The sequence below is a fragment of the Mya arenaria genome, chromosome 12, assembly GCF_026914265.1.
Source record: "Mya arenaria isolate MELC-2E11 chromosome 12, ASM2691426v1".
Taxonomy (NCBI): Eukaryota; Metazoa; Mollusca; class Bivalvia; order Myida; family Myidae; genus Mya; species Mya arenaria.
In genome coordinates, this window is record NC_069133.1 from 40,174,197 (window position 1) to 40,235,144 (window position 60,948).

General features: G+C 34.1%; 1 protein-coding gene across 1 annotated transcript; it reads left to right on the forward strand.

Annotated features, from left to right (window-relative positions):
* The first annotated feature begins 34,396 nt into the window (after positions 1-34,396).
* LOC128210689 (protein mono-ADP-ribosyltransferase PARP14-like) lies at positions 34,397-57,256 on the forward strand. The gene is made up of 19 exons (XM_052915042.1): positions 34,397-34,778; positions 34,902-35,157; positions 35,665-35,867; positions 40,421-40,561; positions 40,717-40,965; positions 43,168-43,335; positions 46,285-46,347; positions 46,663-46,763; positions 46,976-47,206; positions 47,351-47,572; positions 47,884-47,968; positions 51,303-51,368; positions 52,525-52,704; positions 53,020-53,187; positions 53,445-53,535; positions 54,752-54,855; positions 55,358-55,500; positions 56,571-56,748; positions 56,964-57,256. Exons 1-19 carry the CDS (start codon positions 34,424-34,426, stop codon positions 57,254-57,256), a joined length of 3,297 nt encoding a protein of 1,098 aa, XP_052771002.1. The 5' UTR covers positions 34,397-34,423.
* The last annotated feature ends 3,692 nt before the right edge of the window (positions 57,257-60,948 follow it).

The window sequence follows — 60,948 nt, forward strand, 5'->3', positions numbered from 1 at the left end:
TTACAAAACAACAAACACATACTACATCTCTTGAAAACACACACAGATTACAACTCTTGGCAGAAACACAGATGACACATCTGGACATAAACACAGAAAACGTATCTTGACAACAAAAACTGATTATGTCTTTCGACAGCAAACACAGAAAAATGAATTAGTTTCTTGACAACAAACAGAGACTTTTTATGTATATTTACTTCAAAAACAGATTATGTCTCTTGTCAACAAACCATGTTATCAGCTCACCTGAGCACAATGCGCTCAGGATTGACTCCCTTTGATATCATTTATAGGTGATATAATGGGCCACCTTTGTCCTCTTGTCCAGAAATGGTGGGTTTACCGAAGATTAATAATTGGCTTTCATGCATAATTTCTTGCATTAGACGTCTCATATAACTAGAATGTTTTTGTCAATGAGTGTTGTAGTATATGGATGAAAATAACATCAAAATTGTTACTTATTTTATAGGTCTCATGAAAACGATACTATGTTTCATCTTAAAATGTTGATTCCAAATGACTTTTTGTTCGCAAGCGTCTAAATTGATAACAAATTTATTTTATTATCTTATAGGGTAGCTCAATATTGCTTTGCAATACACAGTATTGTACAGTTTTTAATAACAGTATTATTTATAATGATTCAAACAGTTGAAATCCTGTTGTCAATTTCTTTATCCTCAACTTCATAACATATAAATCAACGGAGCAAGTATTTTATGGACACTTATAGGAATTAATTATGTCTCCACCATTCATGACAAAACATCTTTCCGTTCATCCATATGTCACACTTTGTTTTCGTTGAATATCTAAAAATTGCTTGGAATCAGGAACTTCATACTTAGTATGCAGGTTGATCATGACCAGTATATGACCTCTAATATTGATTTTGAGATCAGTGGTAAAAGTTGCGGTGGCATTGATCAGGTAAAAAGCGTTATTAGCAATATCCTTGAAGTGATTGAGTTTATAAAGGTCTGCCCCCGCCCAATAATGGCTGCATCCTTGAAGTGTTCAATGGTTTACGTTTAAATAAAGAACACTTGCACCCAGGAACATCAAACTTACTTTGCCACTTCGTTGGTCATGATTTATAGATTATCCATATTGATATTGTGATCAGTATAGCCACTGTTGGTTTGTTTCAGTTCAAAATACAAATACAAAGGTTTCAGATCGGCAATGTGGCCAATTGACATGCCTTTCAAGCGCGGTGCGCTCTTTCGTATGGGCGAATATGCATTATATTCAGTTTCATTACTCTGACCTAAGAAATAGGATAATGACACAAATACTTTATGTTACCTAACTATTATCATGTAGTTGATATGGCATTGTATTTCGTAAAGCCAATTTATACATGTAGTTTTACTCTATTACATATGTTTGAGCTTTGTAAAATCACTAACATAATGTTTGTATCTTTGTATATTGTTCTACGTTTATTTAGATTTACCATACACCATCAAAATTTTAACGTTCTTAATGTTTTTACATATTAGACTTATACTCACATTCAGTCTTACTTAAAGCGAGTATTTATCAACTAGTAATGATCGTAGGTCTATGCTCCTATATTAAGCTCTTTTTATGGTAATGTATACAATTTCTATTATATCATATACCAGAGCTTTCGATAATTAAAACACCCCTTAAATTAAATATCTCGCCTACCCTTTTGTAGAATGTGTCCACCAATATCAACCTTTTCGCATCATGCTATACTTCATACCTTGATAGCTTTCTATTTTAGAGCGTTAATTCTCCATTTCATGGTCATGTGTTCCTTTGTCTCACTTCGATTATTATGCTCTTTTTTTCTCACTTCTATTTCATTTTCGCATTTAAGTTTCATAGGGTGGACTGAGTCAATCCATTTCTTTTTTGTCAATTTATCGATTCGCAAAGGTTCTAAGTTAAGCAGGTCAACTGAATACTGTTTCGTTTTTTTTAACTCACGATTTCACGAGATTAAGTGTTGACCAAATAGAGGTTGTCATGCCTCATTTCTGTATTTCTGCTCGATTCCCTTTGTTATTAATGCTGTTCTTCGCATTACCAATACTCAATAACAACTGTAGTATACTTTCATTGAAATCAAACTTGCATAGTTCCTATAATGCCCATCTCCTCATCTCTTTTGGAACTTCGACGTATATTGTAGGCGAAACATATTGTAGAAACGCAAGATTTACATATCAGTGTACCTGTAACATACTTCTGTTTGTTGCACTTAGTTGGTTAGGATATCTTTTACTATTATCCGGTGACATTCACCCGAATCCTGGCCCAAGCTCAATAAACACCACTTCTTCTGACAGTTCGGTCGGGGACAACTCTTGTAACCTATCGAAGTTTTTAAGTAGTCCTAGCTATTTTTCTGTCTTGCATTACAATGTTCAAAGTCTAGTACCGGAATTGGACTTACTGTCCAGTGAACTTTGCTCTTTCGATATACTTACATTATCTGAAACTTGGCTTTCTGACGTCATCTCTGATGATGACATCATCATAAATGTTTTTTCTAGACCAATTCGTAGAGATCGGCATGGAGGTTCGTACGGTGGTGTTGTCGCTTATATTAAAGATGGTATTATATTTGTCCGAAGAAATGATCTTGAGTTATTTGATGTTGAATGTCTCTGGTTAGAAGTCAAGATCAGTAGAACAAAAAGTTTACTTGTTGGCGTTTTCTATCGCCCTCCCAATTCTAATAACAACTATTATAAACTCATTGAGGATTCAATTGGGCTTGCGAGAGAAAGCGGGATCGATGATATTATTATAACTGGCGACTTCAATCTCAACACACTTCATGATGTTTCTGGTCGTAAAATACAATCAGTGTCTCAACAATTTGGACTTCACCAAGTCATTTCGGAGCCAACGCATTTTACCGAACATTCATCGTCGAAAACTCTCTAGTTCATAGTGGTGTCAGTGATCCATTAATCGACCATAACATTCGTTTTAATTGTCCTATATTTGGAATATTCAGATATCATAAACCAGTTAAAAAAATAATTCGACGTCTTATATGGAAATAAGACAATGGTGATTATGAATCATTACGACAGAAACTATCGGATGTTGATTGGTCAGCTGTGAAGTGTAATAATGTTAATGACTTTACTTCAAATCTTACAAAAACCATCACTGATATTGCTAGCTGTTGTATTCCAAGCAAGGTTGTTAATGTTAATCATAAAGATCCCCCATGGATGAATGCTGATATTAAATTAAAAATTCGTAAACGCAAAAGGGCGTTCAGAAAGGCTAGGTCCAGTAATAATCCAGTACATTGGTTAAAGTTCCGTGGTCTTAGAAATGAAGTTGTTGCTCTGATTCGTCGGTCCAAATCCTTGTATTTTGATGATCTTGCTTCCAAACTCAAATCCAGCGAAATTAGTTCGAAAGGTTGGTGGAAAACTCTTAAATCCTTCATTAGTCCGGATACATCCAAAGCTATTCGTCCACTCCTTAACCCAGCTGATGGAGAACTGAAGATAGACGAACAAGATAAGGCCGGTATTCTGAACGATTTTTTTGGTCGTCAAACATACATTGACGACTCCAGTCAAACTTTGCCTCTGCTTGATTCAAATCCTACTCATGATATTCTTAATAACATCCACATTACGCCATCTGAAGTAAAAGATGCGATAAGTTGCCTGGTTGTGGGTAAAGCATCTGGTCCTGACGGGGTAAGCAATCGCATTCTTCTCGAAGCCTCTGCTCAACTCAGTCAGCCTTTGTGTGATCTGTTTAATGATTCATTAAATACTTCTATTATGCCGTCAAGTTGGAAGTGTTCAAATGTTTGTGCAATTTTCAAAAAGGGTGATCCTTCAGACCCATCAAATTATCGTCAAATATCACTCCTAAATACTATGGAAAAGGTCTTTGAACGGATTATATTTAAACATGTCTTTAACTTTCTCCGTGATACTCACTTCTCTACCTGTTTTCAATCCGGTTTCATGTCCGGTGACTCTACCGTTAATCAACTAACATATATCGATAAGAAGTTCTGCCATGCCCTTGACGAAGGTCTTGAAATAAGAGTTGTTTTCTTTGATATAAGTAAAGCCTTTGACAAGGTTTGGCACCGTGGCCTTTTGTACAAACTCGAACATGCAGGCATATGTGGTTCACTTCTTTCTTGGTTTTCAAATTACTTGGAATATCGTCGACAAAGAGTGGTTATTCAAGGAGCCTCTTCATCATGTTCTAAGATTAAGGCTGGTGTACCCCAAGGCTCTATTTTAGGCCCCCTTTTGTTTCTTATATACATTAATGATATTGTAAATGATGTCAATTCTAACATCAATTTATTTGCTGATGATACTAGTCTATTTGTCATAGTCGAAACACCCCAAGTTGCAGCTGAGCAACTACACTCCGATATCAACAAGTTGTCTCATTGGGCTGACACGTGGCTTGTGAAATTTAATCCATCTAAATCCGAATCTATGGTGCTAACCAAAAAATGATTAAAGCCCCTTCACCCTCCTTTGCAAATGTTTGATACAGTGATACCCTCTGTTGAATCACATAAACATCTCGGAATACATATATCTGAAGATTGTAGTTGGCATGTTCATATTGATTATATTAAAGATAAAGCTTGGGCTCGGATCAACGTGATGAAACGGATTTCAATTAGACAGGCGATCTTTAGAAGTTATTTATTTATCTTTTGTCAGACCGATCCTTGAATATACAGACGTTATTTGGAGTAATTGCACCAAACATGAAAAGAATGAATTAGATAAAATTCAGACCGAGTGTAATAGAATTGTAACTGGTTGTACACGTTTGGTTTCCTTACGTCTTCTCGAAGTTGAAACTGGCTGGGAAAGTTTACAAACTAGGAGCGAAAAGCACAAACTTCTCCTTTTCTTTAAAATGAAAAATGGGTTCACTCCTGATTATCTTTCAAACTTGGTCCCCCCTACAGTAGGGCAAGTATCAACAAGATCTCTCAGAAATTCATCTAAAATCTCCATTCCTAGAACTCGCACATCATTGTATATGAACTCTTTCCTTCCTTCGGCTATCTCTTCCTGGAATAGTCTTCCAGCTGAGGCAACTTCTTTAGATACCGTGTCTGGTTTCAAAGAGTATCTCAAGTCAGTTACTTCTAAATCTAGCAAGTTATTCTATTATGGGAAGCGTAAGCTTCAAGTCCTACATTCTCGTTTACGAACGGAATGCAGCTCATTAAACCATCACCTTTATTCGAAAAACATCGTATCTTCTCCACTCTGTATTTGCGGACGCCAAGAAACAACATATCATTTTCTTCTTTTATGTCCACTCTACTCCGATCATAGACTTTCTCTGATCGACTCAGTGGAAGCACTGACTGAAGTAACTCTTCATTCACTATTGTATGGTGCTGACACTTTGACTGAAGAACAGAATTTCAAACTGTTTGATGCAGTCCACCAATATATTCACTTAACAAAAAGATTTGATTAATCGACTCCAGTTTAAATCTATCCTATGGCTTTTACTCTGCATTCCTCCTTTCCTTCTCCCATCTCAACATAGCTTATCATTATCTTCTTTTGCATTTTTTTTTCATTATCTGGTATTAAATTCCTTTAAATTTGAAATTTTACCACCGTTCTATCTAAAATTATCTTCTACTCTGAGAGCTATCATATTAATCCTTTATTTAGTAAAACTTGTATTTAATACTATTGCAAATAACCATTCAAGGAAAGGAACTTTATTAGTTAATTCTACCGTTCCAATCCTTTATTTTATATGTTTGTAACAAATGCTGTATTGTTGTTTTTCTGCTTAATAAATATGTTTAAACTAAAATACAAATTGCATGACCCTTTTTGACAAGCGCTTTTCCTAAAAAGAAATCTTTATCTTATTATTTTATTGATAGGTTCAGTTTAGGTTTTTTCCTCCTCATAATCTGATTCTTTTTGTATACAATAAAGATCATTGTTCTTCAACTTTTTAGTAATGCATTCTACCTCAGGTTTTGAACATGACAGCAAGGCTATAGCTGGCCAGGATACATACATGCAAAAAATCCAGGGAAAAATACAGACAGAACACGATGGGGGATTTCAGTCAGGTAAGAGTGATGTAGTTCATGTATCTAATCACGGACATATAAACGTCCATGGTTTATTATCTGTGATCTAATCAGTGTAAGGTGACCTAAATTACCACCATGCAGATTTATATCAGAGTACTAAACTACTGCAAGTAAAATGTCAAAGGCCAAAGGCCAGAAGAGCTTATGCGATGGTAATATGTGTACGTAGTATGTGCGTCCGTGCATCCGTAAACAATTGCTTGTGAACACGATACAGCCTACTTGTACAGTATTTAGATATCTATAAGAGCTCGCTTTCTTTCGAAAACCAGCCAGATCCGCCTATGCATGCCTAGATTATGGGCCTTGAAACTATAAACAATCAGTGCGTCTGTAAACAATTGCTTGTGAACACGAAACAGCCTTCAGTTTTGATTGTGTCTCGATGAAACTTGTACAGTATCTATATATCTATTAGAGCTCGGTTACTTTTGAAAACCAGCCAGATCCGCACATGCATGCCTAGATTATGGGCCTTGATAGTATAAAAATGCTATTTTTAGCTAAGTCTATTTATAGCCAAGTCTTCATGCGCAAAGTCTATATTTAGCCAAGTTTACATGTAAAGTCACAATTGCTTGTGAATGTTTGTTTAAATTATGCCCCTGGGGTCATTACTGGCCACGCCCCAGGGTTCACAGGTTTGGTATACTTAAATATGGAAATGTTAAAAACCTTTTTGTCTGAAACAGCTATGAAGATCCTTGCTATTTTGAACATGGCTTAATTTAGTTGTCCGCTACCATGGTTGTTCAAATTGGGACTGCCCCGGAGATAACTGGATACTTATTTAAGAAATATTTTCAAAATCTTCTTGTTTGAAACCACAAGACCCATACCTTGATATTTGTTGTGGAGCATCATATGCTGACCGTCTAGCAAAACATTTCATATTTTGCCGCTTGGGCAAATGCTGGCCCCACCCCTTTTGACTTACTTTTTAATTTTTGAAGCTACAGCAATGAAATTTTGACCATGTGTACAATTTATCAAACGAGTATCAATGTTGTCCTCGGAGGTACTTGACTTTGACCTTTTCACGATTTTTTTGATTTTTTTAAAGCTACAGAAATGAAATTTTGACTATGAGCACAAATTTGTTTAGCAAATATTTTTAGCCTCAGTTTACCTTTACTTGGCACATATTAAAATAGTTCATGCAACTAATCTGCTTGCAACACTTTCTGTCCTCAGATGATGAACGTGCAGCGTTTTCAGCTAACCCAAACACAAAAAGTGAACTATATATATGTTGCCTATAACTCATACGTACATGCTCTGGATTGAAAATGACCACAAGAGCCATGCCAGTAGAGCATAGGCTCTCTTTGGCCTCTTCTTTTAAGTTAGATCCAATCTTGGGGGGTACAAAATGACACGACAAGGACTTTGATAAACCATGACTTTCTGGGGGCAAAAACAAAACAATAGACTGATGAAACACATTACATTAAATCTTCAACTAAATGCAGCAGTGCAGGAAAATAAAAAAGAATATTCAATTTATTATGACCCCCTTCGAAGAAAAGGGGTATATTGCTTTGCACATGTAGGTCCGTCGGTAGACCAAAGTTTGTCCGAGTACTAACTCAACAATGCCTTGAGATATGGTCATCAAATTTGACATGAAGATAGGGCCTGACCAGTAAATGACCACTAATGATTTGAGGGTCATCGGGTCAAAGGTCAAGGTCACAGTGACCTCAAATGGTAAAACGATTTAAAGATTGTCCAAGTGATTAATCAACACAGCCTAGGCTTATATTCATCAAACTTTAAATGCTACTTCGGAAAGCAATATTTTGCTTCAAATGAAAACAAATTTAACTTTACTATTTATTCACCATTTTAAATGAAACAAAGCGCAGTCTACGTGGCCTACCGAGATCGGCCTTTGGTCTTTTACTAGAGTTTGATTGAGAGATTAGTTTCTTAACACACTTCGACAGATCTCTTTACAAAACTGTAACCTGATTGAGCACTGTCAAAACAATTGTTTGGGAACAGGTTTGTCGAAGTGTTTGAGAAAACTAATCACTTAGCCAAACTCCGGTAATAAAACGAAGGCGGGGCTCTTAAGCGGTATAGACGGTATAGATATGTTTCATTTAAAATGGTGAAGAAAAATACAAAATACATTTGTTTCAAGTCTTCATTCGTAGCAAAATGTTGCCATCCGAAAAAGCGTTTATGGCGTAATTTATCACATGGTATAAACACACTGTTACACATATTATACAGATTGAATGGACACAGCTGAAATCGTGACTCACTGTCTAAATTGTAACTTAAAACCTACCAATGTTGGAATTCACTGTTAATTCTATATGATTTTCACAGGTTGGCATGTCAACTTTTAAAAACTTGATATCCAAATGTTCATAAAGGCACAGCATAAATAATCTAGAGTCTTAAACATCACAAAACATTAATGCTTTTTCAAGTTTGAATTAAGAGGACATCAGTTGATTTTGGCGCACACAACTTTATCTTTAAACAATTGGCCTTGACCAAAGTTTTCTAAGAAATTAGATAAGAGACAGCTGGTATTCACCACTACTAGGTAGCCTGTGTTTATTATAGAGATGGCGGAGCTAAGAAAAACACAAATTAAGTTTTGTTGTATTTGTACTTATGAAACATTATTTAATTTTGTTGCTCTCTCAAAGATTGAATGTTTTGACAACTTTTTGATTGTTTATCTTGGAACGAGACAATTTTGCGAAAATCCATGGAAACCAGTTATATCAGACTGCTTACAAAAAATTAGATCGCAGATTGTTATATTTAAGTTCAAAAATTTATGTTTTAAGCATTTTTCTTAAACCGTCAGTAACGGTTTAAAACATAAAAGATTCATTTTCGAACGGAAATATGAAAAGATACGATCTGATTTTTTGTCAGCAATCTTATATCATTGTATTGCAGATATTTACGCAAAAATGTGCTCTTTCCCAAAAAAAAAAAAAAAGTTGTAAAAATGGTATATCTGTGAGAGCGAATATTTAATTAGAATTAAGATTAAAAATATTGAACATTTAAATACACTATGTTATTTTCTACTTTCTCGTATATATAAAACCAAAAAAAAAAAATATTCATTATAACAGTTTGATCTAGTTTTGGCAGATTTTTTAACTTGTACCAGAGTATTTATAATAATGCAAAGTATGTCCTTTTATTACTAGTCTTACATTACGTTAAGGTTTTGCATGTTACCACAGTTAATATTTCTACAAGTATATCATGTATTGCATTAAATCTCTAGACATGTTTTCGAACTATATAAACTACTTAAAGTGACACTCTTATTCAAAAATCAATAAAAACACATGTATTACAAACATCAAATTTGATAGATAAACCTTTAGCAGCATACTAAAAATGCATTTATGGAAAATATTAATTACCTATAACAAGTTTGAAGCCGTGTATTTAATAGCAGAAAGCGCAAAAATATTAAATGATTGGTGAATGCTAAAAGATTTACTGTGATTTTCTATAGTCTCATAAGGTAGAAATACTGTATTTAAAATTATTTCCTTCAAAATAAACTCGGTATCCTTCATAAGAACCATTGTTTTAGAGTTATTTTCTTCATATAATATTATAATAAACAAATGTTAAATGTGGTAAATCTTACTTGGGAGTAAGAGTGCATCTTTAATCAATCAAGTAAAATAAATATATCGTACATAACACAAAGTATGGGCCATTGTTATTCAACCTATAATTGCGTATTATCATTTGGCAGCCATGTTAGCACATACGTTAATATCAAAGCAAGTTCTTGATGTTTTGCATTGAGACTTTAATCAATGGTACTGAACAATCGAACGTACTTATTTAACTAAGTCAGATAACTCTTTTCTGTGTACTTTAAATCATGGCCCTTTCTTACTTGATTCAAAAATTCTGGTAGAGGTTTTGTTTTAAACACGCGTTATATCTCAGCAAATACTTCATGTAGTTCAATTAGGTTTTAGACAAATGTTTCCTACTATCCTACCTAAGTTTTATTACTAGTTCTGGTAAAGGATTGGAACGTCAGCAAGCATGTGTCAATAACTCAGCAACAACTTGAAGTATAGCATTGAAACTTTATACAACGGCAACCATCCAATCTACTTAAAATATCAAGAAAGATAACCCAATCTTGCATACATTTTGTTGCCTTTATATTTTGACTTAGACATTATGGTTATGGTTTTGCATGTAATCTAATTTTACAGTGATACATCCATGTTTCACCAAATGGTTGCAATTTATAATCTTTAAAGCGGCAGACTAAATGAGTGCGCTGTCTCAGTGACAGGTCTTGTCCATGTCACACTGGAATTCTATGTATGAAATAGTAGTAATACAAAAATAAATGAGATTTGTTGGAGGACGAAGTTTTCTTTGTTCTTGATGGGACTTGATAAATAAACGGAACCTTAAAAAATAAATAATAAAGGTTACTTCTTCCTTACGAAAGAATATAAATAATTGTTTCTAAAAAGAATTGTCCAGAAGACGAAAAACTGTCCATAGTACTTACATATGAACATTTATCGGTTAAATATGGAGCAAGGAGTGCGTCTTTAGTTATCAATCCCTGCGATTTTCAGTCAAACTGTATAAAAAATCACCGGAGGTCTAAAATAGATAAATGTAGGACATTATTCTTAAATTGGTAGGAGTAATATTTGATCCTATACGTTTAAGAAATTTATATTCTATCGATTAACAATCTTGGTCAGTTTGTCATTTGGTAATTGTATTTTAGCTGTTGACCACGTGCTCAGTAAATGTCCACTTAAGATACGGGGTGTAGAAGTTCAGCTTAAAAAAACTCGAAGAGAATGAAGAGGATGTACATGCAAAGGAAGATATTTCGGACGATGAGATGAGTGAAAACGATGTAAAGTTTGATGGTACGCAGACAAAGATACTTGTGGAAGACATTCCTGAAAGCATTGACGTTGAGGCATTGGAAATGTACTTTGAAGCGAAGAAATTAAAGTTATGTCAGGTGATGGGTGTTGACCTTGATGAGGAAGATAGAAATGCTGTGATCGAATTCGCTGAACCAAGCCGTTAGTATTCTTAACATAGCTTAATACATTTTCTTAAGATAAATTGAATTATTAAATGGCTATTTGACTTAATGTCAATATAAAAAATAGCATATTGATATTTTCGTTATGTTACTTCATTATTTTTCTATATCTATCCAGATTGAAGCTTTTTGAACTAAAGAATCTTAAATCTGTTAGTTGGTTTTTATTATTTATATGAAAAGCTACAGAAAAAAGCTCAATAGCCAAACGTTTAAACATAAACCCCGTTTAATGGCGAACACAAAAGCACAAACAAGAAACACGGAACAACAGCACAAAACTCCACAAACAACACAGTGCATAATTTTATATTCTATACAAAAAACTAGGTGTGTTTATCAAGGAGGGTTTAAACTACTTTGTGTGCACAACCTCACTCTTATCCCAACAATCCCGAGTAAAATAAAAACGTAAAGAGTAAATCTTATCAAAGAAGGCATTAACTTGAGGAAACTTAATAATATAGTAATTAATAATTATAAACTTAAAGGTAAAACCCAAGTACTTTTATGATTAGTATCAAATATTAATATAGGGGTGTTATCAAAGATTGTTAGGTACCGCTTGGAACGGATAGTAAAATGTAAATTTACGGGGGATTTAAACCAGTTTGCGTGCACAAGCTCATTCTTATCCCAACAACCCTGAATAATGTAAGAACGCAAAAAGTAAATCTTATCGAAGTATGCACTAACTTGAGGAATGTTAATGATAAAACAAATAATAATAAACTAATAGCTACACCCTGAGTACTTCAATGATTAGGGATCCAACTCTATCTGCAGACGAAGGAATACTATTCAGGTTACCTAATGCAAACATTTCAAAGATACGATGCAGTAATTGTTTGAAACTATGAATATTTTGTATTTAATTTTTGATTAAACATAACCCGAAAGCCGACTTCTTTCTTTTTTCAGACGTCGAATTGGTCTTAAAACATTGCCCGCATCATTTAAAAAGACAAAAGGTTTCTGTTCAGATTTATGTTCCAAAACGCCTAGACACAATCATTGTAAAGGGTCCACCAGAAATGAGGATTGTTTAGACTCATTGGAGTGGTACTTTGATAACAATAAGAAATCTGGGGGCGGAGGTGTCGTCGAAGAGAATACTACGTTCAGTGCAGAGGAAAATGTTGTATATATAACATTCGAGGAGGAGGAAGGTAGTACTAGTATCTGGTTATGATTTGTTAAGTACACTTGTTTCTAGCTATTACTTCTATCAATTGAGTAGACTCATTTATACCTTAAATAGGAATATGACTGACTTTTTCCTGCATCGATTTCTTTGTAGAATTGAACTTTATTTTGTATTAAGGAGAATGCATGTTTATATATATATATATATATATATATATATATATATATATATATATATATATATATATATATAACATTCGAGGTGGAGGAAGGTAGCACTGCTTTTTTGGTTATTGTAAGTTACGTACATTTGCTTCTAGCTATTACAACTTTTCATTTTTGTAGAATTCAACTTTATAAAAAAAATAAGAATATCGTTTCTTATTGAATACATATGCGTTTCCCTTAATACAAAATAAATATTATATATAATATCTTTTTTGAATTTAGATTTTCATTCTTAAAAGTAATTTAGAGACTGCTGAATAAAACCTAAATTTTACAGTTGCAGGAAGAGTTGTTATAAGAGGAAATCATAAAGTACGTAGAAAAGAAATTGAAGTCACATTTTTCAAACCGAAACGCTTAGAAAACAGATCCGTAAAGCACGGCGAGGTCAAACAAGAACCGGTTAAGACCATACGTGTCCGAGGTATGAGCAAGGTCATCTACCGAGAATCGGTGAACTGGTATTTTGAGAACAAGAAAAGGTCCGGATGGGGGATATAGAGAACAGAAACACGGATGAGGAAGACGATGATGTAGTTTACATCCGGTTTAAGGAGGAAGAAGGTACACTTTTATATTATTTTTTTCGAATTTGCACAACACGTTTTGACAGTAGTTTATTTTTGAGATTTTGAGAGCGAGTAACTCGATTTATAGCGACTACATAATTATACCGTGAATTTATATGTCATCTTAAGTTACTGATATTTAGCTTTATAAAGAATTTCCTTAAGCTAAATCGTTCTTGATTTTCTCAAAAAAAAATACATTTGAACGTCCTGTATGTTGAGAAGAAGTATTATACTGTTTTTTATTCGAATCATGTGACCATTAATCTCATTAATTGTGTTCCAGATGCAATGGCTGTAGCAGAGCGTGAACACCACAAAGTTGATAGAATTGACCTTTCAGTAACCTTGTACATTCCACCGCCTAGCTACACAAACAAGATACTGTTGAAAGGGCTGAACGAGAAAATAACAGAAAGTGTACTGGGACTTTTTCTCGAAGCTCGAGCTAACTGCACTCTTGTAGTAGGAAGTCTTACCTACCATGCCGATAGTGATACTACTGCTATAGTTACAACAGAGCATGACATTGGTATGATGTTACGGAATATTGCAAATTGAGCTCTATATTTGTATTTTGGCAGGTTTAACATCAGGTACATTGGACAGGGGATTATTGAACGTTTAGTCTTTCTCTGCTTGTTGTTGAACACTTGTTTTACAAGTTAAACGTTGCATACATTTATGCCAATTATTCTCTGTTCTTTTTATTTCATATTTATGCAAATCATCTGGTTGAATACAGTTGTATTAAGGTGTTCAATATCGCAAAATTTAAATTTTAACGGAATTTATCATATACTTAAGACTTTGAAAGATTGAAACTGGTTTGCATGAGCACGCCATTTGAAGGCTCTTACCTCAAAGTTTCAAGCGTTCCAATATCAAACTGCATCCTCGTGTCCAACTTTTCCGACTATGTTACAAAAGACTCGATAGAGCTGCACTTTGAAAATAACAAGAGGAGCAATGGTGGACCTTTTACCAAAGTCGAGATGTTCAAAACCCAAGGCTATTGTTTGGTCTACTTCAAGGATTACAAAAGTATTTAACTAAATAACTGTAGTTTATTCAATCAGTTTTTGTGTATTTCTTTCGTCGATGCCATTATTTTTTCATATCAATGTAGCGTAAATTCCATGTCTTTTTTCGCATTTTACAGCTGTGGATTCTGTTTTAAGTACGGAGCAAAAGTTGGTTGGAAATAATATTGAAGTTAAAAGATACATTCACTGTATTGCAAGAGCAGAAGGGGACTCGATTAATAGAAGGTTTCGATTACCTGAGCCCATTTCAATATATGTGAGCCAATTGAAAAAAAGATTCACCCAAAGCTCACAGATGGCTCAAACAGCTCTTAAAGCGCAGATGAACATGTGTCATGCAACGATTACCTGGTCTAAAGAATCCCCATCGGTAGAAATATCATGTTTATTAACGACGGACGTCAAAGATTGCGTTGCATTGGCCTTTAACTGGAAGAATCAAGCAGAACAAAATTTCAACGATTTTATGGACATGATATATGAACAAGATATGCCTGTTATGGAGGAGTTGTGGGAGAAAATCACTCCAAAACTATCTGATGTTTCATTAGATCAGCCGGATGCTGCTGCAGTCTATATGGCCAAGAAAGAGGGGAAAATATCAGTTGTTGGCATGAAACACGTTGCTGATCCACTCATTAGTGAGGTAGGGGTCATTATTAAATCCACTTTAGGTAAGCTCGCAAAAGAGAAGCTGTTTACTAGGCAAAGCATTACAGGATTGCGACCATTAGAAACAAAAAATGATTTTTGCTGACAATTTTCCTACACAAATTAAAGAATCTTTTCCTGAAGTTAAAGTTAAAATAATTCAAGGAAAAAACGAAATTACTATCGAAGGAGTTTATGAAGATGTGAATAAAGTGCTTCTTAAAATGTACGAATTAAAACACCAATTTTGCACAAAGGAATTTCATTTACCGACCCCAGAGTTATGTTTATACGACAAAAACAATAAAACGGTCAAGGAGTATATCGTGAAAAAATTGAAAAACAGTCGTGTAGTTGCAGTTTGGGAAAAAACTGAGAACAAACTGATTGTGATGTCTGTAAATAAGGATTCACTTGATACAGCTGCCAAAGTTGTTCGAGAATCCGTGTTGAGTAAAACGATTTCATTATCAGAAGCAAATATGTCTGCATTACAGGCTAGCACTTGGGTAGATAAACAGAGAGAGTTGAATGAAAAATATAGGGAAAAGCTTGTTTTTGACACCACCGATTTAGGCAAACTTGTTATGGGGACTACAGATGATATTGCAATTGACGTCGAAAATGCTATTCAGTCATTCCTAAGGACTCATTCCATATTCAATGACACTATTAAAGTCCCACAACATGTTTATAATTTGATGAATCGCCACCATATGAGTGATATTCAACGGATTGCAAGTGCTTTGTATTCAGAGCATGTCCAAATACGTTTTAAAGATGATGTTCATGCATTTGGAATAAAAGGTACAAAACATGGAAAGATGGAATGGAGCAGACGAAGACTCAAGTTGAAACTCTGTTAAAAAAGGTTATCAAAAAGGAGCATCAAATTACAAAACCAAGTCTTGGAATGTACATGCAAACGGAAAAAGTAAGTGAAATCACGCAATCTGTTGAATCAGCATTTCCATGTGTTATATCCATGAATGGCGACAGTGATGACGATGATGACATGGGAAGTGACAAAATTTGTGTAATTGCAAGCTGCACTGGTTATGAAAATCGAAGAATGTTTGCTGCAGTCGGTGATATGTCAGAAATAAAAGTTGACGTTATTGTTAACCCTTCTGATGACAAAATAGGTCTATCCGGAGGACTAGGAAAAGTGTTAAAAATGAAAGGTATGTTGACATAAACTGTGTCTTGCCATATAAACTGATATATATAAGTAATATAAATTGTATATGATAGATAACTTGCCGAGGTTTTATTATTTATTTTGGAATAAAATTGTATTATTGTGTATAGTAAAGTAGTAAAATTTCTTACAGGAGGACCAGCGCTTGAACGGCCTTGTAGAGGTTACATAAAAAACAACGGACCATTGAGCGTATGAGAGGTTTTTGTATCCCCGGCAGGAAATCTGAACACGAAGCACGTTTTTCATGTGATAGATCCCGCGTGGAATACCAAGACCCATCAGGATGAGGAAAACCTGACGGATGTTGTGTTCAAAGCCATGAAACAAGCATCTATAAACAATATGAAGTCACTAGCCATGCCTGCAATAAGCTGTAGTGCCTATGGGTCAGTTTGTGTTTCAAGATTTGCAACAGACATAAGGCTTCTCATGTTTATTGTCAATGTAGAAATTGTAAATCTATTATATCTATATTAGCTAAGATAAAAACAAAAGGCACAATGAATTTGCTATAATTTAAATTATAATTGATATTTTGGCTGATATTTCTTGTATTTGTATATATATCCTATTTGCTTTAATATCTTTCCTTTCCCTAACGTTTTCAACAGTAGAATGTTACTTGCTTCTTTTCAAATATGCGATGTTATATGCAATACAAGCAGATAATTTTAATCTCAAATGCGATCCGTTTAAGATTCCCTGAAAAGATCGACTGGAATCATTGTAGCTGCCGTCTAGAACTTTTTGAGAAAAGAACAGGATAGCTTTTTGAATGAGATATACCTGTGTGATATGAAGGTTGGCGTTGTGGATGCATTCACCGAGGCTCTACAGATGGAATGGGGTGCCAAGAATGTGAAAAGATATAAAACTGCAGCACAACGTCGGAAACCTGGTACATGTCTTTTCATTGTCAGTGTGTATGGAACAGTAACTGAGGTTGTTGTCCATTTGCTGTGGAATGTTTTAAGGTCGTTAATGCAAAAGAAATAAATGATATTCCATTGGCTTTCCGAATTCATTTTATATTGAAAAGATAAGGTATGTTTTAAAAAAAAATACCTACAAAGATAGCCACCCAAATATGATCATGAATTGTTCTGTGAAATTAGGGAAACAGAAGTACCCCGGAGAAACTCCACTCGTTTGGTGACTACAAGTTAAACTCACATACGCCATGTTCGGGGATCGAACCCGATGCGTTTGTTGGAGAGACACAGCGTTTATACCGAGAATCTGCTTATTGTTTGTTTGTCTTGAACGTGCATTCTTCGTAATAATTCACACTTTCCTTCAATTTCCTTCAAAACTTACTGATGTTAAAATAGTGTTCATGTATGTGGATATATCCTTAAACAAATTAATGGTCTTATATTACTGTTCGTCTCTAGGTGTTGGAACAAAATTGTGTCCACCCCTTAAGAGGTCAACTAGTAAGCTAATTGCAGATCCGAACACTGTGCTTTTCACATTGTGGGCCCTTAAACAGAGCACTATTCAATCAGCAATTGAGAAGTTAGACAGTTGCATGGAACGTGAAGGGTCTACGTATGTCTGTAGGGAACCTGTTATTTCTCGGACGGATGATAAACAGGTAGTTAAATGTGTGTGCATTAACGTGGTTATCAGTATGCTTTATAATGAACAATAAGTTTGAATTATTTACACATTTTATTTGAATTACAATTAGTGTTAACATGAAACAAAATATTTCAAACGCAATCTAAAGATATATGTCATTTAAATAAAAATATTGAGATTAGTTTGAGGTTGAGTATTACCCCCATGAAACTCATGAAACCCATGAAAAATTGCTGGCCTTTGAAAGAGGGTTACGTTCCTGTTTACTATAGGGTTAAAAATTACAGTTTTATTAGCCACATGATCTCGACAATACAATTATATGTGTCAAACATTTATTAGGACTAAAGAAAGACTGTTGAGTAGTTATGATTCATTTGTTTATTGTTGACATCGTTATGTTTTTTTACACTGTTGTTTACAGTGAGTATGGGGAAAGGATTGTCGTTGACTTTAAGTATTTTTCGTGAGTTACCAGTCAACCACTAAAGAAAGAGAGATCTCCTTCAAAACAGCTAATCAAAGGTTATGAGTATTGTTTCAATGTCGGACAAAAACCATACTCGATTATCGGAAATAATCGAATAGGTCATCTCGATTAATCGTCCGGTACATATTTGATGTTAAAATGCATGTTTCCAATTCTTGTACAATAGCCATCAATGGTAGCTGTTTTTTGCCATTTTTATTTTTCGCATAAGGGGCAAAAATGCGCATGTTGGAAAGGCGAAACGAGCCAAGTAGCTTTGCCTAGATGCGATATAGTAATTAATTATAATAAGTCTACAAACAATTAATTATGCAACATTAACCTGATAAAAGAAATCGAATAGAAAATTGGGAAACTCAATTTAACTTCATCTATATCCAAAAATAAGTACACACAGTCGCTTAAACTAACAAAATATACGAACCTACGGGAATTCGAATACAAATACATTACGAGTATCTTTCCTAAATATGACATGATGCACACATAAAAAAGTGTTGCATCCACGTCATTACCGTCATTTACGTTTAATGGACATCAACTCAAACATAAATATGTTTCGGGAATGTCAAAATTTCGCAGACGTTTTGTGCTGAACTCAATTTTTTATAACTCGTTCAATGAAGTTTGCACCAGGTACTTATTATACAAAACTATAACTTTTTACGACTTAATGCCGGACAAACAAAAATTGTTATCATTTAATTTCTTGATACTTTATGCAAAATAATTTATCTATAAACCAAAATGTATAATGCGGATACAAAGTTGGGTCATGTTTGTTTAGTATCTTCATAAACGACTACGAATAGAGAAAATAAAACCAACAATGAAAAAATACCTTTAATAAAAGATGTCAACAATTAAAAACAAATCTTTAGTAAAACTGCTCTGTAATATAATGTTTAGCGACTGGTTTATATAAAAATATCCACAAAATGCTGTATTTTATACGATCTATTTTATAAGTCATAAGGTGTATTTTACGTTCATGTCATCACATCGACACAACATCTCTCTCAATCTAGTCCAAAATTGCATTAGAATATGACAAGCGGGCTTTCAACACAAATCATAACTTTATCAGCAAACAATCGCTTCAGAATATTTAATTTTTATATTTTTATGAAGGAAATTGTTTTGTAATTATTAGCGATACAAGTTTTTATATTACTCGATCGTCGTTAATTACCTAGTAATCAGTGTCTCAATCTGAAAGGCTGCATTTATCTTTTAAAACGCTGATGCATATTGGCTTTGTTTTTTGTTCTGCTTTTAAGGCCATGAGGGACTAGCAAATTTCTGGTGCACCTTTGTAAATTTCAATGATACTCTGATGTCTAGTGTTGTTTAAACAACTAATTAAGTCCTTGCCAGAAATAGATTTGATTATTGTTTTGATTATAATCTTTTTATTTGTTTGGTTTAGCATCCTGTTTTTTAAGTCAGCAGATTAAATTTATTAACATTTTTTAATTCATAAATTTCCTTGTGGAAAATTTGTTCTGGTATAATCTGTCTACAATTAACTCATTAAATAAAATAAATCTATTTTACTGTTGCGACTTTGTTATAATGTGCATATATGCTCATCGTTGTATTACTCATATTTGTAATCGTTGTATAATGATCTTGTATTAATTATGTTAACGACCAGTAAAGCATAGTAACAGGTAATTTGTTATAAAGCAATTTAACCTATTGGGACTTCCCTTGCTATGTATTGCCCCTATACAAGAATATGTTACTATGTCTTTATTTGGTTATTGAAGTCCCATACTATGCATATGTTTGCCTTGAGGCTCTAGTTACCATACACTTTAATCAAAAATAAGTACATACGAATTGGTCTTTTTGCACGATATTATCGTAAAATAGGTAAACCAGCTACAATAATTATATTTAATGAAATGAAATCAGTTTTCCAGGCAAAATGTATACGAGTGTGCTTGCACGTATTTGATTAAGTGACTGACATTGATATCAGTCTAATATATTTTTTATGTTAAAAACATTTTGAAAAAGCTGTTACGATTTTTTTATAATCGTCCATTGTTTAGATTGTCAATTAATCAAAGTTTTACCCAAGTTTTGTTATGATCAGCTTTATCTAAAGCGGTAAAACAATAGTAAATATATGTATATATGTGTGCTATCATTGTGTGTGTATCAGTCTTGAACCGCGTACTTTATACATGTACTTATTTTGCTTGAAAGAGTGTGCGTAATTGCAATGGAAATAAGTTGTATGCACAACTAAATACGATCTTATAAATACGTTTGTTGAATTCGAATTATAACTATAGCACATATTTTGGGAGTAACGTTGACATCACGGATGATTGAAACTGTTACACACGCCTTCTGATTTGTTTCCGATATATAATGATGTTACTTAAATGTCATAAAAATATTATGAATTGGTGTAAAGATTTTTCACTTATTTCCTTTTTAAGTTTTGCTGAGTTTAATAGTTTTAAATTGTTTGACTGCTATATTTTCGACCTAATTATAGTTGTTGAATATTTTTTTAGAAACATACATATTGAGTATCTAGGCATACAATTTATCCTGTCATAGGTATTATCGCGGTTATTAGATTCGGATGCATGTTGTATCAGTTAAGTGCAATGTGGTGTATTAGATCCATACTATTGGGTGTATATGCTCAATGCAAAGTGGTGTATAAGAATAGCTCCAGGAAAATTAAATGTGTTTGTTGGAACGGAAATGTTGGATGAGTTAGTTACATGAAAATTGGTGTACTATATTTTAGAAAGCGGTGTATTAGATCGGTGATATGCTGTATTTTGATTCGGGGATGTTCATTTGTGCTGTATGAAATCTGTGATATGTGGAGTATAAGTTTAAAGCTATTTAATGTATTAGATACATGATTTGTTATATTATTTCAATGTTTTTGAGTGCATTCGAAACACAAGATCAATCGGATGTCCTGTATTATTTCATTGCTATGTGGTGTATTAAGTACATGATAACGACACCAATATTTAAAGACAACAAAGTATAGCCATTGATTACAGATGCATGGTTAAACCATGATATACCGTATATACTGTATAGTGTTTGTTGATGTGAACATCAGATATGGTAACTTTACAAACGCTTATCATAAAAGTGTGTAGTTCATGTACAGCAATATATGATGAACAGAAATACTCTGGAAGCCAAAAGGCACATAGGAAGTGTTTCTCTGTTCGAGCATTTTTGTACATTTTCCGAGCAGGCTGTGTAAAGTGTTTCGAATTAAAACATGTAAGCCATGTTAATGCAACGTCCGTGTTGTGTGTAAAAGTATAAATGTTAAGGATAATAAACGTTTTCATTTTGTTTTGTGGTGTTGCTGTTTCGCTCCAATAAACTTTCTAACAATCAGATAATCGATACCCAAGTTAACAACATTCATAGATGCCCTGCTCTCGTATTCTAATTATAACTTTTCTTAAGTGTTGGTGTGGAGGACTTTCTAATTACCATTACATATTTACTTATATGTGATTCCCTAAATAATTAGACGTTCTCTTGGGAAAGATACATTACGAGAAATATTATGAACAAGGCCTATTTACTTTAAATATGTCAGAAAATAATAACCTCAGTTTAACCTCCTCTAGCTGCGGACTGATAACATACCCTCCCCATTACCTTAAAGACGTTGTATTGTTAATTACCCGCCGAACGGATCGTGTTTTCTCGGTTAAATGGATGTTGGGTTTGAACATCAACAATCGGGTTTGAATGATAAGCATTTTTCTCAAAAAGCGATTTAAGCGGACTTTGCTAGCAAACATATTGAACTTATCAATTACTGATTCTTAAAAGGCAGACTTTAAACGAAAGCTTGGTCTCTAGAAGGCAGGCTAGCGTCGAATCGAGTGTTTCAGCTACTTTTTCAGTTAAGATTGGTGTCTATTTTTAGTCAGTTCATGTGGAGCCATATTTAATATTATGGGGATTGCTTTTGAGGATTTTATGGTCAGGGTCATTTTTACTAAAATAAGAAAACGATGACCGTTCAGTCAGTAAAGACAGGAATCATGTATAATAATCTACTTGATATATATTGACGTATAGGTTGTACGGGCCAAGGTCATGGTTTTTGTTACTTGAAATAGAAAAATAGTTCCCATTTAATAACTTTTTTAAAAATAATGTGTTGTGAAGAACCTTTTAGTGTATAGCCAGCTCGTTTTGAGATTGGAATCGGTGAGGTCAAGGTCTGTGTTAATAAAAATACACGCTTTCTGTTCAAATATTATTAAAAAGAAAAGTCCTAGTGTCTGGAACATTTGTATCCATTAAGACACAACAACATCTGTGATTATGTAAGCGAGAGATGGAAATGTAACTACATTTGCTACTGAGCTAACCACAAATATCACAAAGGTGGAGTTATATTTTTTTGTTTTATGTTCTGGTGGGTAATTTCGGAGAACGTAATATGAAGGTCTTATATTTGTGAGTTACTAGTTGTTCTAAATTTAAAAGCTTCCAGAACGAAGGAAGATATAATCGCCGCTTTGTCCGTCTGTCCGTCTGTCACAACCTTGTAAGGAGATTAACTTCGAAAATATTAATTTAATTAATGTCAATTGCGTAACATTTCAAAAGATTTAAACAACATGCTTTATGTTTAATATGCAATACGATGTTTTCAAAGACAAAAACCAAACTAATATACTCATAGGCTTCAAAACGAGATAAATGCATGAACTAATAAACTAATATACACCTTTCATTTTTAGTCCTTTCATGAGAATGTCCCACCCGGTGTTAGAATGCATAACCTTCTTTGAGTCTGAAGATGTCATCAGTTCAATCATCCAAATAATTATGTCAGAATAGAACAATACAGCGAGGAATACCATTTTCAACTTTTCACTTTCACTTAAAAACAATGTAAAACAACATTTTATTCAGTTCGAATATATACAGTTTTGATACAAACTACATCCGAAAACAAGACGCTTGACTTATAAGTTTGCCATCATTTTTCGATTATCCGTCTAAACAATTCCAAATGTGTGTGTGTGTGTGTGTGTGTGTGTGTATGTGTGTGTGTGTGTGTGTGTACACGCGCGCGTTTGCGTGCATAATTTTAGCAAAAACACGCGAGTAACATTATTTTACTTGAGTTTCAAAGCCAACGATTCCGTGTATAAAGTACTCCAGTCGAAAGTATGATTACTTGTTTTACAGTTCAAGTAATGAAAGCAATTAGAGGTTCATAACTCTAAAATGACTTAGGCGAAAAAACTGGTTATATAACCTTATCTATATAATCTACCCATACTGGTTGAGTTTGTAAATTCTGAACAGTCTATAAATACCGAACACCTGTTAATCCACGCATTTGTTTACCTCGATGGATAATTCGATGATCTTGATCGATACAGACGCTTGCCTCAGCAACGAATGCGAATTTTCGTCAAGTTTAGGTGAGTATTTCCTTATAAATCCCCCTCAAACTCCTAAGCAGGTGTAATGTAAATATGCCGCACGCGGGGGAATGACGTCACAGACCGCGTGCACAATTTTGAACCGTTTTAGGTGTTGACGCATTTTAGTTGCCAACTATGCTATTTCATTCTTAGATTTCTTCCATCTTCTGCAATCATCACCTATTTTCTTTAATTTGATTTGACGCTTTTTTGTAATTTATCACGTAATAGCTTATTAATATATATTTAAATCGTTCTGTAATCAATATCATGGCTAAGGAATGTTCTTAGATTTTCGAAGCAAGGGACACAACACTTTCATTTTCTAAGATTAGATTCTGTTCGAGTTGATTCCCATTCCCATTGTGTGTTTGATTAGAAATGAAATACTATGACAGAATAGCAATTTATTATTAGATAAAATATAGTTTCAAACGCGATCGGGATTTACATACTCCATTTCACCGAGTGAATGGTGATTTACTGTGCTTGAAATATACGTTTTGCGTTCACGAATCAAAATATTTTGTGAATTTGTACTTCAGCAGAGGCTGAGGTTTGAACCAAACATTATTCATGCCAAGTTTAAAGTTGCTGGAACCAAAATCGCAAAGATATTGTTAAAAAACTGTCAAAACTGTTCGGATTTACAAACTCAATCAGTACACATATTGCCAAACTTGGTAACTAAGAAAAATATAAAGAGTTAAAGCAAGAGTAACAGCACGGCCAAAATGAAGTTGGTGTTATTTAAGCGCTTTATGCCCATTTACTTTGGAGCGACTTGGGAGAGGCAATCTGCCAATTGTTGTCCAAGTTTCCACGCCGTCTGTCCCATCTGATTCAATAAAGTCCCATAAATAAGGGGGTAGCAATACATCCAAAATTGTGGTTCCAATGTTACACTGCAATGCCTAAATCTGGATACGCCCCTATACTTTACAAATAACTAGTTTATTCTGCCCCTGTTTTGGTAAAAACTGGTGGTTCACGAAGACACGTTCTTCTATGCAGAAACAGACTGTTACTTATATGTTCCCAAATGATATATTAGACTGATACATGCACTAACTATTTGTTTATCAATATATTGTAATGAATATATAATTCATAGGCCATGACCAATCAAACGTTTGCTGGTGATACGATTCAGATTGTTGGAATTTGGAACAGCATGATTCGGACACCGTCAATCGACCAAGTTATTTGCAGTTTATATCAGGACACTCACTCGTAAACCGGTGACTTATCTATAAGTGAATGTCCTTATACGCGATTTGTTGTGAAACAAATTATCAAATAGTTTATTATGACCTAAAGCGGCAGTGCCCACAAGATAACAGGATGATAATGTCAATAACTAGTGCGATCAAAGGTTTTTACGAAATGATAATATCTTGAGCAGTGGTGGGGAAAATAACGTTTGTGTATGGAAATTTGTAGAAACATAAAAACAGTGATAAGAGGTTAGATTTCTATTGAAATGTAACGATTAAATATTATCAATAATCTTGAAAACGTTTATTATTTCTATTTTCGATTTTCAATAACACATAAAACATAAAGTTTGTTAAAGTCTTCTTTCGATTTTAAATATGCGTCGAAGAAATGGATTATGTGCGAAATATTATTTCGCAGACGGGTTAGTCGGTCTATTTATTGGTATTATGAAACATTTCTATACTTGTCTTTATATTTATTACCTTTTCAATGTTCAAAAAAAAAAATGAAGTCTTGTGTCACGTCTACTGGCTCAGGTGCTTCACATATGGTTGTTTCGACAATTGCACTAGTTACACAGATGACTTCTATTTGAAATTATATGTATATGTATTTGTAGTTCATGGAACGTACACTGCTAAGTGCCCTGACCTGGAATATATATGATCATCTCTCATGTATACAATTTAATTTGTCATTATCTTGACCTTCTAATATTATATATTTGTTTGTTATTGAATTTCATGTTCACATCGTCTGAAGCATTGAATCAAGATGGCATGGGCTAGCCGCCCAACGTCATGTCTTGGTGATGAAGTTGCGGGACGTAGAGGTAAGTTTCAAGTTCTTCAGTTAATAAAACTAGTAGAATAATCATCAATTGTTACAATCAATTTGCAAATTAAACATTTTAAGATGAATGATTGCACTTGTCAAAGTGTTCGATAGTTGATAAAGACACATGAAACGCTGCCCTCTTCTCCCTAATTAGTTAACAAAAAATATATTGAGCTTGTCTATATATAGTTTTGATGGTATTTTTTAGATTTTAATGCATAACTTATATTAAATGTCCTTCTTTAAAACAGCTGCCATCAGACCTTCAACAGATGAGAGCTCTACATATCATTTTGAGGACGGAAAACACACTGCGGTCTTTTTGACAGGCATTCCAGAAAACGTACATGAGGAATACATTGAAATGTTTTTCGAGAACGAGAAGAACTTTACAGGTGTAAAAGTTCACTCTGTTTGTATAGACAGGAAGGAGAGAACAGCTATAGTGACGTTTAAGGACAACCAAGGTATACTTTTTTTTACTTTAATGTCTACTTCAAGTCCATAATTGCCTTTCTAAGGTTGTGATTTATCATTCCATTAACAGGATAGCGATGGTTAAAATCGTGCATGCCTTTCTCTTCTTATTTTGGCAGCTGCCTATGTCGTTTTGGAAAAGGAATGTATCATTATGAAGCGCGCAAGGGTTCTTATAGAATCTTATAACACCGAGCGACAAACTCTAGATGTAACCCAAACCGTACACAATACGGAACTGCCAAGAGTTGTTCTGAAAGATTTGCCCAATGCTGTAGACCGAGAGGATTTAGAAATGTTGTTATGTAGCGAGAAACGTGTTGGAAACATAGAAGTGGTTGACATTGACTATAATGACGAGAATTCCTTGGCTATTGTGACTCTTGGAAATCAGGAGTGTAAGTGTTTGCCTGCAGCTAGTTAATATTTGGCTCGATTGGTTGTTTTCGAAAGCGTTTATCGATTGAATAAACATTTATTATTATCCTTAACCAATTTTACTGTCTTTTTACATATATGGGCTAGATCTATTCATCAATGTTTACAAATAACTCATTTTAAAAACATGATTTTTTAATGAAATCTTGCCATCCGATATCGTAAAAATCCAGCTGCGGTGAACTAGATTCAGGTATTGCAACAGTAAATTATACTTTAAGAATTTATATATTTTTATAATTTATTATCTCTTTAATTGTTCCAATCTGCTTTTCATGTCACATATTAACTATTTTAATTGACAGCACTTGAGACACTACTTGCAAAAAGTCCTTTGACAATTTTCGGGGGAAATGTTCATGTATTATTACATGAGTCAATGGAACAGTCTAAGATTCTTGTCTCAAGACTACCTGAAAATGTCGATTACGAGGACGTAGAAATGTTTTTTGAAAATAGACGCAAATTTGGTGACATAAAACCGTTGGATATTGAGTTCAACGACGGAGATCATTCGGCTATTTTAACATATGATACAGAATCCAGTAAGTTGTAATTCATTACGTTATGCTTCTGTTAAGTTGTACCTTTAATTAACATCAACGATGATACCATTAAATAGCAAAACCCAATTGAAACACGACTACACGTGTAGTCTTTGTTTGATCTTTTGATTTGCATTTAGGCTTCATCTTTTTCTTAACGGAACATTCAACTTACGATGCTATGGTTATAATTATCTTCAGTTTTTGCACATTCAAACTGATTTCACTGTTTCAGGTGCTTCTTTTGTTGTCAATCGGTGCCTATTAAAAATGCGTGGAAGAGAATTGCTACCAAGAAAGCTGCCGATAGATAAAACAATGGGTTCAGACGAAATGATAGCTGATAATGGAATCGATAAAGCACAAACGCAACTTCTTGTTGAAGACATTCCTGAAGATGTTGACAAGGAAATTATTCAGATGTTCTTCGAATCAAGAAGATTCAAGTCCTGTGAGGTGGTTGATGTTGATTTCGACGAGGAAGATAGAAATGCTGTCGTCCGATTTGCAAAACCAGAAGGTAATAAATATGCTGAATTGTTTTCTTTTTCTACCTAATAATATCTGAAGTATTATAGTCCTAACATTGTTCCTGCCGGCGTCAATGTCTACTGTGAATACGGCTTGACAACTTAAGAATATCTGGCCCTAATTAATACACATATTTTGAAAGGCTTTGTGTATACGACATGTTAAACAATAAATACAAGTGTCATGTTTATAAGATTTTTTTCTACAAACCGACACCAAAGGTGTGTCGGCAGACATTAAATATATTTGATGTTGATTGTGTGCCCCAATGGTAAAACATGTAGTTGATATTTGATTCACCAAGCTGTCTGTCCCTATTTTATATACATATTTTTTAATTGTCCCTCATTTTTCAACTGTTTGAAGACTTTTTCAAATAACTTGAGAAATAAGTGCATCCCCTTTAAACCTACGCGCACGTCGTACTTTCATGATTACGGTCGCACTTAATGATCAAGTCAATAATTTGGTCTCCGTTCCATTTTTTTAAAAAAGGATATATTTTTATATAACATGGCGCAAGTGTACGTTAATCATGCAACGGTGATGCTAAGATCGAGGCTACACAGACGGTTCAAAGGTCAGGAGAGCCTTTGACGTTCTCCTCCCGCTTGAAATATTTCAAAACATGTTTTGCCTTTGAGATCCTCTTACTAAATTGTTTTGAATACTTAATCATGTGTTACAGAAATAGTTGTTTTTGAATATTATTTGTATTCGTTCCTTTTCGATGAGCATTACACTACTCCCATCGATAGTCTTGTTTTGTTAGATGCACAGATGATATTAGAATCGCGTCCACTTTGCCTGAGAAACCAGGAATTGTCAGTTCAAATATACGTAACCAATCCCCTGGACACGATTGCGATTAAAGGGCCTCCCGACGTTGTCAATGCGAACTCTTTGTACATATTAGAGCTGTATTTTGACAACGAGAACAGATCTGGCGGTTGCGGTATCATAGAAAACAAAACTACATTTGACTCTGAAAACAACATTGCGTTTGTGACATTTAAAGATGAAACTGGTAAGTCCATACATACTTGAAAATTAATGAAACTATTTCAACATAGCGTCAAAAGGCATTTGCCGTATATACATATGATATCCGCCATAGTTCATTAAGTGGATTTAAACATTCGAACAAATTAATGTTTCCCCCTCTAAGACGCGGATTTAAGGTTCTCTTTCTGGTCTACTTTGAGCCAAACACAACGCAGTATATTTTGCAGTCATTATATTAGTTACCTCTTCTATTTTTTACATTGCAAGTGTTTAATCTTAACAAATACCTCTTTATCGCATGTATATCAAAACTGCACTTGAATCATGTTCCTGTAAACATTTTTTTAATGCACTTAAATCCCAAATAAAATTTACCTTAATTAAAACCATTGTTTTAATATAACTAAAAGGCTGAAAAACAAAGGTTTGATGAAGGAAACCAGGTTAAAATTGAAAAAGGTGCAGAAAACACGGTTATTCTACCTTATGAGACCATAGTAAATCCAATAAATCTTTAAGCACTCACCAATCATTTAATATTTTTCAGCTATTGTATACACGGATACAATCTTGTTATCATTAATTAATATGTTCCATTAATGCATTCTTTAGTAAGTAGTTAAAGGTTTATCACTCAAAATTTATGTTTGTTATACGTGTATATGTATTTATTTTGAATAAGAGTGTCTCTTTAAAATATTGTTCAGATTCTGAACTGTGTGTGTTTTTTAATGTTGATCTGTATAGTTGCCGAGAGGGTTGTGTTGCGACAAAACCATTACCTTAGAAAGAGACAACTACATGTAACACTATTCAGCCCAAAACGATCTACAAAATGTCAAAATCTAGCACGTAACACTCTAAAGAAACCGACTAAGACGATACGAGTGCGGGGGGTGAAACAGATTAGGACCAGGGAATCTGTGAATTTGTACTTTCAAAGCAAGAAGAGGGCTGGAGGGGGAGATATCGAAACGAGATACACAGATGAGAAGGACGATGATACAGTCTACATTGCATTTAAAGAGGAAAGCGGTAATACGATTTCATGCTTGTTTCTGAGGGAACAATTCGTTTCAAAGAGAAACAAATTATGTTCTTCTGTTACTCTAAGATTGTCCATAGTGAAGTGATACATATTCGTCCGTTTGAGTAATTGGCGCACTTAACACCCACTGAAATTGTTCCCTCTCTTATTTTTCTGTTATTGTTTTTTTGCAATGTATTAACAAACTATGTGACAAATGTTTATATGGGCACACTATATCAGCGAGATTTCTTTCGTAATTTCTGATCTGTGGCCAATTCACTTTGTCCGCACTATTTCTTGCTCTTGAACATGCAACTGTGTCTTGGACACAACTTACTTTTGCAATTTTTAAATATTTAAAGAAAAAGAAAACATTGCGTATGAACATATTCACTATCTCAAATAGTTTATTATACCTTATGATGAATTCTCTGTGATTGATACCTGTCTATAGATTGCCTCGTTGACGGTCGTATATGCTCAGCCTCAGGGCGCTTAAGGTTTTATTCAGCGACATACATTAAAATGTAGACACATTACATTTTTTGTAGCTGCTAAAGCTGTAGCAGACCGTGAACACCATACCGTGGATGGAGTTGACCTTACAGTATCCCTATACTCTCCGTCCATTCAAACAGTGCCCTGTTATACGAACAAGATCCTAATCAAAGGGATGAACGAAAAAATAACAGAGAGTTTACTTGGACTATTTTTAAAAGAAAAGGCTAACTATACTTTTATAGATGGGAGTCTAACCTACCACGCTGTCCGTGGTGATGTTGCCTTAATAACAACAGAACAAGATATAGGTATGGTGCAAAAAAGAAGTGCTATTGTACTAGTAGCCATTGTGTACGTGTACAATGTAAAATTAAACATCAGCTAAATATGGTTGCCTTAAAGCAGCATAATGGTTTTCTGTTGTATGTGTACTTCCTCCACAACGTCTTTTGTTTTCCTTCGGGATAATTGAACAAGTCTTAATGACTTTTTAAATATAATACCACTAAAGTCGGTGGTATGCCATTTTCATAAGGTTTAATGTTCAGTGACTTTTGTGTACGTCATCCATAGAGTAGTTTGTTTTCTTCGAAATCAATGAATATGATTGCTTTTTAACAAGGTTTTCAACGAAAACCGGGTTATTAGAATGAGGTTGTCGTTTTTGGGCGGGCGGGCGTCAAACATTGGTTTCTGTTCAATAACTTCAGTTAGCATTGATAGATATTGATGAAACTTGGTGTGTAGGTAGCTTATGGGAATAGCTAGCTTGAGATTGCTTTTGAGGGGGGTGGATCTAAGGTCAAGGTCACTGTAACTAAAAATAGAAAAATGGTTTCTGCCCAATAACTTTAGTTAGCATTGATAGATATTGACGAAACTTGGTGTGTAAGTTGCTGATGTGAAGAGCTAGACTGGGATTGCTTTTGAGTGGGGAGGGGCTAAGGTCAAGGTCACTATTACTAAAAATAGAAAAATGGTTACCGCCCAATAACTTTAGTTAGGATTGACAGATATTGATGAAACTTGGTGTGTAGGTAGCATGTGAAGAGCTAGCTTGGGATTGCTTTTGAGTGGGGAGGGGCTACGGTCAATGTCACTGTTACTTGAAATAGAAAAATGTTTTTTGCCAAATAACTTTTGATTGCATTGATAGATATTGATTAAACTTGGTGTGTGGGTAGCTTATGTAAAGAGCTAGCTTGGGATTGCTTTTTAGGGGGGTGGGGCTAAGGTCAAGGTCACTGTTGCTAAAAATTTAAAAATGGTGTCCGCCCAATAACTTTAGTTAGCATTGATAGATATTGATAAAACTTGGTGTGTATGTAGCTTATATACAGAGCTAGCTTGCGATTGCGTTTGAGGGGGGGGGGGGGTTGAGCTAAGGTCAAGGTCACTGTAACTAAAAATAGAAAAATGGTTTCTGCCTAATAACTTTAGTTAGGATTGATAGATATTGACGATATTTTGTGTGTAGGTACTAATAGCTTATGTGAAGAGCAAGCTTGGAATTTCTTTTGAGGGGGGTGGGGTCAAGGTCACTGTTACTAAAAATAGAAAAATAGTTTCTGCCCAATAACTTTAGTTAGCATTGATAGATACTGATGAAACTTAGAGCAAAGGTAGCTTATGTGAAGAGTTAGTTTGGGAGGTGGGGGTCAAGATCACTGTTCCTAAAAATAGAAAAATGCTTTTCTGCCTAACAACTTAGTTAGAATTGATGGATAGTGATGAATCTTAGTGTGAATATAGCTTATATGAAGCTGCAGATTGAACTTGCTTTTGAGGGTAGGGAAGAAGGTCAAGGTACTTGATTTGTTGAGTGTAAGTTAAAAACTTAAGGTTTTTTCAAAAAGCAGACAACTGATTTTTTTGAGAATATTTTACAAGGTGATTTAATTTTTCTGTTGATTTATAGAAAAACAAAACGTTCTTACTTTATTGGGTAACAAGTCATACAACAAACTAATTGGCTATAATTTCTGATTGCCCATAACAAAAATCGGTTTCGTCGCATTGCGGCGCTTCTAGTTATTTAATTAAATACCGCTTAAGCCATGGTGCATTGACAATGTTGCAATTTCATTGCTTTCAAGCTTTCAATGAACAGTTTCAATCAAACAAAAACTTTCAAACCTTGGATATAACTTATTCTTCCTATGAACTACGTTCCAGAACAAATATAGGGTCTAACATATACTGAAAAACATTATTAGCACTCTTTCCAGTGAATACTTCAAAGAAACAAAGTTACAAAAATTTGAGCTAATAACTTTGATTTCGTAAAATTACTTGTCTGATAGTGACGATGGGATTTGATTTGCAAGTACATTGTATATAATGCTTATTCGTTATGTTCAACTTTTAACGTACGAAACAACTACGGTGTTGTAAATTGTACTGAATATAACACACTGTAAACAGTCTTTTGTTAAGAATGTAAATGAAGATGTTGATGCATAAAACTTACACTTTTATCTTATAACTTGTTCCATAACACTTGCCTTGCTAGATTTTGAAACACTGAAACGGGTTTGCAGAGATAACCCGCTGGAAAACTCATACCTTGAGGTCTCCTCTGTTCCAATATCAAACTGCATCCTCGTGTCCAACATTCCTGACAGTGCTACAATAGATATGGTTGAGCTGTACTTTGAAAATAACAGGAGGAGCAATGGTGGACCAGTTAACAAAGTCGAGATGTTCAAAACCCGAGGCTATTGTTTGGTTTACTTCAATGATTACACAAGTATATAACTAATTAATGTAATTGATCCGATTCAATTATGTACTTACTACGTTAATGTCATTTTTCTTTAATATGTGTTCTTTGTAAATTTCATGACTTAATCCTCCCATTTTACAGCTGTGGATTCGGTTTTAAGTAAGGAGCAAACGTTGAGTGGAAATACAGTTGATGTTAAAAGGTACATAGAGTGTATTGCACGGGCAGAAGGGGACTTAGTTAATAGAAGGTTTCGAATACCTGAACCCATTACGATATCTGTAAGTCAGTTGAAAAAAAGATTTATCCAAAGCTCACAGATGGCTAAAACAGGTCTTGCAGCGCAGATGAACAAGTGTCATGCAACGATTACCTGGTCTGAGGATACACCATCGGTACAACTAGCATGTTCTTTAACGACTGACGTCAAAGATTGCATTGCATTGGCATCCAACTGGACAGATAAAGCAGAACACACTTTCAAAGATTTTATGGACAAGATATATGAACAAAACATGCCCGTTATGGAAGAGTTGTGGGAAAAAATAACTGCAAAACTTTCTGATGTTTCATTAGATCAGCCGGGTGTTGCTGCAGTTTGTAATTCCAAAAATGAACGGAAAATATCAGTTGTTGGCATGAAACACGTTGCTGATCCACTCATTAGTGAGATTGAAGCCATTATAAAATCCACTTCAGATGAGCTCGCAAAAGAAAAGCAGTTTACTAGGCAAACCATAACAACATTACGTCCATTAGAAACAAGAATGCTTCTTGCTGATAAGTTTCCGACAAAAATGGAAGAAACTTTTCCTGACGTTAAAGTAAAAATAAATCAAGGAAAGAACGAAATTATTATCGAAGGTATATATCATGATGTAAATGCAGTGCTTTTAAAAATGTATCAACTAAAAGACAACTTTTGCTCGCAAGAATTTCAGTTCCAGAAACAAGTTCTTTTACTGTACGACATAAGCAACAAAACAGTGAAGGAGTACATCGTGAAAAAAATGAAAAACAGTCGTATAACTGCAGTATGGGAAAACACGGGAGGCAAACTAATTGTGATGTCTTCAAATCAGCAAACACTAGATACAGCTGCCAAAGTTGTTCGAGAATCCGTGTTGAGTAAAACTATTCCATTATCCGAAGCAGCTATGTCTGTATTACAGACTGACAATTGGGAGGACAAACACAGAGAGTTGAATGAAAAATATAGGGAAAAGCTTCTTTTCGACACAACCGATTTAGGCAAACTTGTTTTTGAGACTACAGATGATATTGCGAATGAAGTTGAAAAGGCTCTAGAATCATTCCTAACGGCTCATTCTATCTGGAAGGATACTATTAAAGTCCGACACAATGTGTATAAGTTGATGATACGCCATCATGTGAGTAATATTCAACAGATTGCAAGTTCTTTTCATTCAGAAAAAGTCCGAATATTTTTAAAAGATGATGCACATGCGTTTGAAATATCTGGTACAAAAGATGGAATGGAGCAGGCGAAGTCTCTAGTTGAAACACTGTTGAGAAAGGTTATCAAAACGCAGCATCAAATTAGAAAACCAGGTCTCGGAGAGTACATGCAAACTGAAAAAGGAAGTGAAATAATAAGATCTGTTGAATCGGCATATCCATGTGTTATATCCATGAATGGCGACAGTGATGACGATGATGACATGGGAAGTGACAAAATTTGTGTAATTGCAAGCTGCACTGGTTATGAAAATCGAAGAATGTTTGCTGCAGTTGGTGATATGTCAGAAATAAACGTCGAGGTTATTGTTAACCCTTCTGATGACAAAATAGGTCTTTCTGGAGGACTTGGAAAAGTGTTAAGAATGAAAGGTATGTTGTCTTAAAATGTTTTTTGCATATCAAAGGAAAAATGAGTTATACTAATTGTATATAAAAGATAATTGGCATAAAATTTTATCATTCATGTGTAGTACTGCAACAAAACCTTTACAGGAGGACTAGCGCTTGAACGCTATTGCAAAGATTACATAAAAAACAACGGCCCACTGAGTGATGGAGAGGTTTTTGTATCCCCGGCAGGAAACATGAAAGCAAAGCACATTATTCATGTGGTGGGTCCGGCTTGTGAAGACGGTACTCACCAAGAGGATGAAAAGCTAACAGAGGTGGTGTTCAAAGCATTGAAACAGGCGTCTATGAAAAACCTTAAATCACTTGCCATGCCTGCTTTAAGTTGTGGTGTTTATGGGTCAGTATCAAAATATATGTATCGTCTTTATCAAAATATCTTGTGTCATGAATGAGGAATGTTTACACTACTTGCCTGTTTTTTCCATAACATTTACGTTTTATGGCACTATGGATATAAATTGAAACTTTAATTGATTGCATTCCTACATCTAGTATGGGCATGTAATGTTCTTTCATTAATCAAAAAGTTTTCTTCTTTAATATTAAAAAAATAGCATTTGTTTCGTTCTTGAAGGAATGAAACAAAATTGGGTTTATCCTATTTAGCTGTAAATGCGATGCTCGATTCAGATTATATATATATATATATTATTCAGTCCCTATTGAGTTATTACTTAGTTATTTCACTGACAGTGCCAAGGCGGTTTAAGCAACATTTTCTACGAATCTTAACTGTTCATTTAAACAAGTTCTTGGTTAACGTTTTGGCTTGTCCGTGTAGTTTCGATTGTGTTATCTAGTATATAATTCAAGCAGTTTTATCTTTATTGCGATTTTTTTTCAGATTTCCTGTTAAAAAAGCGACAGGCATTATTGTAGCGGCCGTTAAGAACTTTTTCCGGGAGGAACAAGATAGCTCTTTGACAGAGATCTACCTATGTGATTTGAAGGATGGCACAGTTGATGCTTTTACTGAAGCCCTACAGAAGGAATGGGGTGCTCAAAACGTGAACAAACATGAAAGCCAAACACCACGTTGGAAACCTGGTAATTATAATGCTAACTTCTTGCAGCATAGTTAAATGTAAATATTTCTGACATAGTAAACCGTCATAATATAACTGAGGTTGTCTTACATCGGAAATGGACGAGGTGCTGTAATGGAGTTTAAATGGAGTTTAAAAAATGTGTGTGGGGGTTGTCTGCGGACACAACTACACATAAACACAAAATGTCCAAATTATATGAAAATTCTCCTACGAAATATTTTCAATGTGTTTATAGATGAGTCGAACCATACCAATTGATGCTTAAAAGTCAATTGAGACCAGGCTCGGATGAAAAAAGCTTTGGCAAATTGCATATTGGGCCAAACAGCCTTGTGAATTCAGACGCATAACCGATTAGATGACAGGCATTTAAACTGTGAAACGTTACACAATCTTTCAAATTAAGTTAGTTTTGGGTGCATGTATGTATGATTTAGGAATTACCATGCATTATTTAGGAATTATCAAATTTAAAAGTGTTTTTTCATAAAGATGAAGGACGGGTGTACATAATTTGACTGACTTATTGACTGAACAATCCAATTTGAACTATTTGAGCATATAGTAGTATCTAATCTTTCATTAATAGATTCAATTAGAAGTGATCATACCAGGAAGTTCATGAAAAATTGTCTTGATGCAAGCAAATTATTTTATTTTTAAAGTTGCGCAATGATTGTACAGTTGGATTTATTGTTTGTTTTTTTCGAAAAACGGATAATAAGAACACACATCTGACGCAGTTTAGCATTAAAACTGCTTAAGATTGCACACAAGTGAGAAAGCCGATGTTATACCCGAAATCAGGTTACAGCTTACATTGTTTATTTTTGTTATTAACTTGAATTAACAAGATAGCTACCTAAAAGATAATCACACTGTATTGGCCAGTTATACATCCCCACTTTATTTCTTTCCAACTTTATTTTCCCCCAGCAGCTGTTATACTGTGGAAATCTCCAACTGCTGTTTTCTCCAACTTATGTGTTCCCCAACTTCTGTAATCTCCAATTGGTGGATTTTGGTGAATAATGTTTATTAATCTAGTACTAAAAACATAAATAGAAATGTAATTTTCTGTTCCAAATTGAAATATTTGATTTTTTTCCAATTGCTGATTTTTTCACCCGTTTCGGCTCATGTGGACAATTCTCCAATTGGAGTTTGCCAAAATACCTCGGGGGACCTAAAATCCAATTGGTGGTCAACGGGAGAAATCAATTTTGGAATTAAAATTGTCATACATCTTAAAACATTTTTTTTTAATTTTATTTAAAATATTTCTTATTAAATGCGCAAACTTTCTATGTGCCGCTTTTGAAGTTGATATCTAAGATAATAAAAAACGTTTGAACATAAACCGGATGCTGTTAGTTATAACCAGAGTTCCTAATAATCATTTCCAAATTATCAAGAAAATTCACATAAAAGCAAGCGCTTTATAACATGCAACGAAGCAGAATGTTTATTAGCTCATTTTCTTACTTCAGAGGGAGCAAGTTCGGAAAGTTATACGGAACCCTCAAGAACTTCAAAAATTCAGGGCCTATTATTATTAGTGTTTGGAATCGGTTACAGTTTGACTATTGGTAATTGTTTCACTCAAGATGCCGATTATCGTTTGTACAAATGGTTTTTGACAAAACCTTAATTGCAGATTTATTCTCGTACATTAACTCATCATCCTTTACTATACTTATGTTATGTTTATATTTGAAGATAGTTAGTGTTGTTGTTGCTTTAGCCATATTGTTAATGCTAACAACTGAACACTTTTAAATGTATAAACTAACTCAAACGTGAAAATTGATAAACGCTTATAACAAGAGGAAAAAAGAAAAACATCTTGCTCGCTGATTTCAGGAACAACCTTTATTTTGTATTATAATCGATCATCGGAACATCACTAATTAGTATAGTCTATATCATTATTAAAAATAAGAACATGCAAATTATATTGATATATATTATGAAATATATTTCTTGAAATTTAATTAAAACTCTGAAGCATAAGCAATAAAAAAGTTAATTTTATATGTATGTCAACAAATACAGATACTTAGCCAAAAATTTCATTTTTGGATAAAAGTACCAAAAAAAGAATTCTATACCTTCCTGGGCACGTCTAGGCCTGGCTTCCATAACTTTAATTTAGTATTTATTATTTTGATGTTTACTACACATTAGAGTCACGGCGTAACCCCCATACCAAAGTCAACAAGAATCAACTGACTACGATTAGTCCATTACATGACTCGGCAATTACCGTGATGCCGACGATTGATTCTAATTTTAGCATCGGTTTCACATTGTTTATTTAGTTGAAATCAATTGCAGTTAGGTTGAAAATAAATTTTAATAATTAAAACAATTAATTTATTCCAAATTTGTTATCTGTTAGATCTCTCATCATTCAAAATAGAAAAATAACAGCAAAATAAATTTTACATTTGTTGGGTGGTGAAATGTAGGTCACGTGGGTATTTTCTGAAAATCTTGTTATCAAGTGATTAAATTTAAAAACAACTATGACCTTATTAAGGAATGTTTATAATCGGATTTATTATAGAGGTATAACACCTATCTTTTAAGCTTTTTTTTGGTTTTGAAAATGCGTTTGTGAACTACATTTTACTTCATTTACCTGATGATATAGTTATTTTGTCTGTACAATCCCTACAAGTGAAATAACAGCGTGACATAAAAAAACGAATTCTGGTTCGGTTTGGATTCCTCCCATAAGGTAATATTTAACTTGTTCGCTAAAGTTCTTAAGCTAGTGCACGTCTGTTTAATAAAATAAATACATTTCTTTAACATTTATTGTACGTGGGTCAGTTGAAAGTCATTTTCATTTCATTTTGAATTTATCTTTTTTATACATGTTTAGCCTTATTGAAGTGTGCAATTGACAAAAAAGGATCCAGTTTCGGTTTATCGCCTTATATGCCAAAAATCTATAATTGGTTCCGATTTGGATGACTACAAACTATGTTATCAAGGCATTCAGTCAAAAGTTATTAAAGTTATTAAAGGAAAAAATTATAATCATATCTCCACAACAGCGATCGGACTAATATAATGTTAACTAAACCAGTCCTACAGGAAAGTGATTGAGAATACCGGGCTTTCGCACCACCCTTAAGAATGGTTTACGTAAATCCAAAATCGAATCCCCTAAACACTCGATTTCGTTTCCAATATGACCACTTGCTAGCAAGTTGTTCTTTTTAAAATTGTGTAATGTTTTCGTGCATCTAGGACCATCTGGCTAGAGAAAAGGATACAAAAATCTCAAATCTGACGCAGTTGTATATAATATCACTGTTTTAGATGGCACACAACGTCACAAGTATCACATCTTGCATTGTTTTTTTTCTTGAATAATCTACAATATGCAATTAATTAGCAATAATAAGAAGACATTTACACATTTCAACTTTATTTTCCCCCAGCAGCTGTTGTACTATGAAAATCTCCAACTGCTGTTATCTCGAACTTCTGTGATCCCCAACTTCTGTAATCTCCATTGGTAACTTTTAAGTGTCTAATGCTTAAACCTCATAAGGGCCAGTGCGCAAAGGTGTTTCAATGTGCAACAACAAATTTAGATTTTAATAATATTTATATAATTATCTAGAACAAAAAACATAAATATAAGTGTTATTTTCTGTTCCAAATTCTTTTTCCTTTCCAAATACTTATTTCCCCTATTGCACTTCATATGGAAAATTATCCAGTTGGAGTTTGCCCGAAACCCGGGGGGACCTAAAGTCCAATTCGTAGCCAACAGGAGAAATCAATTTCGGAATTAAAATGTTCATACCGCTTAAAACATTTTTTGGAGTTTTATTTAAAATAGTTCATATTTACCGTGTAAATTAACTGTTTACCACTTTTGAAGATGATATTGTTCATAGTAAAAAACTAAATTTGGAAATAATCCGGATTTGCAAACTTATACCGGATGCTGTTATATTTTAATGATCGGACTGAAAGTCCGATACAACGGACGATTGTGAGCTAGAGAAACAGACTGTATATGGCGATAATTTGCTTTGTTTGTTTCTTGAAAGTGTAGCCTCAGTAAGCTTTCATCATAATTCAACAATACGGACAGTAGAATCTTAATGGTTACATTCAGTATAAATCTAAGCCGTACTTTTGTCGATCAAACTCATTGGATTGTAGGGCATGACGTAAGAGTTGACATGAGAAATGGATATTACCATCGGAACATATCAAGCTAATTTATTAATTTGGAAACTAAATATAGACTACACTTGTTTCGTTTCTAAATGCTGTTTCGTTAGCTTTTATTCGATATACCTTCTTATGCGAGTTATTATGGTTCGTTAATGATCTTTTCAAAGCAAATGTACACCAAATTCCATAATTGGTAAAACAATCAGCAAAACTTGCATATGTCAAACCACCCAGTAAATAAGTACACTAATGGTGGACATTTGATAATGATAAAAGAGACCAAAAAGCGCTGATGGAAGTTATAAAATTATAAAATCAGTAATTGCAACTTTTTTTCCGATGAAGGGGCCACACTCCCGGGAGCAACATATGCTGACCCTTATTCGTTTGGGAAAATTAAAGTAACCATCAAGTTAGGCGACATCACTGTTGATGATGCTGATTGCATTGTTAACAGTTCAAATGAGGATTTGGATTTCAAAATAGGTAAGTTGATATTAGCCGTTGCATTATGCTCGAAGAAACGACAATGACAAGTTTATATGCAAAACGATCTATACATATCAATGTTGCAATGTGCACACAACTCCTTTTTTGATACACATGCATCTTTATTTTCAAATCGCATAATTACATTTTAGGAAAGGTCTCGCAGGCTTTGATGAAGAATTGTGGAAAGTCACTCTTGGTTGAAGCAATATGTTTTACAGAGGCTAACATGAAGAAGTATGAGGTAGTGATAACAAATGCTCCAAATTTGAAGTGCAATCATATTATGCATGTGGTGGCCAAAGAGTCGCCGCAGGATTGGACGCAGATTATCGTAAAGTGCTTACATCTTGCCAAAAACGCGGGCTTGCACAGCTTGGCTTTTCCTGCCTTAGGAACCGGTATATTTACTGTCATATATCATAATCGAATTAATTTTAAAGTGTAATGCTCCCCTACGTATTTTGTGAAGATTAAGTCGCCGCTTTGTTCGTCCGTCCTTGCAGCCATCTGTCCGTCACACCTTGTGCAGGCTATTTCTCAGCATCCACTTGTTGGAAATCAACTAAATTTCATAGAAATTTCCACGAGAACAAGGAAATGCTACATCGTCTTCTCTTAAAGTGTATGACATTTGTTGTTACCTTTACTCGTAGAACGCTTTAGAATAATTCGTGTTTGGGCTTATGCTCGAATTAAATAATACTCTATGAGACTTTTCACTAGCAAGAGAATATACGCATATTACGTTTGGTTAGATGATATTTAGTTTGTCAGCTTTTCGGATAAAGTGTCAATGTATTGTGATTTTTGTCGTCGTTTTTGTTGTACAAACACTGTAACTTTGGCCATAACTCAAACAGTTCAATTATTTTTTTACACATGTTCCCATCGACCAAACGCACAAGTATTGCTAGGTTTTAAACGCTGACTTTAAGGATTATCGAGTTATTGCTTTGGTCGACTGAAAATAACGACGATCTTTTTTGTTCGCTCCGGCGCGCATTTTTCAAGAGTTACGGCTTTTTTATTATAACATACAGAGCACTACATTGGATATTTCGATGCAACCACTAAATATAATTATACGATATAACAAAGGAACAATCAATAGCAAAAAATGCATATTACCTTTCAGTGTAATTTTGAAAGAGTTTTGGCCCTTTGTATGTTATATATTTTGTGTTTTTCGCTCTTTTACATTGCAAATGATATGCATTATTTCAAAGTACCTCGACACCAATCCTCTTTACATTTATAAACTTTAGTGTTGGTGTGTCGACCTACCACCAACTCCCTTTCCGTATTTGTAGCTGTTAAATAATTCTTGAATAGATTCATTCCAATTTGTGTCTTTCTTCAGAATGTGTAATACGTCGGGGAACCGACGTTTGTAATCCAACGATAACCTTGTTTATATTGAACGATTGTGAAATGAGTTTTACAATATTATTATTCAAATCACTCTGGTTATCACAATGTTACGCGAGAGTGTTGTTTTGTTTTGCTGGAGAAATTTGAGTACTTGTACGAAACCTTACTGTCCGCTTGGTGAGATCGGATCGACTTCTGTGTCCACAGTTTCTTGCAATTAAAGGTGGTGACTGTTATACTTTAGAAGAAACAGTAGCCGGATTTTGCAAAGAAAACATTACGGGTTATAGAATTGCGAAATCCAGGCGGGCGGGCTTTCGGATGCCGTTAACAATTATGCGTAAACGTCTCATTTCCATATATTGAATTCAAAAGTTATTTTATCCAATTGAAATGGAACTTGGTCGGAATATTTATCCGCATTTTGTCTGGAACAAGTGTAAACATGGATCACCTCTGGTCAAAAATAAGGTCACTACGCAAAATCTTAGAAAGGTACACAATCAACGTCATAATTTAACGATTTTTCATCTAAGTATTAGAAACTTTGTCAGAAGATTTGTCTGCATGTTGTCTTGAACAATTATGAAAAAATGTCGCCTGGTAAAAACTAGGTAACTAGGTGAAATTTAAGAGAAGAATAAATCCCGTCATAAATGTAATAGTTTTTTCCAATTGTTATAAAACATGGCCATAATTCTTGTCTGTATGTTGAACAATTTCGAATGTAGATTTCCACAGGTCAAACCTTAGAAAGAAAAAAATCCCCCTCATCATTTCGACTTTTTAAAAAAATATCATAAAACATGTAGACCTGTTTTTGCATGATATCTTAGACCATTTAAATATAATAACATATGAAGTAGGTCCCAAGATTAAGTCTGCATTAAAGCTTGAACTAAGATTTATTTCATAAGTTCAACATTTTTATCCTATCTTCATAACTTTGGTAAGAATATTTGAATCCCAAGACAAATGGAAGTAAAAAGCAATTTTTAATTACTGCAAACTAGCCATACAACATAAACAATCCATCGTAAAATTGAGAAGCCGGCTATAATGCGGCGTACTGTATTGCCCCTTTTTTGAAACTTGTATGTGCCCGCATAAATTTGTTTGATATATTTTAACTCGTAAGAGGCTATGCAAAAAAAGTTATATTTAACTTTTTTGGTTTAATAGAGTTTACAAACCTGATCTATTGTGTTTGAAGTATACTTTCCTTGCAGGTATAAGTGCTGGCGTCGAAGCAGCAACAGCACTCGTAATAGTTCAAGCGATTAAAGAATTTGCAGCGGATGGATGCGGCCACTTGACAGACGTTAGATTTGTGGTTTTCCAAAATGAGTTGATTGACAGTTTTCATAGTGCAGTTGGCGAAGCGCAATACTTTCAAGGTAAACACTTGTAAAGTGTTTCATTTCTTATACGTTTTTTTTGTGTGTGTTTCACATACTGTCGAAATAAGGGTTTAACCATTCAAATGTCTTCAAAGTTAAACCTGATCTCGGTGTGCAAAATTGTGACGTCAACTCAAATGTGAACATCCACGGCCATCTGGAGTATCTTTGGAATATTTTCTTGACTTAGTTCAGTAAGGACCTAGTCTCTCAAGTTTAGTTTGAAAACAATCTAGAATTAATAATTTAAGGTCCTGTACTTTTTGATATTATACTTCTATTATAAAATATTACTACTATCCTGTTAGTTGTTATATAAGTACTGCATGAAATGTCGTATGATGTTTTAACACCACTCTATCTATCAACATGTTTAACAGATAACATTCTACGACATGCTTGTCTTTTTTTATTGCAACCATGTTATACGTATCGCTTTTTAACTGTTAATTTATTATTTACAAACTATTAATCCCAAACCACTCATACGATGGAGGTATAACATCATGGACAAACCCAGTTGTCAGAAAGTAAAAGCGAACACAAATTCATGTTAAATAATAGTGACACCTTCCTGGTTTTTAAAAACATTATGTCCCGAATATTGCCAAGCTCACTATTATAATCTATTGTACGTAATTTTGGCGATAACGAGACAATGCTATTAAAATACTGAGACACCAAAAAATCTTATAAATAATAAGTCATGGATATTGATTTACTTTATGATCAATTCTAACAAAACAAGCAATGCCAACCCTGACTATGTATAGAGACGCAAACAATAATTTTTAGTCTACCCTTATCTTTAAAAGCGCAGAGTGATAAGTACCTTATTACTTTGTTTATTAGTTATTTATTACAATTAGCTTATGAAAATAAACGGATACCTTCGGCTGTTTTCGCCGACTGCGATGTCTTTGAAAAACAACAATGCTATAATTAAAAATATATATTCATCTTGTTTTAATTGTATATTATTTCTCATCTTAATTTCAAAATGATCTTTAAGTTTTAAATGCGTAACAGAAACATTAATACGTTCTGTAGCACATGGTCTCAACAGCGCGGGAAACAGGTGTACTTTTACTTCCTGTCAATTTTAATGAAAGTGGAAGGAAAATCGTCAAACGTAAATCGTTATTAGTTAAGAATAATGTTCTATTAAATAACAGTTTGATTGCTAAGCAATTTACCATAAAGACCAGTGTCAGAATTTTGGCAGTTGGAACAAATGATGTCTTTTTTATTTCCGGAAAGCATATATCGCCTAAGTGGAACTGAATGTAAATGTTAGAAAAATGTCTTTGCACAATAGATGGTGTACAATTGACTTTGACAATGATGCGATGGGTAACAGAACATTTAGTACATACAGAATTCCTGTTTAGCTGAACAGAAATATATAAAAGTGATAAACTTGTCCGAGATAGGATAGGTAACGATTTCTAACCTTTAATTCAACGTTATTTTCCTGATTTTCTTTTAATGAATTTAGTTGGATTCTGTAATAATGCTTTATCTGTAAGCAATACATATATGCGTCTTTATTTGTTGAATAGGAAAACTACCTTTAACGGTCAATAATAGTGCATGAACAAGTTGAAAACCGACCTACCGACCCTAATTTTTCAGCAGGTAATGGAAAACAAAAGTATGTTTTTGGCCTGATGTAAAGAATAATTTGAATAGACAAAGAAGTAATAAACTGTCTAAAACGAAACCCACAATAGACAAAGGAGTAATGCACTGTCTAAAACGAAACGCGGAATAGACAAAGAAGTAATAAACTGTCTAAAACAAAACGCGGTATAGACGAAAAAGTAATATACTGTCTAAAACGAAACGCGGAATAGACAAAGAAGTTATAAACTGTCTAGAACGAAGCGGGGGATAAACAAATAAGTAATATACTGTCTAAAACGAAACGCGGAATAGACAAAGAGGTAAAACACTGCCTAAAACAAATCCGGAATAGACAAAAAGAAATACATATACTGTCTAAAACGAAACGCGGAATAGACAAAGAAGTTATAAACTGTCTAGAACGAAGTGCGGAATAGACAAAGAAGTAATAAAATGTCTAAAACGAAACGCGGAATGGACAAAGAAGTAAAACACTGTCTAAAACAAAATGCGTTTGATCAATATGAAAAGTTGCAGATATGCATATACAGTATAGTTGGTAATGTACGGGTTCTAACTGAGTTTTTTTTATTAATTAAAGCACATGTGTTCGGTAGATAAAGATGAAAGGTAGAGGGAAGACACATGTCCCTACCTCTTACTGCATCTATCCTCCTAACTTAACGACAGACATCATGGGGGCCGGCATATGGTGTTTTTGTTAGCTCTTTCTAAATGTAGGCATATGGTTATGAATGGGTGAGTTGATTTAAATAATATCTGGTGCATAGGTTTGGTACCTTGGTTAAACACCATATAACGAATATTTGTTTATGAGATTATTTCAAAATTAAAATATTTATTCATTCCTGTGTGAAGTGTTTTGATGTTTTCGACACATGTCACACCTCTAGTTATTGATGGGATTTTTAATTAAACTTTACCAGTTAGAAAAGCAATGATTCGTCAGCCATTCCATTACTTTTTGACTATACCATGGGAAGGTTTGTCGCACATAAAATATGTGCTCTAATATCTAACGTTAAGCTCGTAATTGGAGGTTTATGGAATACAATATGGATTTCACAGCAAACATTCGTGCTTTTATCTGAAAGGTCGAAGTTTGAGATCAATGTTGTATTATATGGATTAAGAAAAATCATGTCTAAGCTGTAACAATATATTCATATTTTGAATTTTGACACTAAAAATAAACTGAATTCAGCAAAAACAGTTGTGCTTTTTGTGTTTATGTTTAAACTTTTGGCTACTGAGCTTGTTTCTGTAGTTATTCATATATATATTTATAATCCTTCACAGAGCCGATCAGACCAATGGAAAGCTCAGAGGAAGACGACGACGTTGTTGACATACCTGCTATAGGTATGTTTAAGTGAACGGCGTATTTTATTTTGTATTTTATCATATATGGAAGCGAAATATAAATCACGATGACATGCGTCCCCTGAATGCCTCCCTTCACAGTGCACTCAAATAGTTACTCGGTTCTACAACTATTTATAGTACCGGTACGTTATTTCTACAGGCAGAAGAGGTTGATATCGTTAAAATAAAATCAATATGGGAAATCAGAATAATTTGTTTCTATTTTTCATTTCTTTTAACGTTGTTTAATTTATTTAATACTGAAGCTGTAAAAACGTTCCTTTAGTACGGCTGTTTTTGATAATGTTTCAGATCCGCCATTACCGAAACGAAACCCAGGAAAGAAGGAGAATAACGTACAAGTTGGAAACATTACTATTTCTTTAGTAAAGGCTGAAATCGCAAAATACAAGGTATGATTGTCTGCATATTGTAAAAAAGTATACAATAATTATATCTGTTTAAAATACCTTAACAATCTTTAAAGGTATTTTTCAAATTGATTCAATTTTGCTTTCTTGTAATCGGGATATTTTTGCTGTCAAGGCAGATTCGAAACTTCTAACTGTATCTTCGCAATTATTTAAAGCAATGTTAATGTCGAATAAAATACGTATATATCCAGACACCTGTCATTGTGAACACCACGGCTAAAAACTTGAACCTTAACAACGGAGCTGTTTCCAAAACCATTCTACGGCAAGCTGGCGAGGATATTCAAAAGGAACTTAAACAAAAGTTCCCAGATGGCATACGCGCTGGAGAAATAGCTATTACAAGTGGTTACAACATGGACTGCAGTTTTGTTCTTCACGTAGCTGTTATGAACTGGGATGGAAATGGGAAGGCTATTCAGGTATGATGTGTTGAGTTATATGACTACACTATATACATTTTTCATCCGTAACACTACTGGTGTATTTGTCAACATGTTTTCAGTGGAACCTTGATGATTCAAATCCATTCAACATTTTAGAACTGAACCCTCTTTTGTTTTCAGGAATTAAAGTCATTCGTCAAAAAATGCCTTCAAGAAACGGACAACAAAAAGCTTACTGGCGTCGCATTTCCCGCCATTGGAACCGGCTACTTGGGGTATCCCAGAGACATAGTTGCTGATGTAATGTTCGACGCAGTTACAGACTTCGCCAATAACAATCCTCAGAGTACAGTTACCAATGTTGCTTTTATTCTGTACCCGATAGATGTGGAAACTATCAAAGTATGTGTGATTTTGACCAGAATAGTAGTTATCATTTAGACGTATGTTATCAATATATCGCATCTTTTGTTTAATATGTATCAGGTAGCGTCTGTTTTTTACATCTACAATATAAAACATGATGTCTGTTAGTAGATAATTAAAGATGTCCAAGCCATTGTTGATTTAAACGGCTTCTTCCAAAGAGTTATTAGATGTTCACTATATAGATTTTATTGTAATGAAACATTAAGCGCTATATCTTTAACATAAGCAGAAATCAGAAGGCGTGATCTCAATACATCGATTATTATAACTTTTCGTCTTTGTAGGCTTTTAAAGAAAAAAGCGAATCTTTCTCAAAAGATTTAAAGTATGATGCATACGAGAACATATATGGACGACCAACCAAGAAAGGTAAAGTAAATCAGTGTTGAAGAACTTAGTTGATAATAGATAATACAGGGCAGGTTCTATAAAGTTCTGTCTTATTTTCGGTAATTGTTGCATGGTTTCAGTAACATTTTTTGATTATCCGAACCAACCAACTTAAGTTCATTCAAGCCTCATTTTTTGCAAAACACAACTTGTACATGTAGCCACCCATACAATAAATATTTCGGTTAAGAAAAAAATCCATTCGCGGGTTAGATTCTCGTTTACCTTGTGTCTGTCTGGTAATAGATATCGTCATAAAATCAATATCTTTGTAATTTATAATTACTCCTACTGTTAAACTGTTTGATATTAAAATTTATGGAGTACTTTTCACGGGCCTTCACATATCTGTGCGAACAAGATCGCAACTTTGTGATTGTGTGGAACATTTTGAACTTGAACAATTTACACATAAAGTGAAACAAACTCCGCTACCCTTCTTTACACCATTTATGGTAATAAAGAACTTACTGGTGTCACCATTCCTATTGTGATCAAACACCAGGTTTAAATGTACTTCAAAAACAATCTTAATTTCATGATGCGAATGTGAATAGTTAACTTGTTTCCTCTAGCAAGATGGTTTGGCATATTTAGCTGATTTGCTTTGTTACATTTACCGACCGTCTGTTATTATCACGCTTGAGAGGATTACCTTTGTACCAAAAACTTATCATTGTGGTCATGAATATTTCCTTTTTATAAGATTGTTTAAGCCGACTGGATTCAATTGCTCCGAAAAAGTTTCCGTTACTGTTGTTGCCAAAAGGATTGATAAACACATTGCGTATTCTTGAATGAAGTAAACGTGATTTGTGCCTGTGTCTATGATAATTTCTTAAGTTACCATATTGTGCATGCATGTCACATATTGTTCGAAAGAAATGTGTTTATCTTTTCTTTTCGTCAACAGCTTCCTATGAGTTTGACTCCGATGACGAATATACTTGTATAAGTATTCAGCTGACGTGTACTTTTCGTCCGATAAGGAATTTTGCAATCTAATAGGCAACATTGGGTGGTTGCATCCACTGTTGGCTGCGCTGATGGAAGGGTTAGGGAGTTTGATAGCATGTTCAAGAAGATGGACAAGGATTGCATGTACAAGCTGTTAAATATAATTATCTATGATGAGTACGAGGGTTTGATAGTCGAACGAGATCATTTTCAAAAACATGAGAATAACGCCGATGGTGGTGTTTTTTTGCGATTGCGGTTGCATTTTCGCTCGCTGTTGGAAACAACCCATCTTGTCTTTGTTACGATACAACATTAATGCGTTAGCATTTGTTTGATTGTCTTACGGATGGGATTGTTAGGGAATTTCCTTTGAACGACACTTTCAATTCCAATCCTGGGAAAATCCTGGGAAAAAGTTGAGAGTGTTTTTTTTGTAAAAACTGCAATGATTTATTGTTTGAAAGTAAAACTGTTTAAAATGTGGGACTTGATTAGCTGGTCGGTATTGTAACTAGCATTTTTGAACGAAAGAAATGTCAATTTGGGCTTTGAACATGGAAAAGAAGAATCGCTTATATTGGGGCATTTAAACGCAATTAAACTAAACACATATTATGGGCTGCACATTATAATTGTAAAGTCTTAAGAAATTTTGAGATTGTTTGAATACCAATTATGAATAGAATACCAATTATAAATACTACCAGTGTAATACATATGTATCGTAAGGTAAATTCCAGAGGCAAACAACTATATTTTAATGTTCCTTAGTACATTCTGGCTTTTAACTAACGGTGCATGTAATGTCTTTCTTAAACAACACGTTGAATAAACAAAGTAGTTTTTTTTTAAATGAAACGCTTATCGTCTTTTAAGTTGAAGTAAAGCGCTGATAAACGAATCGGTTCGATACAAGAAAGTAACAATTCAAAAGTAAAAAAAACAAAACATATAACGTTATAGTATATCCAAACTATGTTGCAGTGGGCAAAACACTGTTTTTAAAGTGTTTGCGTTTGCGTGAAGACATGGTATGTTTTGTTTTTTTATTTATATCTTCTTTCGTCAATGACTCATATATTGGACATTGAAGAGTTTACAAATTTAAATACATGTTGTTCTGAATATTCCGCCTAGTGATGAAGGAATTGCTTTTGTTGAAATATAATCGTTTTGTCAATGCTATGGAATGTTTAAGTCTTGTTATGCGTGTGTTTATAATTTATTGGGTGTGCATTTTTTGTACGTTTTAAAGATAAATAAATCATCGCTTAAACTGATGTCACCTTTTAATAAACTCCAGCCGCATAGGTTCGATCAGTGTTTAACTCTCTTTTAATTTTTGGGTTTGAAGTCCGAAACATCGGAAGATTGTGTGTAAGAGACAAACACCATATAGGGCTAGAATATGCCTTATTGTGTGTGTTTCTTGAAGGTTCAGCCTTTGTAAGATTTCATTGTAGTTTAACAGTAGGAATCTTAGCCTTACTATTTTGCTTATGTCGATCAAGCTCATTTGGCATGATCTTAAATGTTGATTAAGATGAAGCCAATTGCTACATTTGGTAGATAGATATGAACTACACGTGTTCCGTTACTCATTACTGTTTTAGTTGTTGTTATTCGACGTATCTTCTTAATGCAAGTTATTGCCGTTATTTTAAGACATTTTATCAAACCATATGTACAAGAAATACCATATTTGGTAAAACAATTGATAATACCTGTGTGAAGCCACTCAGTAAAATAATTAACATACGGTGGATATTTGATGATGCTTTCTAAAATTACGAGAAGGCGCTGATGAACTTTATCATCAATAATTGCAGCTTTTTAATATATCGATATGACATGTTTACTGCTCATATGTAGCAAACTATAATCAACGACTTTGTATCGACGTAATTAATGGCGCGTACATAAACACAAAGGGTTGCCAATCTGAAAACCTTTCAGGTGTTCTTATAATAGAACTGTACTGAATTAAGCCCCACTGGTTAAGTAATAAAAACGGAGAAATGGCTGCTTGTGCTGCTCGTGTTTAATGCTACTACTATATTGTACTCAAACACAGACGATTCCGATGAAGATACTGAACACGTATATGAGAAACTTCCGGGACAAGCATGCCCTGACTCGTATTCTTTTGGGAGCATAAAGGTTACAATCAAGTCAGGCGACATCACTGCTGAGGATGCTGATTGCATTGTTAACAGCTCAAATGAGGACTTGGATTTCAAAAGAGGTTAATATTTTGAAATTTGCATATATATATTTCCAAAAACAACTCAAGATAAATAATTTGTTACTGCTCCACTTTGTAAAATATTACAAATGTGTATTTATATTTTAGGAAAAGTTTCACAGGAGTTGATGAAGAAGTGCGGAAAGCCCCTTTTGGATGAGGCAAACTCAAAGAGTAATTGCTTTACCCCTTCTTGTTTTTGTGTTACTTTAAAAATGCTAAAATTATAAGGCTAGTATAATTCAGGAAGTAAATATTCGTGAAAATTACCTATATTTGTAATCATCCTATTGTGTGACTTGTACATTGAACGATCAAATAGACGTTTTTAAGTATTACCAAATGCAATAAAAAATGAAAGAATTAAATGCTAAATGTTGCAAGTAAATAATTCACGGAAGGGAAAACAGTTGTGTAAGACTGTGTAAAGCAGTGGAAAGACTAACACTGTTAATAAAACACATAAACAATATTTAAGAACTTTTTAATCTAAACTCCTTTTTGCGATTTTATGTTTCGGTGTTTGTTTTTTCGCAAGGTTTAAACTTTTCGACGCAATTGATGTTTCGCTATGTAAAAGGGCGGCATGGACGTATTTTGGCGTCGTTGCCACTGAGGTCGACTGTGTCTTCAGCAAAGCTTCTAACCGATAATAACGTATTTATTATCCAATTATAACAATATTTTAAGCACTATGTGTCAATCAGGTTTTGTCGTTGGGTAATTTCCACAAAAAAAAGTTATGCACGTTTGATTTAAATTAAACGCCAAATTGCGGCAATAACTTACAAAAATTTGTTTTCCAATCATGATAATTTCGAGCCACGTTTATGGGGATCACGGTTTAGTTCAGTAGGGACAATCGTGTCAGTTACTGGAGAGAAATGCCATTCTTCAGTGAAATATAGTTGTAGATAACTTGTGCAGTAAATGTTTTAATCATTATTCAGGAATAAGCTAAGTGAGTTTTGTAGCATTCATGTGTTCACGAAGGTCGATTAGGAAATAACACGACCACAATGCACTAGACCTATGCTTCTTTTACATTTAAACTCAAGCGGCTTACTTTTGGGGTATAATAATCAGTTCTCAATTTCTTCCATTTTAATTGATGTTCTGATTGGCGCTCCAAATAAGAGAACATCCGCATCAGCAGAAGTACAAGGTTTAAATTGGTAAACATTGTCGCTAGGTTTAAAATTCGCAACACGATTGATTCCACACGAATATTTACACTCGCGAAAACAGTTTACACGATCGATGTATAATTTCATATTCATTGGATGAATATAATTAATGTGTTTGCTCTATTGCTCTAATGTTTTTACAGAGGGTGACATGAAGAAATATGAAGTAGTCTTAACGAAAGCTCCACATTTGAAGTGTGGTCAAATTATGCATGTTGTTGCCAAAGAGTCGCCACAGGACTGGAAGCAGATTGTCGTCAAGTGCTTCGAACGTGCCAAGAAAAAGGGCTACGGTAGCCTGGCATTCCCTGCATTAGGAACTGGTAATGTTACTGCCAGATATCATTACTGAATTAATTTAATCTATAGCTTGTATTTATCGATAATTCGCTAATACAATTGTAACTGTTGGGCTAAATACAGGCCAGTGTGCAAACGTATCTATACGATATGAAGGCTTTTCATCTTATTTTGTTTCCCTTAAATAATTATATCCATTCGGAGTTTCAATGCAAAAGTTTGAAAAGAAAATCTATCTGACTTAATTTTTAATTAGATACATCAGGCCAATTCCGATTCTTGTTTGCCAGGGTTTATAGATCCGTTCCATTGTGTATGACATAAATATTTCATTGTAGGCATGAGTTCAAGCGTCGCAGCGGCAACAGCACAAGTAATGGTTCAGGCTACAAAAGAATTTGCTGCGGATGGGTGCGGTAGTTTAACAGATATCAGATTTGTGATATTTCAGAAAGAGATGATTGAAAGTTTTCATGGTGTAGTTCGCAAGGCAAAAGGCTTAGAGGGTAATTGGAGAACATTGTTCTTTATATATTCTGTTCCTACATTAGTTTGTCTACTGTTATGCATCGCAGAAATATAAGAATTTGGTGCAGACTCTACATTTTATGCCTGCATAGGTCAAACGTGATTGTTTTTGTGACCTTATTACAGTAACCTACGCAAAATCTCTTTTTTAAACCTGTCCGTATGTCGAAGTTTTGTCAATGCATGTGAATTTGTACTCAAGTTGCTCTAGTTAAATCGTTTTTCCTTTATCTAGGAGTTGCCGGAGGATTGCCTAAACACCAAAAGCCGTTCAGTCGTGGTCTTAGTAAGTTTAAAGCGGATGTGGACGCTGTTCTTTTCACAATGTGGGCACTTGAACAGAATACTATTACTTCAGCGATTAAAAAGTTAGATAGTTGCATTGAACGTGAAGTGTCTTCGAAAGTTTTTAAAGACAGTATTATTTCCAGGATGAGTGATAAACAGGTAATTGTATTTGTATGTTTTCCGTGTTTATCCGTATGTGGTATTTTATAATTATTTAAAATGTGTACCCCTGTGTCTTTGTAGTCAATACACTGACGAAGTCAGAAAAATAATCGGTTATCTTAAAAGATATGTCATTTAGATAATAATTGTCAGGCTGGGTATTAGGTTAAATATCTGAACTCCGCTTTTACCCTTTGCTACTCAGTAAGGATTTGCTTGCTATTAAGAGAGAGTTACCGATCTGTTGTTGATTCATTGAAATGATAAATTGAGTGTTTAGCTTGTGATTGTATGTGTATTTTTCTGTTTGTAATTTGGCTCTGTGCCACTTAAAACAACCACAGCGATATTTTTGTTGTTGGATTTCGACCTGCTTATTATATAAAAGTCGTTTACATGTTTTGACTGCATCTTGCATGTTTTGGTTGCAGCTGAAGAAAATCAAACGAAAGGCAGAGAAACACCATGTACAATATAAACTAACTGGTGGAGCTATCCAGATATTTGGTGTTATACAAAATGTGGTCAGAGTCACAGATGATATATACACGTATGCTATCAATTTAGCTAAACATTCACCCCTGACATAAATAAATATAGTTATATCTTATGTACAGGCCAGTTCAGAAAAGTAGCAATTAAACTTAACTTCCAGATTTTTATATTGTTATATCATTCTTTGCTATCTTTATATTCTACAGTTAAACAGTATTTACAATATAAGGTAATGCTGTGATGAATGTATCTCGACACACTTTTCTATATCATCAGATCATTGCGTGATGCGGCAAAAATAGAGCAAGAGCACAATGCCGCTATGATACTTAAAGACATCGTTCAGTGGTATTGGATAGAACAGACCGAAATGGAAGATGAACTGAAACCCTATGAATTGATGATAAACTATCACATAGAGCAGGCTTTCAAGACACAAAAGGACAATTTCACTTACACGTAAGCGTTTGGGGGAATTATGTTCCTGAAAACTAAAAGTTAAAATTACTCTTTTCTGATTCACATGACTTCGCCAATGCTATGTAACAAATGTTTATTAGCATATAATATAGTTCGATATGTTGTTGTCTTTTACAGTGACAATGGAGAAACGGTGATCGTTGACTTTAAGAATTGTTCCGAGTATTGCAAGTTCAAGCCTGAGGAATACGATACTATTCTTCGAAAAGATCTGATCAAAGGTAATGATGTTGTTTTAAAGTCTGAAAAAACACAATGAAAGCGTTTTTAATACCCCATTTTGTTATATACCAAGTAATGAGTTTTCTCAATTGACCAGAAAGACTTTATTTTCGTATTGAATGTCCATTCTTGTTTCCTTTGTTTTACCATAATCGAGAGTACAATGTAAAAAGTAAAATGCATAGCAGAGTGCTGTACTATCCAGATTCTGTACCATGCTGGTTTGCTTGTATATTGTATTGTTCCTTTTACAATCTCATTATATATTCTTAACTTTTAATCATCAATTGGACTTTGATGCCAAATAATCAACGTTAAGATATAAATAATATATTAATCTTCATAGCTCCCTCTCGCTTCAATCTGTCTTGGCCAAAAGCATGCAGAGAAGATTATTGGCGTCTACAAATGATATCGTGGTTGTTGGTATTTGAATTTTCTATATTTACTCAATTGACTTTGCTGTTCAATTTTGCAATTGAAAATATTTTCCGAGTCCAGAATTCAGCGGAGAGGTTCCTGCCAACTGGAAACCCTGGAAGAGGAATTTACTGGTGTATAAGTTGGCCACTGCTGACAAGGAGTACACTGATTTATCCGGGACATTCAACGCGTCCAGTGGTGGAGGCTACACTATTCACATGGTAAATTATTTACCGATAATAACTTTTGACCTATTCCGTTGTACACTCTTGTTACGAGTACTTTTATATGGTCATTTATAGTTTTAACTACGGCGTACGGGCGCACGGATTTGCAGGCGGGTGTTGTTCGGTTTGTTGTCCGATAAATTAAAAAGTCGTCCAAATATTACCAATTGAGCCAGAAGTTGTTTAGGCATACTATCGTAAACAAACCCGAAAACCATCCATATCTGCTCAGTCATTCGAGAGTAAACGCCCTTTGAAAAAATAATTTACCTAAAATTGATCTTTCGCGTTCAACAACCTATAATCGTTTAACGAATCATAACCAGAATCCATCAAAATGTGTATGGGCATTACATCTCCAGACAAGTTTGATAACCAGCCACATTGCTAGTGTCACTAGAGAGTAGTCACCTTTTATTATTAGTAAGTACCTGAAATGGGTCTTGTCTGATCAATTATTTATTAATCACTCGTCGAATAATCACCAAATTTGGTACCACAGACGGGTTCGATAACAGGCCAGTTCGCTTCAGTCACTCTAGTGTTATGAACCTTGAATTAATTTTAATTTAGTTATTTATATGTTCATTCGCGCCGGCTCATTTAACGTTTTTTTCTGATTAATTTGTTCTATTAAAGTTGCACTCTTACTCCTTAATAAACAGTACCACATTTGAAACGATTGTTTTAATTTACCGAAAAATATAGATTAATATCAAAAATAATAATGTTCTTATGAAGGATACGCGTTTAATTTGACTGTGCAATGAACACGTTATTTCTATTTTATGACACTGTAGTGGAATACAGTAATTTTGAGGACCTAGCAGTCATTTTAAATATGTGCGTTTTTAGGTATATAATTCACGATTACACATATGTTATAAGTAATTAATAATGCATTTTTGTAAGAAGTTTAAGGTTTATCACTCGTTATTGTTATACATGTATTGATTTGAAATACGAGTATCACATTGAAATGTCTTTTCCTAATTAGTAATCTGAATGTAATAAACTTTTGTAATAAAAACGTATGCTTGCATAAAGGTATATGATGTTTTCAGATCGAGAAAGTTCAAAACAGATCACTATGGCTACAGTATGAGGCGAAAAAGAAACAGCTCGAGAGACAGAATCCTGCTGGAACGAAAAACGAGCAATTCCTGTGGCACGGTACATCTGAAGACATCGTGGACAGTGTCAATGCACATGGCTTCAACAGAAGCTACTGTGGGAAAAACGGTAGTCACTTAATTAAAACCGCCTGATAATACCTCGTAACAAGAACTAAGTATAATATTGCTTTGTCGAAATATAATGATAATGATTTTGTATTATTGACGTTGAATTAGTTTGTGCACACAATTTACCCATAACATTTAAACTATACAAGGGCGAACGCAGCTCAATTAACAAAACTGATAATATTTCTTAAATGTGTCTTGTTTCTCTTAAAGCTACGGCCTTCGGTGATGGCGTTTATTTTTCTGTAAATGCAAACTATTCCTGTCAAGATACGTATTCAAGACCCGGTACACAGGGACTAAAGAAAATGTATTACTGCGCTGTTTTGACCGGTGAATTCATTTTGGGAAAATCGGGAATGCGCGTCCAGCCACCGAAACCTAACGCAGGAAAGAATGCCTTGTACGATTCCGTCGTAAATAATGTTGCTGGTCCAGCTATGTATATTATATTTAACGACATACAGGCCTACCCTCTTTACATAATAACGTTTAAGAAACAGTAGGTAGTCCATGGCGGAAATATATTTTTCTGCTGGAGCACATGCTATCTAGAGACATATATCTGTAGAGGATATCAATCTTGGAGGTTTTGATCGACAATAAAACACAATTCTTCGTAGTGTCCATTTCCTCGGACTATACTCTTAAGATACTTTTTGTTCTGCTTTATTTCCGTATAAACTGTCTGTTTTATCATAAAGCTCTGCAATGCATAACCGTTTAAATATTAAATTTCATCAAACCGTGTGTGTGTTTAAACAGGTGCCCGAATATCTTCGAGCTTTCTCCAACACATAGGTTGGCTATTTGTGATACTCTGCTGCAGAACACAGAATTGTATTAGTAATATTCTAACGTTTTTGTTTTACTTCTGCCTTTATGTCCTGTGTACTTTGGGCATAACAAATGCGTGCACATGGGTTAATTTCATTGATTTCCCTGATATCTTGTTCTGTGTAGGCATTCACTTAGTCCATGCCAGCAACATATATAGGTCTATTTTGTTTTGATTATTGTATATAACGTTTATGAAGAGTTTCTTGATTGTTTTAAGTATCCTATTGTTTAAGTCATAAGATTAAATATATCAACATTTTTAACTAGAAATTCCCTTGTGGAACTTTTTCTTGTATGATTTGTCTACAATTAACTCATTTAATAAAAATATATTATACTATTGTGACTTTGTTATAATGTGCATATACATGTATGCTCATCGTATTATTACTCATATTTGTAATCGTTGTAGAATGATCTTGTATTAATTATGTTAACGCCAAGTAAAGTATAGTAACAGGTAATTTGTTATAAAGCAATATTACCTATTGGGATTTCCCTCGTTATGTATTGCCTCTATACAAGAATATGTTACTATGTCTTTATTTGGTTAATGAAGTCCCATACCATGCATATGTTCGCCTAGATGCTCTAGTTACCCTACACTTTTCATCAAAAAAAAATACATACCATTTGTTTTTTTGCAAACGGTCACACACGATATTATCGTAAAATTTGTAAAACAGCTAGAATATCTATATTTAATGAAATGAAATCAATGTTTCCCAGGCAAAATTTAAACAAATGTGCTTGAACGTTTTTGATAAAGAGACTGCCTTTCATATCAGTTAATTATTTTTTTTATGTAAAACACAATTTGAAAAAGCTGTTACGAATATTGTTATAACCGTCCGTGGTTAAGATTACCAATTAATTGAAGTTTTACCCAAGTTTTGTTATGATCAGCTTTTTCTAAAGTGGTAAAGCAATAGTTATTATATGTGTGCTCTCATTGTGTGTGTATCAGTCTTGAACCGCGTACTTTATCATTGCAATTGTACTTTAAACATGTACTTATTTTGCTGGAAAGAGTGTGCGAAATTGCAAAGAAAATAAGTTGTATGCACCAAATACGATCTTATAAATACGTTTGTTGTATTCGAATAATATCTATAGCCTATAATTTTAGAGTAACGTTGACGTCATTAATGATTCAAACTTGAACACGCTCCTTGCGATTAATTTCCGTTATATAATGACGAAGTAACTTAAATATTATCAAGATATTATGATTTGCTAAAGATTTTCCACTCATTTCTTTTTTGAGTCCAATAGTTTTAAATTCATTGACTGCTATATTTCTTACCTTATCATTATTATTGAATATTTTGATAGAAAAATCCATATCGAGTATCTAGGCATACCATTTATCCTTTCATCAGTATTATCATGGTGTATTAGATTCGGGTGTATGTTGTATAAGTATGATGTATTAGTAAAGTGAAATGTGGTGTATTAGATCCGTAACATTGAGTGTATAAGCTAAATGCAATGTGGTGTATTACATCCGTAATATTTGGTGGATAAGCTCAGTGCAATGTGGTGTATTAGATTTGTAATATCGGGTAGATAAACTCAATGTAATGTGGTGTATTAGATCCGTAATATTGAGTGTATAAGCTCAATGCAATGTGGTGTATTAGATCCGTAATATTGAGTGTATAAGCTCAATGCAATGTGGTGTATTAGATCCGTAATATTGAGTGTATAAGCTCAATGCAATGTGGTGTATTAGATCCGTAATATTGGCTGGATAAGCTCAATGCAATGTGGTGTTTTAGATCCGTAATATTGAGTGTATAAGCTTAATTGCAATGTTGTGTATTAGATCCGTAATATTGAGTGTATAAGCTCAATGCAATGTGGTGTATTAGATCCGTAATATTGAGTGTATAAGCTCAATGCAATGTGGTGTATTAGATCCGTAATATTGGGTGTATAAGCTCAATGCAATATGGTGTATTAGATCCGTAATATTGGGTGTAATTTCGTGTATTATATTCGGATCCAGGAAATGTGTTTAGTTAGCTCGGAATTATTGGATGAGTTAGTTCCATGAAAAATGATGTACTTAATCGTAGAAAGCTGCCTTTAAAATCGGTAATATGTTGTATTCTGATTCGTGCTGTTCATTTGTGCTGTATGAAATCTGTGATATGTGGAGTATAAGTTTAAAGCTATTTAATGTATTAGATACATGATATCTTAGGTTATTCCAATGTTGTAGAGTGCATTCGAAACACAAGATCAATCGAATGTGATGTATTAGATTATTGTTATGTGGTGTATTAAATCCATGATAACGACACTAATATTTAAAGACAACAAATTATAGCCATTGATTACAGATGCATGGTTAAACCATGATATACCGTATATTGTGTATAGTGTGTGTTGATGTGAACATCAGATATGGTAACGTTACAAACGCTTATCACCAAAATGTGTAGTTTATGTACAGCAATATATTATGATGCACAGAAATACTCTGGAAGCCAAAAGGACACATAGGAAGTGATTTCTGTTCATGCATGTTTGTGTATTTTCAGTGTAGGCTGTTGAAAGTGTTTCGAATTAAAACATGTATATCATGTAAACGCAACGTCCGTGTGGTGTGTGTAAAAGTATGATTGTTAAGGATAATAAACGTTTTCATTTTGATTTGCGGTGTTGCTGTTTCGCTCCAATAAACTTTTTAACGACCAGATAATCTAAACCCCAAGTTAACAACATTTATAGATGCCCTGCTCTCGTTTCCTAATTATAAATTTTCTTAAGCGTTGGTGTGGAGGACTTTCTAACGATCATTTCATATTAACTTATATGTGATTTTTTAAAGAGTTAGATTTTCTCTTGTGTAAGATTCATTACGAACAATATGACGAACAAGGCGTATTTTACTTTTAATATGTCAGAAAATAATATCCATAGGTTAACCCCCTCTGCGGACTGATTTCGTACTCTTTTCATTTTCGTAAAGACGTTGTGTTGCTTCATTAACCACAAACCGGGTCTTTATGTTTTCTGCTGTGTTGTTATGAAATCCTCTCGATGCTAGGTTCGAACCTCAACAAACGAGTGCAATGTATAGCAAGTCTCTAAAACAACGACCTTATGCGGCATGTTTAAGTAGACTAGATAATTCCGTCGTGTTAACATTTTGAACTGGTCCTTTGCATGAGCGCTGTATCCTTAAAAGACAAGCTTCAAATGAAAGTTATGTTACTAGAAGGCAGGCGAGCGTCAAACTGATTGTTTCCGCTACATTTTTGGTAAGGTTTGCGTTGAGCTGACCATTTATATAATAACTTTGGGCAATGAACGTTTTCTCTGGGAGGATACCTGAAAAGGATATCGC

What these genes read in the sequence shown, in the direction of transcription:
- LOC128210689 (XM_052915042.1), top strand. Translation starts at nt 34,424, where the DNA reads ATGGAGCAGGCGAAGTCTCTAGTTGAAACACTGTTGAGAAAGGTTATC. An exon ending in TAGATGTGGAAACTATCAAA is followed by an intron (nt 47,573 to 47,883) that starts GTATGTGTGATT and finishes TCGTCTTTGTAG; the next exon opens with GCTTTTAAAGAAAAAAGCGA. An exon ending in AAGCTACTGTGGGAAAAACG is followed by an intron (nt 56,749 to 56,963) that starts GTAGTCACTTAA and finishes TTTCTCTTAAAG; the next exon opens with CTACGGCCTTCGGTGATGGC.